This window comes from Cryptomeria japonica, chromosome 4 (assembly GCF_030272615.1).
Source record: "Cryptomeria japonica chromosome 4, Sugi_1.0, whole genome shotgun sequence".
Taxonomy (NCBI): Eukaryota; Viridiplantae; Streptophyta; class Pinopsida; order Cupressales; family Cupressaceae; genus Cryptomeria; species Cryptomeria japonica.
The window spans coordinates 364,161,084-364,233,172 of record NC_081408.1 but is presented as its reverse complement, the minus strand read 5'-3'; the positions used below and the strand labels follow the sequence as shown (position 1 = coordinate 364,233,172).

The 72,089-nt window shown below is 35.7% G+C and overlaps 1 protein-coding gene across 3 annotated transcripts; it reads left to right on the top strand.

The window, feature by feature from the left end:
* The first annotated feature begins 17,232 nt into the window (after positions 1-17,232).
* On the top strand, positions 17,233-70,136 carry LOC131040983 (uncharacterized). 3 transcript variants are annotated; one of them, XR_009104951.2, is made up of 8 exons: positions 17,233-17,475; positions 17,561-17,726; positions 29,795-29,853; positions 61,062-61,180; positions 61,725-61,959; positions 62,158-62,281; positions 69,243-69,506; positions 69,711-70,136. XR_009104951.2 is itself a non-coding variant. In XM_057973954.2 (8 exons), the coding sequence occupies exons 1-7, from the start codon at positions 17,416-17,418 to the stop codon at positions 69,320-69,322; spliced, it is 843 nt and encodes a 280-aa protein (XP_057829937.2). In that variant the 5' UTR covers positions 17,233-17,415; the 3' UTR covers positions 69,323-69,355; positions 69,711-70,136. The 3 variants fall into 3 exon arrangements, 2 of the variants coding, with proteins under 2 accessions (XP_057829937.2, XP_057829936.2); XM_057973954.2 differs by having other exon boundaries at positions 69,243-69,355; XM_057973953.2 differs by having other exon boundaries at positions 69,243-70,007.
* The last annotated feature ends 1,953 nt before the right edge of the window (positions 70,137-72,089 follow it).

The window sequence follows — 72,089 nt, the reverse complement described above, 5'->3', positions numbered from 1 at the left end:
GGGGTAATAATGCAACTCCTAATCTAGGTAACATGTTATTTACATATATCAAATTTATTTGTCTTGTAGTAAACAAGATATGTCAACTTGATCATACACCTCAATGAATGTCCAATGTAACCAACATTCTATCTATATTAGCCTTCAAGATTGAATGAATTTATTCATGTGCAATGATGATCCCTTCCACAATTGATTTATTTGGAGAAAATCCCCTATGCTCCTTTTCTATGATGCAACATAAGATTGTTTTTCATTTTATTAATCATGACTTTGGCGATGACCTTATAAACTATATTATACAACAATATCGACCTAAAGTCATCAAAGGATTGTGTGGATGACTTTTTGGGGACCAAGGCACAATCAAATTGTTATTTAGGCCTTTGAGTATATAAGCCTCAAAGCGAGATTCTTCAAAAACATTCAACAAATCCTATATGATTAACTCCCAAAACTTTTGGTATAAGGCCACTAGGAAACCATCTAGCCCCATGGCCCAATCTCTCTCCATGTAAAATACTACCCTTTTTACTTTGTCCATTGGAATTGGTTTGAGGAGTAGAAGGTTTTATTGCTTTGTACTAATTTTTGGTATAACCTCTAGCATGTGCTATCTCTGAATCTCACAAACCTCATGCTCCATTGATAAGAGGTTTTTGAAATAAATCACCGCCTCTTTGTTGATGTCCTCTAAAATATTCATGTGAGCATTCCTTCTTGGTTTTTTATAGATAAAATTCTATTCTTGGATCTCTTGGTCTTGACTAAATTATGGAAAAACTTGGTATTCCCATCACCTTCTTTGATCCAACACTCTCTTGATTTTTGCCTCCAAAAAAATCCTCTCGAGCAATAATTTCAACATATACACTATTGAGATTCTTGTCAGCTTTAAAGTTTGATTTTAACATGCCTTGATTGGTGACTCTATTGTGCAAGAGCTCTAGGTCCACTTCAATATTCATTTTCTCTACAAAGATGTTTTTAAAATGAACTCTATTCCATTCCTTAAGCTTACTTTCGATATGTTGAAGTTTCCTAAAAAAATTGTAGGCCATCTTCCTCGTCAAGATTGGACAATTCTTCCATCAGTCATTAATATGTTTGCAAACCTCCAAATCTCTCAGCCACATGTTTTCAAACTTGAATGGGCACCTGATAGGAAAAAATCTTTTTGAATGAATAGGGAGATTAGATAGTCGTTGACTCCAGATAAAGGAGAAATATTTTCTTCATAAATGAATGGTTGATCAAATCATTTGCCTGCAACAAAGAAATTGTGAAGTTTCTAAGCAATATTTGAAAAACCCAATCTCTTGTTAGTTCATGTAAACAATCCATTCTTGGGAGAGATCTCTACCAATCCATTGTTGGAAACAAATTATTGAACATAATTTTGAATCACACCCAACTGTCCTTTGCCTCCTTTTTTATTTGAGAGATTAAGAGTTGCATTGAAATCACCTCCCAACACAACCAAAGTCACTTCCAAATTAACAACGACTTCAAAAATTTGTTGCCAAACTTCTCTCTTATTTTCAGTATTGGTTGAACCATAATATTTAATAAATACATTTCAACCTAGGGATTTACAACTAAAACTTTCACAAGCAGCCACTGAAATGTGTGAAATATATTCTCCAGGTTAATTTTTTGTGGGTTCCATAGAATACCTAACCCTCTTGAGCCACAAATAGCAAAAAAGTGACCTTGCCAAGTTTTCCATTTGCACAAAAGAATATTTTCTTCCTCCTCATTCAATTTTGTTTCTTGTAACAAAATAATGTGAGGATGTGATTGATCAAGCCTTCATTTGATTATTTAATGCTTGTTAGAGGCATTGCAACCTTTGACACTCCACGAAAGGATCTTCATGGCTCCTTGATAAGGGTAAATTCCTTTTTGAAAATGAGTTTTCTTTGTCCTTTGGCATAGCTTAGTATTTTCAACTTGACTCTATTAGATTTATATCTTTTTCCTTCGTTTCTTCATTCTTTATTTTCTCCATGATTGCAATAGATTGACTAATAGTTCTTATCTCTAAAATATCTTCTTCTACTTCCATGTCCAAACAATCCTCTTCTAAGAGTTCTACATCTTTAAATAATTGTTTTTTCACCATGGAGGCAAACTCTTCATTGTCACCGTGATTAACATCTTTTGTGGGAGATACATGATTATCATTAAATAGAATTATATTAGCTATGTCCCCTTGATCGAATTCCTCCTCAACTCTGTTCAAATTTCCGAAAGTAGAGTTCTTATATGGGTTACCCATTATTGCTAAAATTGCTTCCACTTTGTCCAATGCTTCTCCCACAAGATTGATGACATCTATATCACCCTCCGAGTTGGAAATATCAACCTGCTTCTCTACTTCTCCCAGATCCTAAGGATAATTTTCAACATATGTGACCATGTTCCTCTCATATTCCATAATAAAAGGCCTTCTCCCTATTTGTTTCCATGCCACCTTGGGATCTCTCACCTGCCATGGTATTATTAACAACCCCATAAGATTTTACCATCTTTTCTTCTATAAATGATTTTATTTTGTGGGTCATTATGTTGGATGTCACCTCATTCCCCTTTTTGTTGATAATACAATATTTATTTGAGTTTGCTACCTCTTTAGAGACCTTACAATGCTTTACTATATCATCGATCTATTTTCCACCACCAAAATCCTCCATTAGACCATATCTCAATAGCTTTGGGTAGAGGGGGATGAGGTTTCTAGTTGATACATATTCTCACATAAATACTAAAATCTTTTTGCTCAATTGCCTCACCCACTTTGATGAAACCTCCTAGTTTGTTTCCAATAAATTTTAGGGATTCTAGATCCCAATATTCCCGAGGGAGATTGCGCAGTTGAAGCCATACATAAAATTCCTTAATGGAAGCTTTGAGAGGGTTAAAGCTGGGTTCCTAATCTTTAATATAAAAACCCATATCTCTCGTGAAAGGCCCATTGTTGAGAATCCTTAGTTTGGATCTAGCATTGTCCAATATAACCAAATAAAACCTATTTGAAAGATATTTCAGTTCAAAATTAGTTCCCAAGTTATCATCACACTTTTTCCTAACCTTAAAGAAAGTCGACCAATCCCTGCCCATTTCATAAAGAAATATTTTTCTATTGGGAGAGATATCAACTCAATAAGCTCCCATTTATCCATATTCGAGGAAATAACTATTACTTATAGTTTGAATACTGACATTTTCATCTGCATCTTTTGGGGGCAAACTCTTGGGTTTCTATACTTTTTTTTCAAAGACACGAGGTGGCTCTCTAGAGCACCCAAGGATTGAATTAGATATTTTGAACCACTATCATGAGTATCTTCCTCGACCATCAAAACCTCCTCTTTTAAAGGAAACTTGTGACACTCTCGTGCTATTCTAATCCTCCTAAACTCAGCCCAAAAAGTGCCAAGCTATAATTCTTCCATTCTATAATGCCCCTTCATGACCCCTCGAGTGATACATTTTGCCATTGCCTCTGGAGCAAAACCCTATCCCGACTCTCGACTCCATTTTCAAATTATTTCTTTTTAGTATTGTTATCCCCATTTTTTATTATGATACAAAAACTAGATAACCCCTACAAATTTATGTTCAAATTTATAATTTAACTCTCCAAGTTCATTTTCGAGGTGAATTTTTGCTTCGATAAGTATTATTAGGTTTTTCATGGTTGTCCCCTAATCCTATTTAAAATGATAGTTTGAAAAATTAACTTAAAGTTGTCTTTCTAAAACTTTCCCCAAAATAGTGAGATGTTGGAGTTAAATTCTGATCCTACACTAACTTTGGTCTTTTAGGTGCAATTTGGACTTACAAGTCCAAATTACACCTCTTTTTGCTTTTAGGTGCAAATCAGACTTATAAGTCTGAATTGCACCTATGTATGGAAATGCCCCCAAAATGTGTATTTCAAGGTTGCAAACCTGAAATACGCATCTTAGTGTATTTTGGGTTTACAACCCTAAAATACACATTTATTTTGAATGATTGAGCACTTTTATTGGCTAAGTCTTTGAAATCGATTTGGTTTCTTCTTGATTTTAAATACTCTTTTTTATATCTTTTATGGATCAAGCTTTGATCGAGTTTGTGGAGGTGTTGAAGAAAAAGTCGATTTGCAACTTTATCTCTTTTCACGTATGTCATCATTTCTTCCTTTCTTGTTTTGAGTTTTCTTGCTTTGGGGTTTTACGTGTTTTGTTCTTCCCTACTCAACTATTGTTTGGGCATCTCTTTATTGTTTTGTTTTGTTTATTTAAACATTGTTCAGATTCATGAGTCTGAGCAACACTTATTTGCAAGTTCATGTTCGAGCTCATGAGCCTAAACAACATTTTTATTTTTGAATCATATTTTTTTTCAGTGGATGTCAAGGTTACAATCTCGTCATACATTGAATTCCATTTTTGTGGTGTATGGCGAGGTTGTAGCCCTGACATACACCAAAGATTTGATCATTATTTGGTGGATTTAAGTGGCATAGCCCCAACATACACCAAATTCCAGCATTTAGTATATGTCAGGGCTATGTCTTCGACATATACTAAAGATCTAAGTCATCCTGATTTCGGTGTAAGGAGGGGTTATGACCCTGACTTACACCAATTTCTTCCCTTTGGATGTGAGTCAGGGCTGTAACCCTGTCTTACATCGATAGTGATAATAAATGGAAATGGTTCCAGGTTTGGTGCATGTTGGGGCCATAACCCCGACCTACACCAAATCTCTCCTATGCGGTGTAGATCAAGGTTACGACCTCAACATGCACCAAACATGAATCATTTAAATTTGTTGTTTCCAATGAGGTGCGAATCAGGTTTGCAAGCCCGATCTACACCACATTTTTGTTTAAAACCTCCCAAGTGTATACTAGGTTTACAAACCCGATTTTGACCATTGTGATATGCCATCTTTCCCAAATGCAAATTGGACTTATAAGTCCAAAATGCACTTCATGAACCACACCCATGTTAGGTGTAAATCAGGTTCGTAAACTCGATTTTCCCCAAGTGCACACACATGTAAATTGGGGTTACAAACCCGATTTACACCCAAAGGAAATCTTGTATTATCAAGGAATTAGGGTTTTTGGAACCCTAATGAAGTAAATTTGGCGAGATGAACATGGTGATGATTTCTTTTTAAAATGATGCAGTTGCAGCTACAATCAGATGATAGAGCCATCACTAAGTAGAAGACCCATGAAGTTTAAGAAGCAGGATCCTCATCTGGTCTTCCCACCTTCTTCAGTGTCATCTGATATTAACAACATTAGAGACACAAAATTTGGTCATGTGGATCTTGAAGAGTTTCTTAAGATAGTTAAAGGACCATCTAAATATTACAAGATGGAGGCGACTATTAATAGTGGTATTCACTTAGTTGCAAATTTTCCAATGTCAGCACAAAACCCTGGATTTTTGTTAGCATTAGCTAACAGGTTTGATCCAATAAACAGGCCTATCAAGGATGCAGAAGGAAAGACAACTTTCATTAAATTGGATGAGGATTTCTTGGATATAATTTTTAAATGTTCGAACATTGATCAATATGCCAATATTCACATGCAGTTAGCTCAAACATAATATGATAATAATTTAGATAAGTGTATGAGGAATATCAATGATAATTGGTTGAAGTCCCCAAGGCCCATTATTGCAAGATGGCCCAAGACTATTAATCGAAGGGACTTCATTGAGGAGGTAAATGATTTGATTGCTCTTCTTAATAGGGTGGAAGGGCTTCCTATTTCAGATACATATCATGAATGGATGTATCAATACATCCATATCATCTAACAAAACAAGAAAAATATCTTTTAGGGTAAATGAATAAGTGATGCTTTGTGTGAATAACTTACCAAGGTCCCAACTAGTTTGAAGTTTTATATGACTTCATATCTAGTGTATGCAGCAGCCTAAATGAGACACTTTCTAGGATTGTCTACAATAGGGGATAAAAGCCAAATTATAGTATATCATTATTACTCTTAGTTGACTCTAAATAATAGTTTACATCATTTCAGGAGAGTAAATGATGCTTTCTTTTATCATTGTATGTACATGTTTGCTAAGGATCTTCAAAAGAAGAGGGTGTTAGATGAAGCTTGGAATGTAGTGAATCAGTATGGGTGAAAGTTCCTATGTAACTCTCTACTTTCACCTACCTCAAAGTAGGATTCTATGGTGATGAGCCTTTCATTCTCCCTAGATACCCATTAGATAAAATCGTGCTCATGGATTTGGCTCGTCAGATGGTAGCAGTACATGAGCACTGATTAAGTTCACATAAGCCTGGATTCAACTTTTCTCTCACCATTGGAAGATACTCAATAAATTTAATTTACAAGGCTAGGGCAATGGATGAGGAAATGAGAAGGATTGCAATGAAGATCTTCAAGGATAGGAAATATTTGACTACACGAGCATGGAAGAACAAGTTAAAGAAAAGCTATACTCATGTTCACTGTGTAGAAGATATCTGGATAGACAACATAATAGAAGAGGATATCATAAATATTGATTATAATTTTCTTTTTGTAGAACAAATTGAAAACCTAAATCTTGCTGATATTCTTGAGGATCTTGAAGATGATGAAAACATTCTAGATCTAGTGTATAAAAAAAATAAGATTGCAGATTCACCACTTCCTCTCATCCAGTGGTCACATAAGGAAATGACTTCAATAAAGGCTAGGTTCGAGAATATTCTTGCCAATACTAATGTTTGGTTAATACAAAATAAATTCAATTGAAGCCATTCTAGATAGGATCAAAAGATGACACTATATCACAAGTGGGAAAGACTATTGAGCTAAAGACTAAGAATAGGCAAGATTCAGTGACCCAAAAGGCTCCTAAATTCGAGTTTACTATTAGAAAAGGGAAAGATAGGAGTCAAGGGGAAATGTTGACTCAAGATACTCAGACAAAAGAAGAAGTTGAGGAAGATTTTCTTGAGGGGGAGCTACAAGAAGAAGAAGAAGGATTAAAAAAAGAGCAAAAAGATGAATATGTTGAGGAAGGATTACCTAAAATTCCTAGTACTTCCTAGTCTCAGAGGGCACAAGAATCCATTCCTCACACATCTCATGATGATCTAGGTACAACTCCTCCATTAGTTTTTGTTTCTAATCCAATTCCTTTTGGTTCCACCATTTCCTATGCTTTGAATGCCCCTGCTATTGTAATCCATACCATTCCCTCCACAACAACTAGTGAGTCAACTTTGGACACTCCACAAGATAATATTGAAAATGTGTTTCTCCCAAATTTGTTTAAAGTGTCTTCTTCCATGCTGGAAGATTTTGATAAGTTCTTGTTAGAGACTAATTTTGCACCTAAAGTTTTAGTCACAGAGAACCCACCTATAATTGTGACTATAATCCTCTCATTGTGACTACAAATGTACAAGAGCAAGAAATTTCATCTCATGTATTGGTCACGGGAGTTGAAGATGACACACTTTTACCACCTTGGTTGATCTCCAATACTCCCAAGAGGAAGAAACATGCCACCTCCCCAAATGACTTTGACTTTAGCTAGCTGGTTTTGATCAAGCCCAAGGATACAAAGAAGGCTAAGAATTTGTCTAGGGTTAAAGTGGATAAATTAAAGAATAAGTTTGTTGAAATTGTAGTACCCTCTCTAGACACAGATATTGGGAAGATTCAACCTATAGATTATGTCATTAATAAAATTGGATTGGGAAAGCAAACTCATGAAGGGACTATGGAGGATGGTCAAACATATTTAGATAATCTTGTGGCAAGATATACTGAAGAAAAGATTAAGAAGGATAAAATTAAGAAACAAGTGGAATAACTCATCACTGTGTTGATTAAGATAAAAAAGTCTTCAGAGGTAATTGAGCCAGTTACTTTGTTAGTTGATGAGCAAGTCATTAAACAGGCTGAGCAAGTCACTTCACTAGGGAGATCAATGAGTGAATGGATGGACATAATGTTGAGTGAAGAAACACATCTTTTATGCTTTGTAGTTACATTTGTTAACAATTTAGAAGGTTTTAAGCCTAAGGTAGATAAAACATTGGATCTACTCTCACATGAATTAGAGACACAAGAGAAAGACTTTGACTCTTGGTTGAAGTTAGAAGATTTTTAATTGGATGTTCTGGTTGATAATGGAGTGCTCCCTTCAAGAGACATGTATATAGAACAAAGTGAAGCATTAGAACATCAAATAAATACTTTAGAAGTGCTTATCAAGGATATGTGAAAAGTGCAAAAGAAATGCAATGATAAAGGAAAGGAAATCATTGAAAAGGTATCAGAACTTTCATGCACATTCCTTGATGAGAATCAAAAGCCTCTTCATGAAGATGTTATCATCAAATAATTCAACTTGCTCATTGGAGAAGAGGTTGAAAATAAATTTTCTCAATATCTTCAATTGATAAATTGATAGATATTTAGGTTAATATAGACAACTTGGCTTCCCTTCTGAAGAAACACAAAAGATGTTATGTTGGCCTTAGAGATTATATCACTCGAGTCAAAGTTGTCATGAGTCATACTCAAGGACATGATGAAGAACAAATGAAGATTGCCCTGCAAAAGTTTGAGGAACTCATGAAACAAGATCATAATGGAGTGTTTGGTGACACTTACTAGTTTTAGATTTTCTGAAGATGTAGGTGCATTTTTGTAGTTAGTATTCGACGCTTCAAGTGTCATTTTGTATTTATGTTTTTGTATCTGGAATATGCACAATTTCTAAGTCAAATGGGACTCTTTTTTGACTTAGTCATAGTTTGTTGTAGCTTTCCTAGATTAGCTCTTTGTCCCTCTCCTATGTATATGAGGGTGCTCATTGTAATTGTCATCTTTAATTCTATGCAATGAAACTTTGTCGAAGTGAAACTTCGAGATCATATTGTTATTTTGTAAACTTGATCAAATAAGAAAATATCTTTGGCATTCAGACTTTGCGTTGGATTCATTGTGGTTTATGGTGAGAGTGTTCTTACATCATTCTTATTGTAAAATCTTGTTTTGATTTGGTAAAAGCATTGTGGAGAACCACTGTTAAATAGTAGAACAAATCTTGTTTTGTAAACTTTGTGTTACATCCCAACATTTGTAAGGTAGAATTAATATAGAGGCAACCATTTTAAAACTTTGAGCTTTACTTTGTTGTCTTAGGTAAATGTTTATAAAATTTTAAGTGGGTATCAATACAAAGATTTTGTGATTTGTCTTGTTATCTTGAAATGTTCACTTTGGATTACAGACGTTATTGGTTAAAGGTCGATAGGATTATAGTGTTTTGAAGACTTTGAGCTCAAGTACTATTTTCTCGTCCCAAAGAAGAAACATAAGACTTTGTGCTTTCATGGAAACGTTGCTTCTTGTTATTTGTGTAACTAGGAATTCGAGAAAAACATCAAAGCAATATAAATTAGGCAACCACAAACCTAATTAGCTATGATAAAAACTCCTAATTCAATCCTAATACATTCAATAGAAGAACGAAAAACAAACATCAAAAGTGCAAACCATAACACACATAGATGTTGCCTCCATTGACCTTCATTGTTCTTCTTTCACTTTCAAATTTGATGTGGATCTCACTTACAATTGAAAATGCAAGTGAAAAGCAAATTGACAATGAGAGATGAAAATCACAGCATAAAGTTAATCGAAGTGTGGTTAAAATTGAATGAGAAAAGAGTCTAATTTATAGAAAAATTAAGATTGATTGTATGACTAAGATTGAATAAAATCAACAAACAAGATTAAATGAGATGACTTGATTGAGTGCACAACAAAGCTGCCATTCGAGGAAGGATGAAGATAGAAGAAAGCAAATGAGAAGATATTATGAGAATACATAATAAAATCCTTAATTATCTTCTCATAAATACCAAATTAGCAAGTTGAAAAGATAAGGGAGATAAAAATTAGAAAGTGGAAGAGATAAGTGAGGTCATAAATAAATAAAATTTATTTATTTCATCCACACATGGTAATTTAATTTGAATAATTTAGAGAAAGGGATTAAATAATTAAAATAATTATTTAATCATTATTAAATAATTATTAAGTAATTAAAATAATTATTTAATCATGGAAGAATAATTAGCTCAGAATAAAGGGATTAAATAATTAAGTGATTTATTTAATCAAAGAGGAATAGCTAGGATTAGTCGATTAAGATCAAGATTAATTGATTAGAAAGAGATAATGATGAACATCAATTAAATAATGAAGATTATTTAATTAATGGTTTAGCAGAACAATAATTAAATAATTAAGAATCATTTAATTATAGGAAATTAGAAGAAGAATATTAGTACTAATTAAATAATTAAAATTATTTAATAAGTTTAGATAAAAAAGGTTATATAATTATAGGAAATTAGAAGAACAATAATTAAATAATTAAGAATCATCTAATTTGTATATTTCATTAGTGTACTTTGAGTTATTCCATAGTAAGTTAGAAGTCATTTAAATCATTATTGCTCTTAATTATAACTTCTTTTCTAAAAAAAGAGAAAAGAATAACATCTATTCTAAAAACGAGAATAAGAAAATGTATCGCTCGAGTTTAGATTAGGATTCATAGTTAGAGTTTTGTTCTAAGTAGAGAAGAGTAGTAAGCAAAGGGGGAGCCTTCCCTTACAACTAGGAGAGATTTAATCTCATGTGTTGTGGCTGAAATCGCAATTTTTATGAACTTTCCTGGTTTACAAAATTTTCAATCAATAGGTATTAAGAGTTTGATTGCCATCAAGACAACATAGAGATTTTCCACTCTTGAGAATAAGGTTCCACTAAGCTTTTAAGTGTCACAACCCTCCTTTATCACTTTTGGATTTAAAATACAAACTCTATTATATTTTTGGATAAGCTATTTAAATGACTGAATGAATATTATCAAAGGATAAAATAATAATACACACACACACACACATGGAAAATATACATTATTTTTATTTATCTATTTTCCACTTCCAATTATGGCACATGTTGTACGAAGACTAAGAAGCTTCTAGAGGATTCTCCACCACCTTGCATGTAACTCCCCCACTAAGTCTAATCAATTTGCATGAAGTCCAAAATTGGGAAAGAATCTCCTTTTTAATTAAATTTTCTAGATAGTGGAATGGATGGAATTTTCTTATAAAATTATATGCAAGTTTCAAAGAAGGGAGTTGATTATGTTTTGAAGGAAATTTCCCAAGTTTTAGAAGTAGATCTTTTTGGTAGTCTCATTTTCATTGCAGGAATTTTAAGTTGTTGTTTGGAGGATTTCTCTCAAGTTGCAAGGAAGGATCATAAGGGTAGCTAGTGGATTCAACATCAAGATCGATAAACCAGGTTCTCTCCTTGTTGTTTATCTTTACATTTACTTATGAGGAATTCATAATATCAACAAAATAGTTATAGATCTTCCTTTATATAAAGAAATCCTTTTATTAGTGATGCTTTGCAAAAAGGATTAGAAAATCTGTTTGATGGCAACACACACAAGAGCACAAGAAACAAACGTTAGTGTTAGCAACAAAATATTATCCTAAACAGGCATATCAAGAGAGATATTAAGCATGAAATAGAAAGCATATAAACATAGAATAAAATAGCTAATCAAGATGCTCATAGTTGCTCCTCCCTTGTTCCTCTCCTCTCCAAGTCCCAAATGAGTGTAGCTCTCAGCTTTTAGCACTATCCATGGATGCCATATGGAGATTCAAGATAGTTGAATATGATAAGCAAATGCTATGCAAGTGTAGATAGTGATGCTATGAGAAAGCTCTATGCTAATGCCAGTATAACAACAATACTCTAAAATGCTTCTTTTTTTTGCTTGAGGAGAAGGGTTCTATTTATAGAAGAAATGGGGAAATGAAGGGTTAAGATTGAATGGTTTAATCAAGGGCCAAGTTTGAAAGTTGGGGATCCATGTGCACAATTGGCACCAATAAAATGGTGACAAGTGTCAACATAGGATTGGGTTGAGAGAAGAGGTTGGAGGCATTAAAGGCCTGAGAAGACCTCATGGTTATCTAGAGGCTAAGGGTCAAGTCCAAATTAAGATTACCCACTGGATTAAGAGTTAATCCAAGGATAAACCTTTGTGCAAATGTTTAAGAGATAATCATGGTCAAAGCAGTAATGGCCTGATGAGACCTTTGGGTTGGGTAGAGGTTGAGTCAAAACAAATGTTTTAACCATGTGGGAGGGTTTGAATTAACCATTAATGGTTATTGGAGACTTTGGGAATTAAGTGGTTGAAGGTTGAAAGCCTTTAAAGGTTATCAAAGACTTTGAGCCATTTAGTGGTTGAAGGTTGAAAGCCTTTAATGGTTATCAAAGACTTTGAGGGTTTGAGAAGTGACTTCCCTTTTGTTTAGGAATGTGACAAAGTTTAGAGAAGGGGTTAGGTTATTTAGAAGTGATTAGAAAATTCTAGAAGGGGTTTAGGCATGCAAGTGGATTTTGTAGGAAAATGCAAGTGGGAGAAATTTTGGTATTTTCAATTAAAATAAAATCATTTATTTCAATTAAATGGTGTAATTTGCATTTGGATAAATATTCAAATAAATATTAATTTATTTAAATGAGAAAAATGAAGATAAAGCATTAAAATGCTTGAAGACTTTGAGGGAAACCATTAAAGGCTTGAAGACTTTAAGGAAAACCATTAAAGTCTTAAGAAGACTATAGAAGGAAGCCATCAAGTTTGAATACTTTAAAGGGAAACCATTAAAGGTTTCAAGTGGGTGAGGATAAATAGGATTTTAAATAAATAATTTATTTAAAATAGTTGTGCAACTTGCTTTTGTAGGAAAATACAAGTGGGTGGAGGATAAAGGTGATTTAAATAAATTATTTATTTAAAATAATTGTGCAACTTGCATTTGTAGGAAAATACAAGTGGGTAGAGGATAAAGGTGATTTAAATAAATGTTAATTTATTTAAATGTGAGAGGTGGGATTTTGGGGGATTTAAATAAATATTAATTTATTTAAATGTGAGAGAAGATTTAATTAAATAAATATGATTTATTTATTTAATTAATGGTCTGAATTTGGTTAAGTGAATTAAATCAAATAAATTGAATAATTTATTTAATTAATAGGAGAAGAGGGTTAAGATGAATTAATTAAATATTAATTTAATTAATTCATTAATTGATGGTTAAATAATCAAATAAATACTAAGTATTCATTTAATTAAGTGGACAGATTTATGTGACTACAATTAGATTTTAAATCTTTTATTGGGGAATAAATAATAATGATAATGCTTTCATATAGTGCATGTAAAAGATAGTTATTTATTTATTTTATTCCTTAAGAAAATATGCACATGATCTTGCTTTTTGTTTTTTTTTCCAAAGGTTTTAGCAAAAAGCAAAAAAAAATCATATTCTTTTATTTGTTTAAAATCTCTCCTTCTGAGATTAAAATTCTTCCCTGTGTGATTTGAATCTTTATTTCTTCCTTCTAATTCATCTCTCTGGTTTTTCGAATGGAATTCTAAATCTCTCTGTAATTATTCTTAAATTTCTCTGTGATTATTTTAAATCTCTCTGTGATTATTAGTTAGATAAATCTCCCCGTGAGTTGAACAAAGATCTCTCTTTGTGAATAATAGTTGAATAAAATCCTCCTGTAAGTACTGGAAATAAACTCTCTATCTCCCTGAGAATACTAGAAATAAACCCTCCCTCTCTATAAATATTAACCTCCTGTTTACTGTAAAATCAATCTAAAACAATTGCTTGAGTATCCATTATATTCATGTTCTTATTTTCATAGATACTCTTTTTTTATATGCATACCATCAAAAAAAAAAATCTGGGAATATATATATATATATATACAAATGTATATATTAAATTTATCCCAACGAAAATAAATTTTAAATGTTGCAAGTAATTTTTAATTATCAATCATGTCATGTTTTGGTGGCCAATGCATGGGGAAGCGGAGTACCGCCGGGACGACAATACTGGTAACCGTAGGGGGGGGCGCGACGTCCCCTCAACCCTGCGGGCCTGCGTATGCAGGACCGCAGGGGTGATGGGACCCGTGGTCCCCACCCCACCTTAATTGCTATGAACAAACAAAAAAATAATCGTGCGGGTTAGACTATTTTTTATATATTTTAAATTTTTAAAATGGAATTTATTTGTAATTAAAATTTTAGTTTAATTGTTAATAATTGTTAATAAATGTTAAAGTTAGTAAAATAAACTTAGGAAAAATTTAATAATTAATTAGGATTATTGTGTAGTAGATTATTGTGAAAGAATGGGATCTCTCAATCCATTGAGGATTTAATTGATTTCTTGGGCGGTAATCTTAGGCTTACTTAAACCTTTAAGTCTTATTATTATGATTGATCCAAAATCGCCAAAAGTATAAACTAATTGCCAGTAACTCTATAATTAATTATTCTCACGATAGGAGTAAACACTTCTTCATTTTGTATGTAAATGACACTATTTTTGCATCACTTTTTAATTCATTATCTTCATGCAATTGCACGTAAGTTCATAATTACCATTATTATGCCAATACATGTATTAATTTGTTTAGTTGTAGAAGAATGGTATTTAAGTGTCATCAAAGTTCGCAATGTCTAAGTTATGTACATTCATTTCATGACTATATTTCAAGCATGATGTTTTCATAAGCTCTTAGTTAAGAAAACTAAACAAAGGAAGTTGGAAAACCAAAACCTAGCAGCGTTCGGTATATACAGTGCATCTGGGTCACGCTTACGGGTAATGCCATCGTGTTGAACTACTGCACTTAACACCTAATAAAGCCGCATCAACGACATCTATGGCATTGTCCCTATAAATCATCGGGGAGTAATAAGGGACACTTGGAAGTTAAAATCCAAGGGGCGGGTAATCCCCCTTGGATCGATAATTTAATAAGATAACCCTTAAATGATTTTTCATCCATTGAGTTAAACCATAATAAACCCCTGATAGGGTTGGTTGAATGAAATGCTTTTTATGAAATTGATTTATCTTGAAGAAATATTAGTGATTGACAATTTGGTCAAGGGTGACGCTCATGATAGGTGTTAGGATGTAGTTGTTAGGCCACAAACAATAGGCCATCTTGAGCCTTTGTTTAAGTGCTACCACCGTGGGTAGCAATCGTAGAGAAACTGTCTGGGACATTGACCCTAGAAAGGGTTGCGTACCCACTAATCAGTTTACATCAAACCATAGAGTAGAAAATAGAACTACATACTTTACGCCTTGATCCCGTGCCGAAGCGGGTATGTAGGTAGTCTTGGGACGGAGTTGTCCCTCGTACTCAGGCGTTCGTGGGTGGGGTCTAGGCTTGGTATAGAAGGATTGAATAGAATCCTAATTTGAAAGATAATTAAAATGGGAAAAAGTAATTCAATGCATACTCGGAAGGAATCCCGTATGGATTCGCTTGACTTCCCGAGGCTTTAAGCCAAATTCTGAGGCAGAATTCAAGCTTGTATTATGTTATTTAATTACTCCTAAGGACAACGACCTCGGTGCACTTCTATTAGAAGAGTGTAGTACTTAGTGAGTGGCTCAGGACTTGAATGGTCCCGATGAGTCTAAGTCTTTGGCCAAAGCACCTCCTATCCCGTTTGGATGGATGCCTACCCCGCATGGGTAGATGCCTATCCCGATTGGATAGATGCCTACCCTGTATGGGTAGATGCCTATCCCGTATTGGATAGATGAAATCTTATGTCCTGTATGGACAAATGCCTAACCCGTATGATTAGATGCTCATCTCGGATGGATGAATGCCTAATCCAAATGGATGGATGCCCATAGTATGCGATTGAATCAAACACAATGATTAAATTAAACAAAAAAAAAAGAATGGTCAATTTTGTTGAGTTAATTATGGTGGGTTTTTACATTAAGCACCACCAAATCTAGGTATATAGAGTTAAATAAATGTTTGAAGATTATAAGCTCTTAATTTAAGGCTACATATTTAGGGTCAATGCCAAATAATAATTTTAAGGCAACGATTATTTAAATTAGGGTCACACATGTGATTTTAAAGGGAGATGCCATTTTCTAGTTTGTTGGAGCCCCATAATTGTAGATCTTATAGTAAAATTCCAAGTTAGATCACAAAAGCACAAATTTTAGTAGAACGTCTATTATCACATATAGAACTAAAGACCTCCATTCTTCTTTTTATCTATTTTAGCATATTTTTTAGTTTATCTTTTTAGTGCTTCTCTCAACTCAATTCATTCATTTGGGTTAATTATACTATTGATTGTTTAATTAATTGTTTGCCCATAGATTCTTGTATAATATATTTTTTCAATTGTTAAGTTATTACTATAATGAAATTTTAAGTTAGCAATTTTGATCAAACGTATTAAGTAAGTTAAATGGTCCATAAGGCACAATCTTGCTAGAGGCTTTATAAATTAGTTGGGAAGATATGTAGATTTGATTATGGAGGAAGCTTCATGATTAAACATGTTTAAGTTGGAATAATACTCGGATGTGCACGCCCCTCATCCCTTAAAAAAAATGGCACTTGATTTTTATGTTCATTATTTTGATGTGTCATTCATGATCATGAGAGATGAGATCTTGTGAACTATTACTCCTGAAATATGAGTTGATGACTATTTGTGAAATAAGAATAGATGGAGATTGACTTGAAACTACTAAGATGATTCTTCACATTAGTAAGCATCACTTAGATAGACCATTTGTTGTCATGAGAGATGGATTCTTGTGAACTACTATAACTCATGAAATATAAGTCGAGGACTTCTTATAAAATACGAGTACATGAAAATTGACTCGAAACTAATAAAATGAGTGACTTCTCAAAATATTTGAAAACTTTAATCCTATGAACATTGTCTAGATATAATATAGTCACAACAAATAGATTCTTCTAAATTACTACTCATTAAATTTGAATCAATAATTACCTATAATAAACAAATAGATGAAAATTAACATACAACCATTAAAATAATACATTTCTTAAAAAATCCAATACAAAATTAACAATAAACATCATTTAAATAAATAAAAACTATTCATTATAAAAGAAGTGATTTTTACAAATCACTACTTATAAAATATAAATGAATACATACTTAAATTGACTTAAAACTAAGTGTCCTGCCCCAGAACAACTAATTACAAATGCTCAATCATTCATACATATAAATATTAGAACATCAGCTCTTATCGATGGAATAAAACAATCCTGCACCTATATGCTCGAATGCTTTTCCTTGTTATTTATGCTTGTTATTGCAGTGTCATATTATAAATGTAGTCATTGTTGTTCTTTTTCCTGACTGAACTTTGTGGTCAAGGGGGGTTTAGTTTCCAATAGTTTCAAGGTGCAGTATGGAGTTCATAGCTGAAGAAGGAAAGCTACCGAAGAGCAGTGCCGCGGGTCTCATTCTGGTATGCAAAAGTCTATTAGAATTCACGACGAATTCAGGGTTTAAGGTTTTACTCTAGTTACATTCATTTCTCTGACATTTTGCAGCCAGCTCTTTCGATTGGAAATGCGGGACAATTGGCAGTGGACCTTCTGGTGTCTTCACGGAGGGCTCTTAAAATTGGATATTTGGATGATCCGTATGTTTTGCCCTGCGTAGGCAACGATGCCTACGGACCTCATCCACAAGGAGACCTAGCAGTGGCCCTAGAAGGTTTCCTTTTTATTTTTATTTTCATTTTTTTTTTCTCTTCTGTGAAGCTTGAGGGGAAAGGAAATATTGCTTGCCCGAGGATTAAAAAGTGTACATTAGATTCACATGATCATGGAAAAGGTGTATGGCAACCTGTGTTGTTGCAGAAAATTAAGAAAATCAGCTTTTAAGCGAAATTTCTCCATTGCATCTACGAGAACTTGATGACTTTATTTCTAGTAGAGACTTACCATATCATGTGATATTTTGCCAGTACGTGCAAAAGAGAAGAATTACTTTTATTTGATATAGAGGGAGTCTTAGAAAGTTGTGAAGCTGTGTGTAAATTCCATTTTCTGCTGGAATGATATAGGAATCATGTTTGAAAACAAAGGTTTATGGTGCTACGTAGATTCAAATTCACTTACGAGTGCGAATGTTTTTGGCCCAACCATGCATGGCTTGCGTGTGATATATTCACAATCTACATGCTGTGGCCTCATTCACCTTGACTGCTGTCCTAGACTGCTCATGAACATTTTAAGTGTAATGCATTACACTTAAAATGCTATAGCAAACACATGGAATTTCGCTGCATAGGTAGGAAGGCCAAAAATAAACCCATAGGCGTCTTTTAAACATTTATATCTTGACCGACTTAAGGTAATTTTGTTATTGAACCTCCATTATACTCCATGCTTATTAAGAAAATAAATATTTTTTCGATACAAAGGAAAAACTTGTATTCATTTCTTCTTGTTTCTTAATGAATCCTTTGTATTTTAACCTTGCAATTCTATTGGCTTTCCTATAATAACAGCCTAGTATATACTAGTTTATATGATAAATGAATCGGACTGATTTCCAATTGCAGATCTGTATGAAGACAAACATTAAAAAATATCTCATTGACGAAACTATAGCTTTAGGCCTCAAATTTGTAACTCTGGTTAAAAAATTGCAATCGTACAGCACCAAACGCACACAGGTGCCATAACCTACTTTCTTGCAGTAGGCTCATCATCGTCTTTTTAAAATCCACTTGTTAAGTCCCCCATCAGATTCTCATTGAATTTCCTCAGCGAGTATAGATAGGGTTGAAACACTAATTTGGATATTATTATATCATTCAGTGAAGGGGTTGACAATGCGATCCACTTTGATAATCTACATGGGAAAGTTTAATCTGGTAAAAACTAAATGATCCATTGCCTTCAACTCAAGGTTTGCTCAGCACACAGCCTGACCTGAGGGTACTACAAAATCGAAGTACAATCCTCTCTGACTTTTAAGGTTTACAGTCCCAACTTCTGTTCCTTGTTGTATGGCTTTAGAGCACCACCCAAAAGGAGATTTGCTATCTCCCAAGGTTACTTCCACTATGGACTAATCATCACTAGAATCCGATTTTTGTCATCCATCTATTTGATTATTAAAAATGATATGGATTGCAATTTCCATGGTTTTACACATGATTATTAAACAGAATGCCATATAATCATCAATCACACATCCATCTCCATTATTTCATGTCCGTATGAATAAGAATTCCAAAATGACACTTGAGCCTTCCTAACTGGTTAGAGACCATTATTGCATTTAAGGAAAGTGACATTCTTCATAATCATTCTAAATCATATCTTTCTCATTGAAGTTGTGTACATTAAAGACCAGTAAATTGTATTGAGTAACTAGGGTTAAAGTGAGTCTTAAATCACCCTTCACTATTGCTATAGTCCTTACATAGAAAAACACTTGACCGCCACACATATGTCTTGACAAGTTAAACCAATGTACCCAAGGATTAGGGGTGACAAAAATATTACTATTATATCACATTCTAAATTGAGCTTGCAATGGCACTCAGTGGTTAATTATTCACAACCAAGTGAAGATAAGTTGATAACACTTTATATTCAACACATCCATTCCAATATGTGCAAGGGAATTGTCAAACCCGCCTCATTAACATATGCAGCTCAAAAGGCAATAGGTAAGTCCATTAAACCATAAGATTGGGAACATTTTGTGCAATATGGTTCCACTGATATTCATTATGTCAGCTTCAGCATTCGCTGGGCCATAGAAATTTGTTTAAGCTTAGCATATAAATGACAAGGTGTCAAGGACAAAGGATCAAGAGCTGCAAGGGTTATGCCACCCTACATTTTTACCTTTACTCCTCTTTCAGTCATTCATTACAACATTATTTATAACATCATGTCAAATAGAATTTAGAAAACTCATTGGGATTTATCACTCAACACACTTGCATGGAACAAATAAGACACACAACAGTCGATCAAAACAGAATACAAACATTTATTTCCAGATTGGATTCTTGTTTGTATTACATCCAATTATTTACTATTCGTTTAGTCCTTCAATTCATGTAATAAAAGGATCCAATCATAAGCACCAAAGGAAATATTCCACAATGACACATAAATTTGGGTTAAGGAGAGCAAAAAAACCCCGAAGGGAAAACTCACTGAAAGTACCATTTTATTATTTCAAAGCTTTGCATTCGTTACACTGACATGGTAGCCTTTCATTCATGTTCCATTCTCACTTCATACTGCCTTCATTGGGCAGCAGGCCATAATTTTATGATCAGATTTTTATTGTTCAGTTTATTGTTTTCTTTCAGTTTCCGCAGAATAGGTTAGTCATTTAACATAGCTTTTATTGCCCCTTTCAGGATCACAACTTAAAGTTGAGAGCAGTTCAAACACACCAAAGCCAAACATGGGCATGTTCAGTGATGAGAGGGAGAGATGGGTTTAAACTCCCTCACAACCCTGTCAAAGAGAGGAAACAGACATCTCAATAGCCACATGTGTTTATAAGATCTCAAGTCAATGGGGTTCTTGGAATCATAATACAACACATGCTTAGATATTCACTGTACCACAAACCATGCCTAAATCAGCAATGGGTGTTCCAGTCTAGTCACGATATAAACAATATGTAATGCCCCCCTCTTATGGCCTTTCCAGTATCTTCGGGAATTCCGACTTTGTTGGAGAGTGCTAGTCTTTCGGGGTTAGAGTTCCAATAGTGTTAGTGAGTTTTGGAGTTCAAGATGAGTTCTATGGTCCTTTCTAGGTACAATTTCAACATCTCGGGTGCATTCCAAACTTCTTGGAGGAATATTCTATTTTTGAAAATTATCAATATTTTTTAAGTTGGATCTCTATTTAGCTTCTGTATATGTTGGCACATTTAGAATTCACCTTCGGGCTATTTTTTATTTTCTGCAACTTTGAATAGATGTGCGAAAATTAATTTAAATATTAAATAATTAATATTTTTGTTGTCACAAGGTGAATTAAAAGACATCTTATATTAATTATTTATAAAGGTGAATTTTAAGTGATTAAACTGCCAGAAAAGTAAATAATAAAATAAAGTCACTTATTTGAAGCTTAGTTTTTATTACTAAAAAATAATTTAAAATTATAGTTTCCAGAAATTTCCAAAAATGCTTATCAAAGGGAAGTTGAAGGAGAAGAAATTCATTCTGAATATTTTATGAAACTTTGATTTTCTCTGAGGTTGAACGTTGTTCATCTCTTCTACCTTAGATGAAACCCTAAGTTAAGATTGGTTTTGGTGGTGAAAGGTTTCTCCCTATCCAATACTGTGATTCATTCAGGGTCACAATTTGTGTAAGAAGATTTAGAGGTGGATGTAGACGAAGTTCACATTTGGGATGAATGTTTGTAGAGTAAAGGTTAGGAGCAAATCGATTTATCTATATAGAGTTCTGCCAGATTCACAAATACAAATTCATAAGTTAGTGTTGTGTGTGCGAAAGGTGAAAAAGTCAAAATATGTTTGTGTTGTGTGTGCGAGTGCGAGAAAGCACAAAATTATTGTGCAATATGTGCAGATTAGAAATAAATTAAAAAAATTAAAATTTCTTGTTGGGTTAACCCAGCTGTACCATTTGTTGTACTTGGAAGGGCTGTACCATACTATTAATTCGCATATGCGGTGTGTGATGCACAAAGAAAGGCATTGAAGCCTTAGTAGAGTCCAATGCAGCCTCCTAAGTCAAAGACTAAGGTCAGTGCAACACATTAAAGGGATTTGCAATACCAAACAAGGCTATACATCTTCATGGGTGGTCAAAATCAATGGTGACTGCTGACTAGGACTGACAATCACCTTCTATTTGAGGTCAGCAATAAAAAAAAAAAGAATATCTGTAGCTTCATGAGTATAAACATATGTTGTGTATTTCTGAATATTAGAGTTGACAACAGCAATACATGTATATATCTTTTGTAGCTAGTATATTCATCAATTAGTAATTTTTGTAAAGAAAAGGTTGATATAAGCATTTGGAGTTGAGATATTTAATTCTGTGGTAATTATTTGCGAAATTATGCTGAAGCAATATTGTCTGCAACTGTTTGATGAAATGCGTGCGTGGCAAAATTCCAAAAATTTGCAAGTATTGGATAAAATAATTTGGACAGTTTATTATAGTGGTATCAGAGTATGCATCGTTTTTGCAAACTGTTTGACAAAATGGCCTTGTGAAATCTATATGATCCATGGCATGATTTTATGATCTAGAATTTTAGTTGCAGCAGTCTAAGTGTTTGCATTCAAGAATACTTCACATCTGATTTTATGCAAAGTGTTTGACAAAGTGTCAGCCAATGAAAAACAATCAGAGTTATTGCAAACTTGTGACAAAATTCTTGGTATGGTTATTACACAATAAGAAAATACAAGATATCAGCTCAACCCATGATAACCAATGAGTAAGCCAATCATGACATCAGCAATGAATCAATGAAGATGTCAACAACACACAAATAATGATATTAGTCATTAGACATAAGTTAAACCATGATGTCAGCAACAGGTCAAGGCATGATACCAAGAATAAGTCAATTATGATATCAATTTTTCAACCAATAAGTATTCCATGATATCAATGAATAAGTCGCTTATAATATCAACTATAAATAAACTATGATGTTGATTCATAAGTAACCCTTAATATCAGCCATAAGTCAATCACGATCAACAATAATTAAGTACATAGACTAAAGAATCCATGCAGGAACTGCTTTCTAAGTTAAGCATCAAAACCAGCTTCCTCATATGCAGGATCTCAGCCAAGGGAAACCACACTTATTCTCTAATGCCCAAGATTTAAAGGTCAAATTTGAACATTAAATAATAGAATTGTCCATCAATATAAAGAGAACAGCCTAAATAAATGCCATTGCTCTATTAATAAAAGACAGTCTATCCATCAGTTGTACAACAAAACATTTTACATGTAGATATTGAATCAAGGATCCTAACCTATTGCTAAAGATAGTTGCCCCAACGAGGATAATCATAAATCACAATCCATATACGGACAAAAACAATGAGTGACATAAATTCACAGCCCATAACCATCATCTCAATTCCCATAACAAAGATCGCAATAAGGCAGAGTCTTTAGGAAGATTTGTTTCTAAATGAAAAATGCTCTCATGACCAATACATTACTTAAGGTGTTACAATTCAAGACATAGAGAATGGAAGAGATGCAGACTGGTCCTTGAGGGTTTTCATGAGACAATCAAAAGGTTTCCATGTAGCATATCTCTTTACCAAAATTTATAAGAGCCAACTAGTGGTTATGCTGAGTTAAAGTGCCATTACTCGCTACAATGGAAGTAAATTGAAACAAAGAGAAGATTCCACCAGCAGGGTAATGACTTTCACCCACTAATCTCCATTCAGGTACTGCAATTGGCAACTTATGATAGATACAGGTTCACACAGTAATTAACCTTAATCATATGCAAACCTTATAATAATTCCTGTATAGTCATCTGCAGTTTATGATTTCTGTCGCCAAGAGGTCTATTACAAAACCCGGACAAGCAAAGTTGTCTGATAAACCAGATTCAAAACTCATTTTAGAGCAGTGTCCCTGCAGGTTGTAGGCGTCTTTTTGTGAAAATCACAGTTCATTCAGGTAGCAGCTACAACCACCAAATCTGTCATGACAAGCTCTAGAGAAACAACACCACCACAAAAGGATACAGCTGCAAACAGGACCCTGCTCTAAGGATAAGAGTCAAGGCAGCAGAAAGTTATGGCTCTTTCTATGGTACTCATGTGAAAAAGTAGACACATTCCAGATGCTCACAGCCCATAAAATCATTAGGTCTCTTAGTAATGTTACCGAGTTTTCACCTCAAAGATACGATGGCACTTGTTCCAAAAGGGGATTCTGAAACAAAGAATGCTTATACATTCGTTAGTGGTTCTCACATTTGTATTGATGTTCTGGATTAGACCCCCACTACTTTTAGCCAATCGAGCATCTACCTATAGTCCAGGGTAAGCAAAGGCTTCAGCTTGCATGTGAGGCTGTGCTCCAACCAGAGCCCAAAACCGAAGGAAACGAGAATGCACCAGAACAATGCTAGGCTGGCCTTGAGAAGAAGCAACACATATTCGATTCTGCCCCAAGAGTGCCTCCTGTCTCTCCTCTCAGCAGCTCAGTGATTGGGGAACTAGAATATAAAATGGTGCAGAAATTGTAGGATTTTGCAGCATAAAAAACATGAGGTTCAAGCAACTAAGGGAGGGAAGTATTACACGCTAGAGGGTTACTGAATTCCTGCCCAATACTATCAGACCCAAAAAGTCTACTGAACAGTCTGCTTTTTTGATTTGAGGAGGGTGAATTTAAATGATCTCAGGTCGGTAACCATGATTAATCCACATACCTGTGTCCACTCCAAAATGGATAAAAAAAACTTGCTTCTAATTCATATAACAACCACTTGTTTAAGGATCGAGATTACTGGTAGGGTCCAAATTATCATTCAAGGGTTTCATGATCCAAATGCTTAGAGAGGAATGAGAACATTTATATATAATATCAATTTTAAACTAATAGAATGTATGGCAATCCAGATTAGCCAAGGTTAATAGCATGAACATATAATATCAGCATTTCTTGGTGAAACTCCTTGATCAAGCACACCAAAATTCCATAGAGTTTCCAAACAAATGGCATCCACCTCAATAACCAAGATAACAACTGACACAAATGCTTAAGAGAAACCATTATTTTTCCTTGGACAAACCCCTGAGGTGATGCTCCATAACATAACATAGTTGTTACGTATATATAAACAATGTACCTATTATAATAACCAGGCCACTATCGTCCTCTTAGGTTTGTTAAGTCTCCAATGACACAAGGTATAATTTCTAGCATCATAACATGGAAGTTCCTTCCTAGTCATACACATACATTGAACAAAATAAGGATGCAAATAAATTAACGATAAGATGTCTATCCCAATCACATCACACCTTCTCCCTACTTGGATATAATTCTGCTTTTAGGCACATCAACAAATTTTACAAGTTCTCCATTAAATTATGAGGATCTCTACTAATACATAGGTTTGCAGGGTGCAACTTATCTTGGAAGGGAGAAAGGTGAGCTTAGGGTTCCTATACCTGCACTCTATATGTGATAATGGATCCTCCCTTTGGTTCTCATTGAGCCTTCTCTTCAAGTTGCACTCTTTGAAATGCCCTTTCCATTTCTCCCCTTTCGTTTTAGCAAGTTAGGAAGGGTAGATGCTTTTGCCATACACTATGATTGCATGGGTCGCTAAGATTAAACGACCTTAATTTACCACAATAAGTTGCAAGTTGCCATTTTGCCATAGGTGGCAAACTCGGTGAGTACTCGCTGAGTTGCCAAAAACTCCCCAAGTTCTTTACAAAATGAGTTTTTCCCATTTTTACCCGCCAAAGAAACTCACCCAGTTTTTGGCAAGTACTCACCCTTTTTTTGGCAAGTACTTGCTAAAAACTAGGAGAATTTGACAAGAAAACTCGCTAGACATGTTAAAAACGTGAAACATGAATAAAACACAAAAAGAAATCGAAAAAACTAGTTTAAAAAGGTCATGATTTTGCCCTATGAATGCATGAATGCCCCTCGCACTTCCTCACAACAGAGGCAATAATGGCCAAGGAGAGAACTTGGTTCATGGTGGTAATCCAAATCAGCAAATTATAACCATCAACTTGAGGCTTCTTATGCCTACTATTGTCACAAAAGTTTACACCCTTGCTGAGCTATCAACCTAACAACCTTGTGAAACATAGAAACAACCCCAAAGTGTGGGACCTTGCGTAAGGAGTTGAGTCTCCAAAGAAGACTTGTTAAATTTAGAACCAGAAAGATAAACTTAGAAAACTGAGACAAGAATTTCTCACAAGAACACTAAGACACAGGATCTTATCCTGGGAAAACCCTCCACCTGAGGGTGAAAAACCCAGCCACACAGAAATAGGCTTTATTAATCAACATAAATATGATACAGTTCTGATACTCTTCACAAGCAATGATTGCTACAGCTTTAACAATCAACAGAATAATAAAATAATCTTCTGAAAGTGACTACCATCATTCCTCCGATATGATCTCCTTATACAATATGTAGAAAGAGCACTACAAACATACACACGAAGATAGAAGAAAAACTCAACCAAATCACAGAGGCTGCAGAGATAGCTTTCTTCCATGCTGACACAGAAAGATGCTGAAGAATATAAATTCAATTGACTGTAGAGGAAGAACCAAATATAGACAAACAAAACATCTGAACTCCAATCTTGAATAATAGCTGAGATAAATAGAGAGGAAGACTTGAACTTTACGCACCCACCACTCTTAAGTAACGCATGAAAGAAAAGAGCACGACTAGACATAACTCTCGTCAGAAGAATATCTTAGTCTATGTGCTAAGAATTATTGTTAGTTACACCATCGACAAGAGAAACCGGAGAACACTGCCAGCTCACACGCAGAATGGTGATGAGGAATAAGGAAGTTGATACAATACCAGCCTGAACTCTAAGAAGTCAAAATCGCAAAATGAATACGATGAGCTAAATTTGAAAGGCACAATATCAGCAAGAAGAATATTCAACCATCATAGGAAATAAATGAAATCTCTTGCAGCTATATCATTATCACTCCCTCTTAGCAAAGGAGATAACATTAACAATTTTTTTTTTCTTTTTTCTTTTCAAGTCATGGAGTCTCTTAACATGATATACACAATGGCTGCACCCATGTGTGTAAATAACAAAAAAAAACTTTATCACGGATTCTCTCAACGTGATAGCATCATGGATTCACTCAACATGATGTTCACCATGGCTACTCACGAGTGAAATAACACAAGCTCTCATCACAGAGTCACTCAATGTGATGTTGTCATGGAGTCTCTCAACATGACTTTCACTAGGGCTACCCCCATGAGTGGAAAGAGCATCAAGGGCTTTCACTTCAAATTTCTCCGTCACAGAGAAAAATGCATTACAAGGGATTGCACCTCGAACTTCTCCCTCAGAGAAGAACTCATTAACAACATGTAAAAGATTCATTGAAGCTGAGACTCTCTCTCAGCAAGAGCATCATTCTCCACAATACCAAGCTTGTCTCGAAAATAACAAAACGTCACTCTAGGAAGTGGCTTGGTGAGAATGTCCGTTGTTTGGTCTTTTGTGCAAATGTACTTGAGCTCCACTGCTTTCCTTTGAACCATATCTCTCAAGTAATGATATTTTATTTCTACATGCTTGGTTCTATCATGGAAAACAGGATTAACCGAAAGCTTCACACAGCTATGGTTATCACAAAGAATCACTGTAGGTTCCAAAGGCTGCCCAAACAATCTTGCAAGCAATTTGCGAAGCCACACTGCTTCTCTTGCAGCCACACAAGCTCCAATATATTCCGCTTCAGCTGTACTCTGAGCAACACATGATTGCTTCCTGCTGCACCAGGAAATCATAGCTGAACCTAGGCTGAAACAACATCCTGAAGTGCTCTTTCTATCAGGCACACAATCTGCCCAATCTAAATCAGTAAAACCCTGCAAGTTCAGCTCTTCACAAGAAGAATATTTTAGACCAAATCCCACTGTACCACGTACATATCTTAAAATGTGTTTGGCTGCAACAAGATGAATCTGTCTTGGTTCACACATGAACTGACTTAGAGTGTTAACAACATAACATATATCAGGCCTTGTATTAACCAAATACATTAATGAACCAATTAATTGCCTGAACATAGTGGGATCAACTAAATCTGAAGTGGCTGCAACCTCATGTAATTTTTTCAGATTTGCTTCCATAGGAGTTATAATGGACTTACAGTCTAACATACCGAATCTTTTCAGAATGTCAATAGCATATTTCCCTTGACTTAAGATAATCTCATTCGGTCTTTGCCATACCTCAAGTCCAAGGAAGTAGTGCATAAGACCGAGATCTTTCATTTCAAACTCAGAAGTTAACTCCTCCTTACATTTAATAATGAGACCATCTTCACCAGTGAGAAACAAATCATCAACATAAAGTACTAAGATTAAGACTTTATCATCAATTACCTTGAAATATAAATTTGGATCAGCATCATTCTTAAGAAAGCCCAACCTCAACAAATAATGATCAATCCTTTCATACCATGCACGTGGAGCTTGCTTAAGACCATACATAAAGAGAGACACAAATTGCTGCCTTCAAACAAAGATCTGCCTGATGTCCCTTTTAAACCTTCTTGTCTTTTCTGAAATCCCTTTAAAATCTTTTTACTCTCCTTTTATCAGCGACCAACAAGGAGATAACAAACACCACACTATTTTGAATGCTTCACTTTCCAGTAATCACTTAGTACAATAAATCAAACTTGGCATCCATTTTTACTCCACCAATATCTTGCCATTTATCTTGATAACCTGCAAATCTATCTCTGAAAGAAACCACACAAATGATAATTCAAATCTAAAAGCATTGTGAAATATCTGTATGGTATCTCCAACCGAGTAGCCTGGGTAGATCTTTCACTACTAATGCCAATCTTCTCCAAGAGGGATTTCGTCTTTAGGAAGGCTGAGATGAACCAAGTCCAATCTCTAGAACCATGCAGCATTTTCTTCTCAATTGGAGAGAAATATTAGAAATAATGATCTTCAACATGTGCAAATGAGCTTCAAAATCCCTTTTTAAAAGCACCAAGCCCACTGCCGTAATTAGGGTTTGGAAACTTTTTTAATTTAACTTTAATAATGCCTTATGCCTATCTCCCTATGCACCAATATTAAGTCACTTTACAAAGTCAATTTATCAAATTCAATAATGTTAGTTAAATAGTTAATTTCACTTTAGTATTTTAACGTTATTTAAAATAATATCTCTAAACACCTTTAGTCACCAATTTATCTTCAATTTAAGGAATCACCTACTATCCAAAAATAGTAACTCTGCCAACTGACCAAATCGGTGTCTAGATTGACTATAAAACTATAAATAGTAATTACAGAAAAATTGTTTGAAATTCCTCCAAAAGGTGTCATACAATTCCATTAAACCATCTGAGTTCACTAGCAACATCAAATTACAACTCTGAATTGGCTGACACAAACCTTGAAAGTCAGCACCAGCTGCATTACAAGAGAACTCGAAAAAAGGGATAATACATCTAAGAAAACATCCTAGCTTGTGATTGTTTGAGGACAAGCAATCTTGGGCATGGTGGATGGCATTTAATAATAAATAATAATAAGTTAAAATAAAAAAATAAAAAATAAAAATAATATAATTAAAATTTAATTAAGTTTAATAAATGGTCAAAACTTCCAGGGATGGGTCTTGATGAAGGGGATGGTGGGGGGATGTTCTGTGCTTTCCCTAGTGCCCTTGGGATATCCTCATTCCTTAAAATGGGGTGTTATGTGCCCATAGGTAACACTGGTTATTCATTTTTTGGCTTCTAATTTATCACAACTAAAATATTCTGTATTAATCCATTAATATTGCTCTAAGTTGTACTCAGTGTTCATAGCGTACCTTCTCAAGATTGTCTTCCTCAACATGCGTTTGCAAGATTACATGTTTTAGAAAGAAAGGAATGTGCTTCTGTGTGTTATTTTTCTTTTTCTTTTAAAACTGGCTTATTTAGTAATTTGGGGTTTCATTAAGTGGCATGCTGAGCTCTATATTGTTTTCTTGAATGGCAGTTTATGAAGATTTGGAACATGATCTTTGCATTATTCAGCAAAGATCTCCAGTGATGAAGGTCTCTCACTCTCTCTTCTTCTGCCATTTTTCCCATTGGTTTGTGTGTGTAAATATGTGTCCTTTTAATTAGAATAGAAAACAAGAGAAAAACTGGCCCTTGAATTACAAGTGATTTCTTGTAGTTAAAGAAGTTTTATAAGCTAAATGTTTTCCTAAAAACTGATTTCTGTTCTGAAAGTGAAGTGTGATAAACTTTCTATTGCATTGAAATTTAATTTGGTATCATGAATTTGCAAGTTCATTTACATTTTAAGCAATTTTTGTAAGCTAGATTTTTGTAATGAAACTCTTATTCTGTTTACAAATTTCAAAAATGTTTTCTGTTTGTTTAGTGGTGTGATATGTATGTGTACATAGGGGTGTACTCTTATTTTATGTCATGTTTCTCAACATATTTAACTACAAACTTTTGAAATGTTAGTTGTTTTGTTATTGTTATTTCAATATTTTGAATGAAAAGTGAACAATTTTTAATTTTTACATATGGTAGAAATAAAAAAAAAAAAAAATATATTTTTGAGTCCACTATAAGAACACTGTTTAACAGATTTCCAGCTCCTAGCAGAAATAGATGAGCGGGTTATTTGGAAAATACAATTATGCTTAATGGGCCGGTACTTGTCTTAAATATCCCACACCAGAGAGCATTAACGAACCTCTGTCATAAACCATAGTTTTCGGTACCCACAAAGTTATTGTTATATACAGGAAAATCATGAAGAAACAACTATTCTAATTAATAAGAAAGTTTCTTGAAACATACAAATTTCATCAAGGGCATCTCGTTTCCCCAAGAACACTAACATAAATATAACAAGAAGCAAATAAAGCAGTATACAGATTATCAAGGGTAATGTCCCCTTATGTTATTATTTATGAAATAGGGAACAATTAACTTAAAGAATCAATTGCAAGAGACTTCTTTCCTTTGAGTCTCAATTAATACTTTGAATTATGATCTGTGATACCACTTATAAATGTTTAGATTATGCAATTGATAAGATATATATGACAATATCACTGCTATCTCTTGTTTGACAATTGGATATATGCAAGGTGATTAAGTTTATATATATTGATTATGCTAAGATTATCTTGGTAATATGTATAATCTGCAAATAATAGTATATAAATTGGATGTTAGATCACTGCTGTATCTGATATCGACTTTAGGAATTATGGAAAGTTAAGATATTCCAATCGGCAGATATATAGAGATCTCGACTTTTCCTAATGTATCGATCTGAGTTATGCAATTAACCTACTGATGATGATAGCAATGATGCTATAAAGTGCTATGTCTGATATTGATCCTTCAAGTCATGCGATCACTTTCCATTTATTGCTTATAGCAATGTTTGCTGTCTGATATGTCAATATGATTGTGCAATTATGTTTTTGCTGCTATTGCTGATGTGTTGATATGAATGTGCAACTAAGAGGGGGTATCGCTGATAGTGATGAGTTGCTGTTTCTGATCTGGATATATATTCTTGCAACAAAAATGGTGCTTTCCCTGATGCTGGTCCTTAATTGTATGCAAACACTTGATGCCAAAGGCAAATATGCTCCAGAGAGCTGATCCAAATAGGATACAAATACTAGATTAAAGGTTTCTGAGTGATCCTCAAAGGAATGGATTTGATTGCCATCTTATATTTTGCTGATTAAAGGGATTGCACCTCTTAAAGTTTGATGAGACACATCTCTTACTAGTCGACCTTCTTCATAACAAATCGATTTATTACCCAAATTGTGCCGTTTGGTTTGTTAAGGAATATCGATTAGTCTGCTTATGTAATTGCTGCCACTTAATCATTAACGAATTCTTGTTTGATCATTTATCCATTTGTGGAAATTATCAGTGGTTCTGACTAATCATCGAATCGATATTCTTGATTATTGCTATTAATAGTAAACCTCTTCAAGTCGCTGTCTTACTAATATTGATGTTTAGCATTAACCGATGTTTGTCCTACAATTGTCAAGATGCTTAACAATCTTAATAGACGTCATCAATTTCTCCCAATGTATATGCCTTAGTCGATCTGTGTACTAAACACCGATCTGCATATCATATCGTACTTGATATCTTCAAAGACTAATCGTTATACATTTGTCTCTAACCATCATTGATAATATATCTGACTTCTTCATGAATGACTGATCTGATCAAAGCAATCAGATACTCGCTGTCCTTATGTTGATTCTCATGATTCCATAATTGTTTGATGTTTGATGGAGATATCTGTCACCTATCTCATCCTTATATCTCTTAATGCTACTTTGGAAAAAAATTGTCTTATTTATAAGACTTCATGATTTTCCTGATACTTTATTACTCCAACTATCTGCTTGCCATGTACAACCTACTTCTAACTTCCTTCTAACTATCTGTAGGTGCTCAAGGTCTGCCACTCCTTGACCACATAATAATTTTGATGCTATTATATCATTAGTGCAAAGATGGGGACATTACATGAAGACTGCAGTAAACCACCATTCCCGGTCTCCTGTTAAATACCCAAGTTTCTCAATTGGAACTGTATGCAGGGATGAGATGCGGGTATGCCGTTTCTTGGGGTTTGGGGGGGGGGTGGAGGGCTGTGTATGTCTGGACAAAAGTCATATAAAATCATAAACATATATATTTTGGCAACCCAAAATGGGAATTCTATTTGGAAAAACACATCATACATATACTAAACCAGATTACCATAAATATTACAAATTTGAGATACATTACATTTATTTGATTTCAATTTGAAGAACTTGAATGTCATGATAGATATTTGTTGTTGAAAATAAAATAATACAATTAGATATCAGCATCATATAGGTCTTCATCAAGATTGACATCATCATCATCATATTGACATTATATGATCTAGGTAGATTAGAAGAACCAGAAGAATCAGAAGCAACCCCACTGCCATTTGCAGCAAAAGTATGCTGGCTATCTAATTCCAAAAAAAATGAAGATTGTGTGATAGAAAAAGCATTTAAATCAGCTTGTTTTGGGTCTGTGTCCCACAACTTTGTTGCCCCTTCTTTGTACTCATTATGCTTGTGTAAGAAGGCACAGTTGGAATGCATGTAAACTAGCTCCTACGCCTTGATGCCAATTGGTTGCACTTTACTGAGTAGATGGAGTATATACTCCAATTTTAATCATATGAAAAAGAACTAGCAACATATTGAGGCAAAGTGAGAAAGTTAGATGTATTAAGTTGTAATTCAAACTTCAAATTGAAACTAATAATTTCAAAAAATGAAAAAACATGGTAACTGTGAACAGACCTTAGTATGATTGCAAACACATTGAAAATGGAAATTGTGACATTATTAATTGATTATTATAGAAAACACATAAAATACATAGAAGAAATACATTAACACACCCCTCTTCTACACTTTATTCTCACATTCAATTTACAGATGTACTTTATTGTTGAAGTAGACAACAAAGTTCAACAATCTGCAACACCAAATAACCTTACACACACAAGAGAGAAGCACCAACAAAAAATGCTATTCTACCAATCAAGAATACAAATATGAAATATGAATAGAATATTCATAACATGCATATTGTACAAGAGGATCCATGCTTGTAAAGGCAAGGTGAGACCTAGAAATGCATAGGATTAAGACGTGCTATAATCATATGCAATGGGATACAAAGAGATAAGTATCCTAAGTGTACTCCAGAAGTTACATAAGTAAACTTAAGGACTAGGGGTGAATAGGTCCTAGAAGGAAACTAGTTAGACAATAACCTTTTTCACACCAACACTCCCCCAAGTGCAACTTAAGGAGGAATAAACCAATGCAAGAATGCAAACTTGGGTCTTGGCAATAAGGCCTGATAAGGTATCCATGTACAAACAATCTCTCATAAATGGAGAAAAGGAGAAAAATCTTGTGGGGAAAAACTCCTTGTAATGTCCCCTTCCTAAGCACTATCAACATGTTGACTGTTAGTCTATTCAACAAGTGTGCGCAGGCTAATGAGTTAGGGTTAGGGAATTGTTGTGAGGTATTCACACATCGCCCCATTGCAAATGGGGACCCCCCCCCCCACTTTTTGCTTTCTCTATTGTGTTAGAGTCTTTGCTATTAATCTTTGCATTGAAGGGATAGAGTTTCTCAAGTATCTAGACGGTCATCATGTCAGGTTGGTCTCCTGAGTGGAGGGAAGTAAATCATCAAGTATGTTGTAAGAATGATTGAGGATTGAACAAATTGAGCAAAGTCAGGTGAAAAGACTAAGTCAAGAGTCTTTCTTAAGGACATGAGACCCCTGTACCTTACCAAGGTCATTGAGCGAATTCCCCATCTAATTCATGTCCTTGCCAAGGTCTTAGGGCGAGAATTTTACTAAGCTGGTGTACCTCATCAAGGTCCCAGAGCGAACTTTGTCTTTGGGTCCTGTCCTTGTAGAGGACATAGAGCGAAAATCTTTACTTGATTCATGTCCCTCCTAAGGCCCAAAAGCGAACTTGTTTCACGTCCTCATCAAGGTCCTAGAGCGAAACCTCTAAGTCTTGTCCTTGCTCAGATCCTAGAGCGAAATTTTGTTTTGGGTCCTGTCCTTCCGAGGGTCACAAAGTGAATCTCCTCTATAAATGTTTTAAAGGCTGAATTGATGATGCTTTCAAATCGGTGAAGTAGTGAGTTTCAAGTCATGTAAAAATCATAAGGTGAACTGCCAAATCTTGTCATTATAGGTCTTGTCCTTACTATGGTCATAGAGCGAACTGTGATGTAAGTTGGTCCTTAGGCCGGTCGTAGAGCGAAATCCTCATTAGAAGCTCAGAGCGAGCTGCTTTATTAATCTTACATCCTTAGGAGGACTTTGGATTGATTTGTTTAGGGCCTATCCTCATCAAGGACATAGAGCGAAAGTTGAAGCTTGTCCTTAGGTTGGTCACAGAGCGAAATTCGCACTTTAGGCCCTGTCCTCACCATGGTCATAGAGCGAACTGCCATGTAAACCCTGCCCTTGGGCCGGTCATAGAGTGAACTGCACTTTGGGTCTTGTCCTTACCTTGGACATAGAGAAAATTCACCTTTTGATGCCTTGTCCTTGCCTTGGTCACAGAGTGAAATGTATTATCTATCTTGTCCTTAGGCCGGTCATGGAGTGAGTTTTTCACTATAAGGCTTGTCCTTAGGAGGGACATAGAGCGAATTATCTTTTGAAGCCTGTCCTTCCAAAGGACATTGGGCGAAATTATTTATGGTCTTGTCCTTGCTGAAGGTCTAGGGCGATTTGCATGCCTTTTCCTTGTTGATGGTTGAGCGAATTAAAATATGCCTTGATCCGAACTTTGTTTAAGAATCATACCTTCTCCTTGCTGATGGTCAAAGAGCGAATTTGGAGCTGTCCTTAGGCTGGTCAGAGAGCGAAATTTATTTGGAGCCTGTCCTTACCTTGGTCCAAGAGTGAATTTCATTTTTTAGGACTTGTCCTTAGAGAGGACACAAAATGAACTGACTTAGGAGGCTTGTTCTTAGAAAGGTCAGCCAACGAACTTTGGTATAGGTCCTGTCCTTAGGAAGGATAGGGAGTGAATTTCCCATATAGGTCCTATCCCTAGCAGGGACATAGAGCGAATTATCCAAGGACATGGACCTCACAAGCAAGTCAAAGCGAATTTCACCAAATGGTGTACCTTGCAGGGGTCTTAGGGCGAATTCTTTCTATGTACCTTAGAGAAAGCTTGGAGCGAATTTTCATCAAACCATGTACCTTGCTGGCCTTCCAGAGCGAATTTCATCATGACCCTTCCAAACCCCTTGGAGCGAACTTTTCATTGAGAGTGAATTGCTTCAATTGATGTACCTTTCAAGGAGTTCAAAGCGAATTTTGCTAAGATCAAATATGTACCTTCCAAAGGTTTGAGAGCGAGTTTTATCAAGGTATGTCCTATGCTCAACGGCTAGAGCGAATTTCTCCAAGACATACACCTTGCCTCCCTTTCCCAAGTGAACTTCTCTAATACAAATGCTTGGCGCCAAAACCTATTCAAAATTTCAAATTCGAAGGAAGAGAAGTTCAAGGTAAGAAGTTGGCTATCATAAAGAAGCTATTTGTTATTTATTTTATTTTACCAAGTCGGCCTATTACTCCCAAAGACATGTCTCCTACCCTAAATCGCATATAAAGGCAAGGTCAAATCAATCATTCCAAGCATCAATTCAAACATTTTTTCTCTCCATCAGTGGCAGGTCAGTGAATTACTCCAGCAGGACAAAGAATTTCATCAACATAGTTGTGAATTTCATCTAGTATATATGTGAAATTCATTATTGAGGATGCAGGTCTGATGTCTTGAGAAGGCGATTTTATCATTTGATTATTGAGGAAAAGCGAATTTGCTCAGCTAGGAGGCCTATCAACCAGCGAATTCATCTTTAGACAGACCAGATTCGCCCGAGGACATTCAAATTACCCAGTGAACTTATTGATTGCATTTAGATAGACATTGTACAAAATCAGAGATTATGTCAAAATTAAGAGATTATATAAGCTATACATCATATGAGTTTGATACTATATTTGCTTTGTTTTGCAGATATAAAAGGGAAGATCATGCAACCACCATAAGGCAAGAGACACAAGCAAGAATGGAGGGATGACTCGATCATGACAAACACTTCCTATCATCATTGTGCAAGACCAAGGTCAAAATACAAGGGGACCACTTCAAGAAGCTTCATCAACATCAAGAACACCTCAAGTGCATGAAGAAGACTCAAAGTGTTACTAAGTTGAAAAACTTCAAGTGTTCAACAACTGCAAGCAATAGAGCGGGTTATCTTCAAGGTTTTCATTCTATCACATTGACATGGAGAGATCATAAGATGGCAAAGGAGAAATCACGCAATCACTTCAAGAGACACAAGCAAGGATGGAAGAAATACTTAGCTATATCAATAATTCCCATCATCACTACTTTGAGCTAGCTAGATAATGTTGAGTATCAAGAGACATCTCTTGATATTTATTCATGATGATGAATCTTCCAAATCTACAAGCGAATAGTCACCACTCACCAATTAGAGGGGTTCCACATCAGCATGTCTAGATGCAACGTACCTGATTTACGAGTGATGCCACAAACTCCGAGGCACCTACCCTTGATATCTATTGGTCCATGCTTACTGAATGCAATTTTCTCACTGGCTAAGGAGAATTTGTTGTAACAAACCCTAATTAGGGTTTCCATTGTAAAATCTTGGCCATTGATGGAAAATCAATCCTGGCCATTCGTTGTAAATGAGCTCTCTATAAAAGCTCAAACTCTTCATTTGTAAAGGGTTAATAGTGAATAGTTAGCTAATAGTGAATAGAGTAATAGATGGTTAGTGAATAGAATAGAGGATAGAATAGAAGTAGATAAGGAGAAGGAAGAATTGTTGGTGGGACTTGTAAATGAGATACTCTTTCATTGAAGTTATGGTGAAATTTGTTATTTCAACAAGCTTCATGGTTCTACTTCTCAATTTATTTTCATGTTGATTAGATTGAATGGAAGAAGTTGTTGAATGTATTCATGTGGAATCTGCCCAGTCCATACCAGTAGCCTCTTATTGATGGTAAGTGCACCTTGTGTGGTCAACTGGAATGATATGAGCTTAACTTCGAATCGTTCTACACTCATTGCTTATGCATTAACTTGAATGGTGATCAATGTTTGATGGTCTTGATTCGAACATCTTTGAAACGTCCTTAGAAGATTGCACTGAGCTTGTGTTGAATTGTTCAAGTTGATGGTGAGACCTAGCTTGGTAGGACTCCACCTATTCATTTATCTATCTTCTTACATTCTAGGTCTTAGAATAGACTCTCTCAAACCCTACCTCTTTTGCCCTTTTTTATCTTCCAATTGAGTAGATAGGACCTAAGTTCCAACAAATCAAGCATTTAGGCATTCGAATGTAAGTCCCCTTGTGATTCCAGCATAATCATATCAAACCAATGAGCTTATCCACACGTAGTGACCCTACATTCATGAACCTTGGAGTCTTCTCAAGTGATCCTTAAGTTAATCTTCAGCATTTGAGAGATTTTGTTCAAGTGAGGATAAGATACTTATGGTATTTTATTCTGTGTTCGCATGTGTGTAAAAAACACATCTGCGGGAACTCATTGGGGTTGAGATGACCATTTGATCCTATTTATTTGGCAATAACAGATGTTGCTTAGAGCTCAATCAGTTGGGGTTGGCATTATGACCTTTTCTGGATTGAATTCAGACAATTTGTTTGTTTTTACTATTTTTAGTAAGTCATAGTTTGGACACCAACTTGGTTAGTTGGCAGTATTTCTATTTGGAAATGTCGGTAAATGCACTTGATAATAGTATTTTGGCAGTTAATGTGGTGGAGAGTGATTATTTTAAATAATGTTAAAAAAGTAATAAATTTAAATTAAATATTTAACTTAAGCATTATTTAATTTAATTTATTGCTTAAGTGGGTGCCCAGGGGGATTAAAGTTGTTTTTATTTAATAAAATGTTTCCTAGGTGTGGGTGGCTAAAGGGGGGTGATAAGATGATGTTTTATTTAATTAAAATATTGCAACCCTAAAGAGGGCATGGGGTTTTGGAGGTCTGCCTTCATAAAGACATTTTGGAGCTCATTTTGGAGTCATGTATGGATTTGATATTGAGAACAGAACTTGATGGATTCAACTTGTTCATCCTATGGCTTTGTGATGACTAATTTGCAAAGAACATCTTCGTTAGTGAGAGATCTAACTTGGGAGATTAATTGGTGGTTTCATTCGGGAATCACATTGGGCTTCATCTGAGATTGATTTGTTGTGTTTCTTCAGAGGATTTCAAACTGCAGATTTTAAGGCAAGAAGAGCTGAGTTGATTTTTAATTGTTCATTGCCTCTTTTTTTCAGACGTACCATTTCCTTGGCTGGCTGTACAAGTTTGAAGGTGGTGAGGAGTTTGTGGAGAGGGTAGCTATTTGGAGGGGTTTTGGTGCTGCTTGGAGGAGTTTAGGGCCTTCACATTCAAAGACATCCAAGTCGTGGCTTTAGGAGAAGATATTGGAAAGTGGCGTCCAAGTTTATTATTGCCAGTTTGCAGATTTCAATGAAAAATCAGACCTGTTTATATCTAGATTTAATTGTACACTTCGATTCTGTGTTTGAAGTATTTTGGCTATTTGGGTAGTGTTCATTTTGATGATATGTTGTAATCAAAATTCTGAAATCAAATTTGAAAACTATTTCTAGTTGTCGGTTGATTTCATTTTGAATATTATTGGGAATATTTCAGCTATATTATTGCCGCAATATGTTATCTATGCAATATCTATTTGCATTGTATTCCAATCCAAGCAAATACAAGCAAAACAGAAAAAAAATCAAAGAAAAAAGGTGTATATTACACTTCTCTCCAAAATAGAAAATATGAAAAGTGAAGAAAGGACTCGAGAAGATCCCCTAAGGACAATTTCCTTCGCTTCAAGTATTGGTTGCAACTAAAGATAATGAGGCAATGCCAAAGGTTTAGTGAAGATATCCGCAACTTTCTGCTCAGTAGACAAGTACTCCAAGATGGGAACACCATCTTCGATGAGCTACTTGATGAAGTGCATGTAGATCTTAATATTCTTAGTACGCTGATGCTTCATTGGGTTATGTGAGATATGAATGGCACTTTAATTATTGCGCTAAAGAATAGTGGGATGATCAAGAGGAAATCCAAATTCAATATCGACTGACAAAGCCAAAGAATCTCCTAATTAGCTAAAACCGCAACTCGATACTCAATCTTTGTCGATGATAATGCAATAGTTGTTTGCTTCTTGCATGACCATGCAATTGGACGAGAATCGGGGCAAAATACAAAGCTGAAAGTAGACTTTTGATCATCAATATCACAAGCCCAATTTGAGTTAGTGAAGCCCACAACCTGAAGCTTTTGATGTGGAATGAATACCAAAGTGTGAAGTGCCCTAAATGTACCTTAAGATATGTTTGGTGTCCTTCCAATGATTCTCACAGAGAGAAATGGGAGACAAGTCCAACTGCGATGGAAATATTAGTACAATTGTGTGTCAAATACAAAATATTGCCAACCAACAAATGTAGCATTAATTTTAGGAGTAGTCTAATTGGTAGATGGTACAACACTTGACTAAAATGGTGTGGGGCAGGCTTGCAATAAATCATTCTATCTTTGGAGCAAATCTAGAGCATACTTCTACTAAAAAATAACGATCCCTTTAGAAGTCCAATGAACTCGAAGTCCAAGGAAGTTATACAAAAGTCCAAGATTGGTCATATCAAAACACATCAATGCTTGCTAAGTACTTTAGATCATGGATGTGGAATTCTTTGTAAGACTCAAATCATCCACATATAACACAAGAATTAGAAGATCGTCATGTCTTTGACTATAAATTGTAGGATCACAATGGCAATGTGTGAAACTAGAGGCAAGAAAGAAGCTATCCATCTCACACCAAGCCCAAGGGGCTTATTTGAGACCATACAGTGAATGGTGAAGGTTGCAAACAAGTGAAGAGTTTTGCACAAAACTAGGAAGATGCTCCATATTGATCTCCTCATGAAGATTCCCATGCAAGAAAGTACTCTTCATGTCCATCTGATACATTGACCATCCTTGGTATGCAGCTAATGAGAGTATATGACGAATGGAATCCATCTTTGCAACAAGAATGAAGGTCTCAAACCCCTTAGCAACAAGACATGCCTTCTACTTGGCAACAAGAATGAAGGTCTCAAACCCCTTAGCAACAAGACATGCCTTCTACCTGTCAACAAGATCCCAAGTATGATTCCTCATCAAAGAGGATCACTCCTCAGACAAAGCACTAATCCAATTAGGAATACTTGAAGCATCTAAACACTTCTAAGGATCAACTAAAATGGCATGACTCAAAATATTGATTCGTGATGTCTGTGAATGGGTGTGGTGAGTATTTTTTGGGATCACCTACAAGAGGTCCAACTTACTCGAGTAATTTGAGCCCAATGTGGCTAAGTCTGTGGATTTGGAGGAGGTGAATTAGGACCATCATCTATATGATCCTCAAGAAGCAACATATCCTCAAGTGATGAAGAAGCAAGGGATGGAGTATCCATCTATGTGAAGAACTCCTCAAACTAGACATCCTGTCAAAAATAAAATCCTGTGTGTTAGGATTAAACATGTACGCTTTCACATCCTCACAATAGACAACAAAAATCAAAGGTTGACTCTTCTTCTCGATAGTTTGATGCCAACCATCTAGAATGAATGTTCAAGTATCACTACCAAATACCTTGAAGAAGGAAAATTAAAGGTTGACTTTGGACCTAGCCGCCTCAAAAGTTATATTCTGTACTGCCTTGTGAGGCATATAGTTCTAAATATAGTTTGCACACTTGATAGCCTAAAAGGTTGGAGCCATGCACCTAGACTGAATCATATAATTGGCCATCTCTTGTAAAGTCTTGTTCTTCCTCTTGGCTATACCATCTATTGAGGAGTGTAAGGAACTATGTGTTGATGATGAATACCATGCTCATTGCAAAAATATTAAAGTGCCTAGTTCACATACCATCCCCCCTTATTTTTACATATTTGTTGAAGTGAAAGATCTAACTACTTCTCCACAAATGCTTTGAAGGTCTTGAAAGTGGTGAGAACGTCACCTTTGTATTTCAAAAAGTACACAATCATTAATAAAGATGAGCATATACTTGGCCAATGAAAATGGGATTGGAAATGCCATAAGATCACTATGGACCAACTCTAGGAGTGTTGTAGCACGTGGTCTTACCCTTAGGAAAGGGATCTTGATGATGTTTGCAAAGAACACATCCTAAGCAAACTCCCTTTGTGCAAGAAATCCCAGGAAGACCAATCACCGGGTCTTGTGTGCTTATTTGTTGAAGATACTTGTAGTCCAAGTGCCCAAATTATTCATGCCAAAGCTTGCTCACTGACTTTGCATGAGCAATAAGTGATGAACTTGATAAAGAATCAAATCCATCAAACTTGTACAAACGAGCCTCATGATGTGTTGTCACTATAGCAACAACTTTCTTAGGATTGAGTAATTGTTGAATAGTCACATCATATGGAGTGAATTCAACTCTCTCCCTTCCTATAATGACAAATCTGATATATGGAAAAATATTAGTAACAAGAACATCCTCAATGCAACTGGCCCCAAAATTGGAATTTGTGAAGAGTTACCCACTACAATTTGAGAAGTACTATTGTTGGAAAGAGAATCAAGGAGATCACGTGAAATGATCATGTGATGTAAAGCACTCAAATCAAGTATCTAGCTACCTATAGATGAATGCAAAGCTCGTGCAAAAAGAGCCTGCCATTTACTTGTGGAAGAGGACTTAGGGATTGAAATTAAATGTTGCTTCATAGCTTTCTCCAATGCCTTTAAAAAATTGAAACAATGAGACTCATCATGCCCAGAATTGCCACAAAAGGAACAAGGATCTTATTTTTTCGTCTTAGACTTGGAGAAAGATTCTTCCAAGTTAGTGTAATGATGGCTCAAACTATGATCAACAACAATAACAACAACAACACAATAATAACAACCATGGTGAAAACAATGGCGAAGGTGACAATTTAGTAAATACAACAAATCAGCATACAGGAGCAGCCAATTCTAGACTTTTGATGCCAGTCTTCCACCAAGAGTTCAAACACCAGCTGGAAATGAGCCCACATTAATTGATTTGCAAGAATAGTTTAGGCAAGATTGGGTAGATTCAGGCCCATAATTTCAGCATGATATATCCGTTGGAGATTATATGGATCTCAGGATGAGGCATATGCCTAACATGGGCAATAGAGATCACAATAATGATTTGCAGAGGAAGATTGGAAAAGTTAGCCTCCCATTCTTTGATGGTTCAGGCAAAGCTACAGCAAGAGCGTGTGTTCAAAAGGTTGACGCTTACTTACAACTCAGTCTCATGCTTGAAGTAGAAGCATAAAATATGCTGCTATACATCTAGACAGAGTTGCACATGAGTTGTGGCATCATGGGATGGTCACAATGGGGCATGCCAAGATTACATCTTATGCAAAGTTCTTTGAGAGACAGATAGCTAGGTTTGATAAGCAAGATCCAGAACTTCATTTTAAAGAGGTAACTCAGTTAAAACAGTGGGGTTCAGTAGAGTATTACATTGCTAATTTCCAGAGATTATCTGTTTTAGTTACTGACATATTAGAGAGGAGGTTTCTAATGCTGCTCATGGATGGGTTAATAGATCCTCTAAGGGGACAAATTAAGGCTCTAAATCGTAATATTCTTCATGAAGCCATCAAGAAGGCTGGAGATATGGATTCTGCAAGTACCAAGAATAAATTTCAGTCCAAAAGATCCTCTTCTCAGAAAGACAAAGGTAAAAAGCCTTTTCACAAGGAGTGGTCTAAGAAAGATTAGATGATGAGGTTCATAATGAATTGAGGAGAAAAAAATTGTGTTTTAGCTGCAAGGAACCATGGGAACTAGGACACGTGTCTTGGGAAGGGTAAGATACATTATATCAAGGTGGTTTCTTATAACGAGGAGGAATAAAGGGCAGAACATAATCAAGATGACGAGCTCAATGATTTAGATGAGTAGCCTCAAGAGGAAAAACAATCATCTATGGAGGTGAAAGGTTGTACTTATGCCATTATGTCTGGTACACCTAGATACAACTCTTTCAGGGTGCATGGAGTTTTACAAGGGCAATGAGTGACCATGTTGATTGATAGTGGGGCTACTCAATTTTATAGACACTACCTTGAGGTCTAAGAGAGGCCTTTCGATTGAGGAGCATGAGGGTTTTGATGTTATGGTAGCTGATGGCTGATGGCTGATGGCTATTAAGTGACATCTATGAAAGTTTCATAGTTAAGTATTGCTCTAGGCCATAGTAGCCAGAAACTCCTTTGTCCCTCTCTGGGCACGCATATCCCCGTATCCGTTCCCGTTTCTGAAACGGATACGTATCCGATACAACGCGGATACATGTCGAATATTGTACCCACGCATGCCCAAAAATCCTTGATTTCCAACCATGCTAGATACTATGTGATTTGATTTTTTTAAAAAATTGACGTAAATCTTCCTAAATTTAATTTAAAAAAACTTCATTCATGCATTTAAAAAAAAAAATGGTATTAACAAAACCTACACCAAATGAGAGAGACAAATGAAATGTTTTTCTATTTCAGTGACCCATTTTTTGCGTTATCTTCCAATGCAACTCTACTATTTTTGCATGTTGTAAAATGTTATGTCAAGTTATCATTATTTATCTAGCAATTATGTGTCTATATTGCTTTTGAAGTAATGAAAATCTCCTCAAATAACTTAGAAATTTGTGTTAAAATATATGTGTATGTGTTTTTTATGAATGACGTATCTAGCCGTATCCATATCAGGGTTCTTAAAAAATGGCCGTATCTGTATCCAATACCGTATCCGTATCTGTATTCGATACTGTATCTGTGTCCATGCAACTTTGTGTAACTAGGCAACTACACTTTCTAATGATTTTTGTGTGGTTGACTTACAAGATACTAATGCTATCTTGGGCATTTAGTGGTTGCTTTCGCTCGAGAAATACTCATAGTTTTAAAACTATGGAGTTCTCATTCAAGGTTGATGACAAGAAGGTAGTTTTAAGGAGAATGTCCAATGGTGCACCCATAGGTTTTTCAGCTAGGAGATGGAGAGCAGTTTTAGACATGGGGATGTTGCATGGGCAACCCAATGCTTGATATCTTTTGAGGCTTCTAAGGATAAATCTAAGTATTATCATGATGATATTTAGACAACTCTGGATAGACATAGTGTGGTTTTTAGGGAGATTCCTCTAGGGAGACCTCCAAACAGAGGATTTGAGCATATGATTGAGTTGGAGGAAGGATCAAAGCCAATAATCACAACTCCTTATGTACATCCCAAGAAGTCCAAAGATGAAAATGAGAAAGCTATCAAGGAGTTGTTAGATATGGGTCATATCAGGCTCAGTTCAAGTCCCTTTTCTTCTTTTGTTGTCTTGGTGAAGGACATAGCCCTAAGAATGTTCAGAGACGACCATGCCATGAATGAGAAAACAATAAAAAACAACTACCCCATTCCTAGGATCAAAGAGCTATTAGATGAACTAGATGGTGCAGTTTACCTTTCTAAGATAGGTCTCAGATCGGGTACCATCAAATCTGGGTAAGAGAATAGGATATCCATAAGACTGCTTTCAGTTGTCATTATGGGCACTATGAGTTTCTAGTTACGCCCTTTGGGTTCACCAATGCTCCCGCAATGTTCCAGTCTTGCAATCACATCTTCAACAAGCAGTTGCGGAAATTCTTGCTAGTATTCTTTGATGACATACTCAAATATAGAAAAACATTGGAAGATCACCTGAAGCATTTGGATGAGGTTTTGGGGATCATGGAGGCACAATCTTTGTATGCTAAAGCTTCCAAATGTGAGTTTAAAATGTTAGAGATTATTTATCTTGGACACATCATCAATGCTTAGGGAGTTCAGGTGCATTAGGATAAGAAACAGGCAATCCTGGATTGGCCACCTCCAAGGACTCTTACAGAGCTATAAGGCTTCCTTGGGTTGTGTAGCTATTGGAAGAGGTTTGTTAAGGTGTTTTCGCAGCTTGGAGTGCCTCTAACGGTTCTCACTACGAAAGGAGCTTTTAGGTGGATAGGCGAGACTCAGTAGGCATTTGATAAACTCAAGGGGTAATGAGCACTTGTCTAGTATTGGCACTACCAAACTTCACGCAACCCTTTGTGCTAGAATATGATGCATCATGTGAGGGTATTGGGGTAGTCTTGATGCAAAATAGACATCCCATTGCTTTTTAGGACCAAAAATTCAGGGAGGCAAAAAGGCTATATTCCATCTATGACAAGTAGATTCTCGCCCTCATGCATGCATTGGTGAAGTTTAGGCAGTACATAGTAGGTGGGAAATTTGTAGTTAGGACTGATTATAACAGTTTAAGGTACTTTTTGGAGCATAAGGACCTTAACAAGAGACAATAGAAGTTGGTTAGCAAAATCCAGGAATATGTTTTTGATATAGAGTATGTTAAGGGGAAGAAGAATATTGTTGCTGGTGCATTTTCCCAAAAGCCCATTGCTTGCTTTTTGGTGGAGATTTCAATTGATTGGAAGGCTCACCTTTTGGTCGAGTGTTCCAAGAATACTTTTGCTTGCGAAGTGATGGATGGCTTGTGAAGTGATGGATGGTAAAGTTCAGGATGATAGGTCTAAGGTGGTAGATGATATCATCTATTACAAGGACAAAATATATTTAGTTCCCGAGTCTAAGCTGAAGGATAAAATTCTAAGAACTATCCATGACACCCCCTTGGTAGGACATTCTAGATACTTTAAGACTTACAGGAAGGTTAGAGAGAGGTTATCTTGGGAGGGCCTTAAGGAGGATGTTTTGCATCATGTTAGAGAATGTATGACTTGTCAGCAAATTAAGTCAGAGCACACCTTTCTTGCTGGTCTGCTATGACCACCCCACCACCGCTTATTCCAAAGCGGAAGTGGGAAAGTGTATCGATGGACTTCATCTTTGGTCGATTGTAATGTCCTCGTTTGGCCAAGTTTAAAAAATAAATAAATTTCTTAAGTCTAGGAAAAAGAATTAAATTTAATAATTTAATATTTTTAATTTTACCATATGATAAATATTAAATAATTATTTAAATAGACTTTAGAAAATTAAATCTTAATGGTGGTAGGGAAATAAATTGAAAGTAATCATTATTAAAGAGATTTGGGAATTGGTGAAAGGCATGATTGGGTTTTATAATTTTTCTTTAGTGATTTGTGAGTTTCTCAAATTTTGGGGTTCTTGGGTTATGTGCATAGGATTTACCATTTTCGTTAGTGAAAGATTTGACCTAAATGGAGCTTGGAAGGATCAGGTAGATTCTTCAGCGAGATCCTTATTGGACTTTCACTGTGATTAGGAAATCAAAGAATGATAGCCTTTGCAGAGATATTTGTTATTTATTCGGTGTTTTGAATATTCAGTTGCATATCAGAGATAAGTATTCTTGGTTCAAGTTTTTTTGAGTTTTCAAGTAATGTATAGAATCAAAACACTTGTTTGAGGAATAACGGAGTTCGAAGATTCATAGACAGATATTTATGTCAAATATTATTTAATTCTCGACTGATATAAGGTTGTTACAAAGAATCATTGATTAGAACAATAACAAACATCATTGTTATTTTTTGGGAGGGATGCATTGAATCGTGATTATTATATTGAACTATCTTAATACAGATGGAAAAGCATATGGATTTCAAAGAATCGATGTTGTTCAATTAATCAAGGAGACAAAGCTCCTTTAAATAGAGTTACAAAGATGATGTTTCTAAAAGAAACAATCGTTAACTAGAGACAAAGTTAGAAACAACTTAAATGACCATTAATAACACAAAGAGAAAGATATTATTCTAATACCCTCCCTTGATGGTCATCGTTCTAACTACCAAGAGAAATAACAGAGAAGGTTGCCCCCTTCTTCTCAGGACACGCTGCAACAGAAGACAAGAGCCTGCCATTGACTTTGTCACTTGAGATGAGTTTGCCACCAACCCTCCCAGAAACTGCAAAACTTTTGGAGATACCCAAAACAACACTAACCGTCCAACCTGATGTTGGAGAACTACCCCTCCCTGTAACCAGAGACACGCCAAGAACAACTGTCACGATTTTGAGGAAAAAGTCGACAAACCCTCCAAACTATTGCAGATGAGCAAGATGCTTGAAAATAGACTGCAAACAAGAGATTGGTGCAGATGTTAGCACAACAACTCTAGGTGCGACTAAAAACAGACTGCAACAAAGTACAAATTGAGGAAAAAAAACAAAAACCCTCCCATGATTTTTTCAGGGACAATTTTTAAAAACCCATAGATAATTTTTGAGGACAAAATTATTAAAACCCATTAGAATTTTTTTTTCAGGTAAAAAAATATTAAAAACTGAAACAAACATCGATGCCCAGAAGCCATCTTCACGCTTTTCGAGGCACAAAAAACGAGGTGTGATGTCCCTGTAATTAAATAATAAATTTAAATACTTTTTTGTAAGGCCCGAATTTAATAACAAATCTTTTGGGCCCTTTATTTAATTAGATTAGGCAAGTCTTAGTTTGGTCGTGTCGGCCTGTTTGTAACCCTTCGGGAAGTTTCCCGGAGCCCATATATATGGCCGAGTTAGTCTTTGTCATAGGTATGTGAATTTTGGTATTTTTCTCTCTTGTGCGAATTCCTGTTGGAGTTCTGGTATCCGCCATTTCGGAGGTGAAAGACCCTCCCTATTTGGTATTTGCAGTTTCGGTGAGATTCACCCCTCACCCTATTCTGTTTTGTGTACTTGTTCAGGATCTGGCAAATCTTGAATCTCATCATTGTTACTCTCTCCAGTTGCATATTTGTTAATCTGATTTACATGCATAAAGGATTCCTAATACTCAGAATTCATTACTCGATATGCTTGTGGGAGACTAACCCCTTCATAGGTTGAAGTCCACCATACCCCCCTCACTGTACGGTTACACTCTCTCCTCACCACCGTACGACCTGCTTCCCACACAATCGTACGACCCAGTCTCACACTACCGTATGACCTATCTTGGCACCACCGTACAACCTTCTTGACACTATCGTACGACCCTCTCTTGACAACCTTACACCCAATCTCACATCCACCGTACGACCTTTGCTCAACACCCGTACGACCACACCACCGTACGACCCTGCTCCAACACCACCGTACGCCTTTGCCTCCCTCGCCAGTACGGTCAGGGAACATTACATGAGGTACTGAGAAGATGTTGAATGCACGAAACCCAAGGTACAAAGTTCAATGCATTGAGACAAGTACATGCACAAATTCCAAGGCAAATTTGTTCGCACAAAATTCAAGGCACGGAAAATGAGGCACCCGGAAAAATTTGAGACCAACCCAGATAATCTCTCGAAAAACCCACCAAGAATCTGCAATCAGAATAAAATTTTGACTTGAATTGAAGGGTCAAAACCCTATTCGAAAATTGCAAAAGCCGTAGGCGACCATGAAAATAACAAATGCCCAGAAAAGTTTTTGAACTAGGAAGCTAGAATCCGCAAAGAAAACTTGTGAAATCTGTAGAAAACCCTAACACAAAACAGGCCTAGAAAATCCAAAGTACAAAAGACATTAAAAATTAATTTGTCAATTTTTTTTTTTTTAAAGAAAATCTCTACGAATTTTTGTGAATGCTCTAATACCATAATACAGATGCAAAAGCATATGGATTTCAAAGAATCAATGTTGTTCAATTAATCAAGGAGACAAAGCTCCTTTAAATAGAGTTACAAAGATGATGTTTCTAAAAGAAACAATTGTTAACTATAGGCGAAGTTAGAAACAACTTAAATGACCATTAATAACACAAAGAGAAAGATATTATTCTAATATATCTTAAGGCAATATTATATATTAGAATAAGGCTGTGTGGTATCCTTGGTGATTAAAAATTGTTGTGAATTAATAAGCTAGAGTTGATAATGTGTGACTAATGTTTGTAATTAAATATCTCACTTGAGCTCGAGCTTTCATTGGGTCTTTATTATTCATAATTGTGTTGTTTGGAGGAGATTATTATCGATGGAGATTTGTACTCTAGACCATTGCGGCAACCATGTATTGGAGTATATTTCTGGCAGAGACGTGGATGTATTTGCAATCTTTCCAGGCTATTGATGAACACCTTTAATTTTGGGGTGTAGTTTGCATACATGATGAACTTATTGAGCCGTGCTGAACATAGAGCAAGCCTTCTCAACAGAACAACTAAAACGTGGGGTTTTGTGTGGAGAGAAACACTCGATTCAAATAATTGGATGAGAATAAAGTAATACCATTGTTGAGCATGATGATTGTCTTGGGACTGGTTGTGAATCTCCTTCCCTGCTAGGCGCAACACTTGTTTCATTTGTTCTGAGCCTTTTCATTACACCATGGTAATATCTGAGCAAATTTGGATAGATTATTGTACATGACAACATTGTTTATAGTCGGGTTCATTCTGGAGGATTGTTGAATGCATTTAACTGATTTGATGAATATTGAGACAATCCTTGATTGAAGATTGCAAACATGTTTGTTTTAGACGCTGTTGGAGGTGGTTAGTGTTGGAAGTTCTGACTCATCAGCGAAGTATTTTGGATGTGCAACCCTCGGCTTGGATGTGAATGACAGGTGCACAAATATGAGCATGTTTATAGATTCTATTGTCATTGTAATTTTGAGACTCAGGGAATAAATGCAGTCAGATTTGTGCTTATAATTGTTGTTGAATGATTGGTCTTATTGTCTGAAAAACAATATCAATTTTGATTGTTTTCATTCTTGGGAACCTGAGTATTGAATGTTTTGTCAACTGTTCGTAAAAAAATACTTTGAATTCTGAGTTAAGAAGTTTCAATAAATTTTATTCTTATTTGTCAAACAATTTTCATAAACAAATTCAAATCATAAAGCTCAATAACTCTTCTTGCATGCCAAGTGTTTGTCACTATGCTTAAGGGGAATAATTGAGTAGAAATCCATATGGGATTTTCCATCTACCGAAGGTTCAGGGAAGGGATTGCATTTTTGTGATGGTTGACCAGTTGACCAAGTTTGCTCTTTTCTTTGCTATCTCATTGGAGTACAAAGCAGCATAGATTGTGGATTTGTTTTTCAAGGAGGTGTTTAGACTCCATAGATTGCCAAAGAAGATATTCAATGGCAAGGATAGTAGGTTTCTCAACACTTTCTGGCAAGAGTTGTTCAAGTTAGCTGGCATAGAGTTAATCCCTAGCATGAGTTATCACCCTCAGGAGGAGATTTTGAATAAGTGGGTTGAGGGGTACTTGTGTAACTACGTTGTAGGGCAGCAGAAGGCCTGAATCAGGCGGTTGCATTTACGGGAACACTGTTATAACACTACCCATCATATGTTGATAGGGAAGTCTTCATTTAAGGCCTTGTATAGGTATGATGCTCCTTCATTTCTGGAAGTTGCATTTGTAGCAATAGGGCTCCCGAAGCCAAAGATTGGATTCAGGAGAGATAGGACATGCTTAAGTCTCTTAAGGATAATTTACAAAATACTCAAAATCAGAAAATGATTTATGCAGACAAGCACAAAGTTGAACATAGCTTCGAGGTTGGGGACTTGGTCTTCTTATGATTGCAGCCATGTAGATAGTCTTCATTGAAGAAAAGTTGTGCAGAAAAAAGTTGAAACCTTGATTCTATGGTCCTTATAGGATTATCAAGAGTAGGGGAGGTGGCTTATGAGCTCGAGCTACTAGAGAGTAGCAAGATTTCATGCATTGTGTCTCAAGGAGGTGCTAGGGTAACATATTATTACTTTAGCAGAGCTACCACCACTAGATGAGGAAGGCTGGTTAGTTTTGGTTCCCGATGAGATTTTGGATGTCAAGGTGAGGAAGTTGAGGAATAGGACAATTAAGGAATACCTTGTTAGATGGAGGAACTTGCCCATGGAGGATGCCACTTGAGAAGGAAAGCAGATTTTGCAACATCCTAATTTGCAATTGCTTGAGGGTAAACAATTTCCGGAAGGGAGGACTATAATGGCCCCATCCTTGTAGTCGCTCCTAGAGGACTTATTAACCTTTTTAATTCTCGCAGGCTATAGTTGAAATTAAGGGAATTATTTAATTTAATTATTTAATAGTACTCCTCAAAAGTAAATCATAAGGGTAATATCATTAAAATAATCTAATAAAGTGACTTTAATGGTGATTTAGGTGATATTTTAATTAAGTCACTTTATTAAGTTCCTCAACTCAAATTCAAATTAAAAAGAGAGGGAAAACCTAAAAGGTGTCTAGAACCTTCTTTGATAGTTATAAAAGAAAAAGGTTGGACCTCATTTGTATTAGGCTTAGTTTATTTCTCTTGTTGATTTGGAGAGCTTCTTGGAGCTTGAGCTCTAGGATGAAAACCCTAAGGGTTTCTTGGTTTCAGTAGTGCAACTATCTGCCCTAGCCAGTTGCTAGAACTATCACTCAGGTATTTCACAGTGCTCTACAGTTGATTGCTTCAAATTTTTGAAGTCTTCTTTGGAGACAAATTTGTAGAATTTGGAATTTGTTGCTATATTTTAAAAGATTAAAGATTGGATGTCTGGTTGAGTTAATTCGATTTATTTGAATAGAAGAAGCTTTTGTGTTCCTTGATGTAATTTTTGAGAGATTAATATTTGGGCGAATAAGACTCTTTTTGGCATGGAGTTTGTTCCTAGAGGCCACTGCATTTTTGTAAGCAATGAGAGTCTAAGTTGATATCCGATTTATAAATTCTTAGACATGGGGTGAAAGTTTGGAGCTTAGGTGCATATCATCTTCCATTTGCTGACACAAGTTCTTGGAAATCGGGGCTTCCTTATTGTGTTTTCCATGAAATTTCTGTTCTTCCTTTGTGAGGTATGTTTGCACTTTGTGAGACATTCTTTCCTAAAGGCATGTCTCTTTTTTGGCACGGCTACACTTGTTGCTATCTGAAACATCACTGGGAGAGTGTTGAAGGCAATTGGGGCTGAGTTTGCTGGCCACCACATTCTTTTCATGGTGCAACCCTCCCCTTTGAATGTGAGCCCTTTCTGTTTGGCGTGATTTCTGCTAGCTCTTGCTGGTAATGCCCTGTAACTCCAAACACAGGCATTATTGATATATGTTGGCTCTCTTATCAGTAGGGTTATTCATTACTGCTGTGCATATCGATCAAGGTGCAAGTTATTTACCTTTTTATTAGTAAATCTTTGATAATATCTTCTTTGTAAACCTCTGAACTAATTAATGATTGAATGTAATGGTATTTTCCAATTCTGAAGCATATTTCATATTGCTAGAATATTGTGCTTGGGCATTTCATTTCTATTGTATGTTAAACCTGCAATCTTGTGCCAAACGATTGCAAAACTGGAACTGAACATAAACAGCTATAGAATTGAAGATAAACTATAGCAATCCAATTCTAAACAGTAACACAGAGGCTCTGAAGTTGGAGTGTTAAAATGGAAAATTTGAAAATTGTTGCTAAGGGTCTTTATAGTTAGAAGTAGGAGTAAATTCTGATTGTTCTTGTGCTTCGGTTTGGAGGGAGACTACCTGGAGGAGATTTTGTCTTAGGCTTCTTATTCTTTCCTCTATCCTTGGAATATTAAGTCATCAATGCTTGGCTCTTAGAACTAGGAAACTATCCATCTGAAATAACTTGGCCTGCTCCCTAGCAAGACGCTCCCAAAACAACTCAAAGCTTGGCATCTTAAGCCTTTCCCCAAGGCATTTATAGTAGAATAGAAAGTAGATGAAAACACCGGAAATGGACCCTTCAACTTTGACAGAGTCAAGAAGATAGATTCTTTATCAAAATTCTCATGGTCACATCCTTTTAATTGTGACAAAATGTCACCCCCCCACATAAAGATAATAGTCACACAGAATAAATCACAATTTCTATCAATAGTTTCCTAGGCAATTTTATATAAGCCATTAAGGGCTTACTCGGATATAATTTCAAACTGGCTATTTAAAAAGGGGTCGACTCGGATATAATTTCAAACTGGTTACAGGCATGGGGATGGTCGACTGTCCCCACACGGACTCCTTGTCTCCGCATCTTGGAGATGCTTCCACAATTTTTTTATTTTAATTGGGGGTGGCTAGGAAACGTCCTGGAGCCACCTTTTGTATCACTGGAATGTCCCTGGCGTGGGTACACACTTGAAAAAATCCAGGGGACACATCCTTGGGGAACATAGATTGGATGCAATTATCCTAAAGCTTCTCAAAAACAGGAAGCTTTTCAGGAGCACAAATACCCCAAACAAATGGGTCTTGGAATGGAGCGAACCCATTTACTGTTTTAGCCACCAACTCATCATCCTTACTCCTTATTAGTGAGCTGATCACAAAGCTTTGTGATCTTCATAAGGTAATTGACCACTGTTTCTATATTGTTCATACGTGTGGCATTGATCTTGTTATTTATCAACAGTAGGTATGTTCAACTTAGATATAAAATGATCAAAGCATTAAACATCTCCCACTCAGTCTTTGTCTTTGTGATGGGAAGGATCAAATGGGCCGAACACAAAATAAAATACCCAAGAGTATCTTATCATCTCTTGAACAAAATCTCTCAAATGCTGAAGATTAGCTTAAGGATCACTTGAGAAGACTCCAAGGTTCATGAATGTAGGGTCACTACATGTGGATAAGCTCTGTTGGTTGATGTGATTATGCTGGAATCACAAGGGGACTTACATTTGAATGCCTGAATGCTTGATTTGCTGGAACTTGGGTCCTATCTACTCAGTTGGAAGATAAAAAAGAGCAAAAGAGATGGGGTTCGAGAAGTCTATGCTACTCCTAAAGCCTAGAATGTAAGAAGATGAGTGAATGGCTAGATGGAATCCTACTGGGCAAGGTCTCACCATCAACCTGAACAATTTGACACAAGCTCAGTGCAATCTTCTAAGGACATTTCGAAGATGTTCAAATTATTTCCATTGAACACTGCTCACCATTCAAGTTAATGCATAAACAATGGATGTATATCGATTTGGAGTTAAGCGCATAGTGTTCCAGTTGACCACACAAGGTACACTTCCAATCAACAAGAGGTTAGTGGTATGGACTAAACGGATTCCACATAAATGCATTCAACAAATTCCTCCATTTAATCTAATTATCATGAAAACAAAATGAGAAGTAGAAACCATGAGACTTGTTGAAATAATACATTTCACCATAACTTCAATGAAAAGAGTATCTCATTTACAAGTCTTCAACGACAATTTCTTCTCCTCCTATTCTATTCTAACTTCTATTCTATCTTCTATTCTATTCTCCTCCTGCTACTAACTATTCGCTTTTCACTACTCTATTCACTATTAGCTTCTTATTAATGTTTACAAATGAAGAGTCTGAGCTTTTATAGAGAGCTCATTTACAATGAATGGCCAAGACTGAATCTCCATCAATGGCCAAGATTTTACAATGAAACCCTAATTAGGGTTTGTTACAACAAACTTTTCTTAGCCAATGAGAGAGTTACATTCAAGAATGTGGACCAATGGATATTGAGGGTAGTTACATTGGAGTTTGTGCCTTCATATATGAGCTTGATTCATTGAACTTGGACGTGTTGATGTGGACCCCTCAGATTGGTGGAAGGGATGACTAGGGCTGCCACTTCAATCTTGCACTTGTAAACTTGATTTGATTCATCATCATGAAGGGATGTTGAGAGATATCTCTTGATACTTAACATTATTTAGTTGCTCAATGTGATGATGATGATGAGAAGCAAACTTTGATTAACTCTTCTGAAACTATCTGCTTCTTCAATCATGTTCGATGTAGGTCTTGTGATGACTTTGGTTGACCCTCCTTCATTTTTTGACATACTTGATGAATGATGCAACTGGTTGAATGTAGCTCCTCATTGTATTGACTTCAATTCTTGGATTCCCGAAGGGAATTCAAGATTTTAAAACATACTTCCATCATGTAGGTTATCCTTCCTTGATGGTCTAGTGCCTTGAGGTAGTTGGATGATTTCTCCTTTGCACTCCTGTGATCTCTCCATGTCAATGTGATAGAATGAGAACCTTGACGATATCCCGCTCTATTGCTTGCAGCTGTTGAACATTTGAAGTCTTTCAACCTAGTAACATTTTGAGTCTTCATGTAATTGAGGTGGTGAGAGGCTTTAAACACTTTGAGATCTTCTCCTCCTTGATGTTCTTGTGTTTGCTGATGAAGCTTCTTGAAGAGATTCTCCTTGTATCTTGCTTCATCTCCTGCAAAACAAACAAGCGAGTATCAAATACACTTGATATATAGATTTAATAAGAACATATAAAGAGAATTTGCCCTCATGAAGTGACACTTGAAGTTGTTTTAGCGCTCTTTGGAGAGGAGTTCTTGAAGTTTATTCCACCCTTGATGTTCATTAAGTTGCCCTCATCTTGCCTTTGAATTTACTTTCATTCTTGAAATTCACTTTTGCTGCTCAGAACATGAAGTTCGCTCCCCTCTGTCCATTCATGAAGTTCACTCTTGCATGTTGAGTTTGTGAAGTTCAATATGAAATTCGCTCATGCATGCTAATTCATGAAGTTGAGATTTGCTCATGTAGGTTTGAACATGAAGCTGAGATTCGCTTATGTATGTTTGAAGACGAAGATTGCTCTAGATGGTGTGCACGTGAAGCTTGTTTCAATCAATTCGTTCCAATCTTCTAAGTCATGAAGTTCACCTTTGTAGAAATTCGCTCTAAATCTTCAAATCCTGAAGTTCGCTCCAAACCTCTAACTCATGAAGTGCATTTTGTAAAGTTCGCTCCAAAAGGTGAAGTCATGAAGTAGGAAATTCGCTCCAATTGTTGAATTCATGAAGTAGGAAATTCGCTCCAAATGTTGAACTCATGAAGTTCGCTCCAAACTTGCAACTCATGAAGTATGAAATTCGCTCCAAAATGCAAAGTCATGAAGTTTGCTCCAAACTTGCAACTCATGAAGTATGAAATTCGCTCCAAAATGCAAAGTCATGAAGTTTGCTCCAAACTTGCAACTCAATAAGTATGAAATTCGCTCCAAAACATGAAGTCATGAATTAGGAGATTCACTCCAATTTGTCAGTTCATGAAGTACATTTGAAATCCGCTCTAACATGAAGTCTTATTTCAATCACCTTGCTTGTCTCTTCCAAACATGAAGTTCGCTCCAATCTTCTAAGTCATGAAGTCGCTCCATTTCTCCAAGTCATGAAGTCGCTCCATTTCTCCAAGTCGTGAAGTCGCTTCAAATCTCCAAGTCATGAAGTGCTGAAGTGGGCTCATCTGTGGTGATTTGTGAAGTGCTGAAGTGTGCTCATATCCTCCAATTTATGAAATACTCTCTTCTGTTTCAGTTTGTGAAGTGTGCTCTCATTGGCCCGACTCATTCAAAATCATCCCCTCATAGGCATCAAATTAGCTTTAAGAAAAATGCATCTATTTAGCTGCCTTGTATCTTGTCTTGGGTGCATTCGCTCATCTCCTTTTAATCATGAATTTCTCTCCAAACGCACAACTCATGAAGTCACTTCAATTTTCAAACTCGTGAAGTTCACCTTTACATGAAATTCGCTCCAATTTGTTGATTCATGAAGTATGAACCTCACTCCATTTTCTTGACTTGTGCAATTCGCTTCAAACTTCCTAAACATGAAGCTCTCTCTCTAAATTGTTGACTCATGAAGTGCGCTCTAAATCCTCAACACATGAAGTTGCTCCTATCAGCCATCACATGAAGTTTGCTCCTCTCCTCGAAGTGATGAAGTACACTCCTCTAGCCTTGAGCATGAAGTGGATTTCAAACTTGAAGAAATTTGTTGTTAGTAAACATGATGCACTTGCTCGCTCTTCTTCATCATTCCATGAGCTTCCCTTTGCTTTTGTATCAAACTCCGACTCTGTTTAAGGTGGTGAATCTCCTCCATTCAGCTCTGTAAGTGCATAGTAATGGTCTGATCCACCCTCTTCATGTGATCAAATCTTGTTATTGTCCCTTTCCCAAATGTGGATATTGATGTGTGAGTCCTCCTTGAATTTGATTTGCCTTGGAGTGTAATCTTTGAACTTCCTAATGAAATCATCTCTTTATCAGCTTTTGGTCCCCTTATCAAAACCTGAAAGACACATAATGAATCAAGAATCCTGCAAATAAAACAATCTTACACACCCCTAATGCATCATTAATTGTGCTTTCAAATATCAATTCAAATCTGGGAAATAACAATCCACTGATGGAATTAGTCCTTGAAATCAGTTCTGATCTGAATTTTGATCCTCAAATTTGTAGTTCTCTCTCTGTCTGCTGCAATTCGCTGTCTTTAGATTGCAGAGCAGATCGTATCAATTGCTTTGATTAATGCCTTGGAATGCGGATGGATGTCCTCTTATATAGACGGTGGATGTTAAAGGGTCTGTTTTACTCTATCTTCATTAAAGTGACACATCTTCATTCAGAGGCCTGCTCCTTATTTTTTTGTTGCCACACCTTGCAAGGACTGATGAGGTGGATACTTTATCTTTTAAAATTCCCAAAAAAACTTTTCTTTCATTCAAAATTTCTGGTGGGGCCCATGCAATATCAAAGACAAAAAACATTTTTCCAGTGGTTAGTGGGTCCCAGCAAGAGTCCTTAAGACAAATCTATTTAATTCTCCATTTTGGAGTGTGTGGGGCCCAGCATATAATGTGATACGGTGGAGAGAAATAAGAGGGGGGAGTGGTAGGAAATGTTAAGGGTAGCTGCTACGTGGAGAAAGAGGGGGAATGGGATGTTGGAGGAAAGGGGGACATAAGGGATATAAATGATGGAAGTAGGAGATACGTGGGGTTAGGAGGTATAAGGGGTAGTAATGATGAGAAATGGAAATGGGAGTGATCGGGTTTAGGCACCCACTGACATGACTGGGAGAAGTGGAAGGGATTAAGCCTTCGCTGGGCAAAGGGAGTGTTGAACCTCACTTCATTCTTAAGAGGGGGACTTGATCAGCTCCTGAGCAACTATGAACAAAAGGCTAATAGCAAAGACTTGACAACAACTAACAACTAAACTAAGACGACTAACCTAGAAAGTGAAAAGGTGGGGGTCCCCATTTGCAATGGGGCGATGTGTGAACACCTCACAACAGGTCCTTTACTGAATCTAGGTTGATTAACTTTCCCTTGGCTGACCTTTTGTTATGTTTGACAAACTGAACTAGGTTGGTAGGAGGTGCAACTTTTGTCTTTACAGAAACACCAAAATTCAACCTTCTCTATTAGCATCTGCAATCTGCATTTCCAAGGTATGAAGTTGGAAGTACTTTGTAGAACTGAGACTAGTCATTCTTGCAGTTTTTGGAACATGCTAAGCCAAACAGATCATTTGGGAATAATTTAGAGCAGCCTATCACAGGTGGGAATCAACATTCTAATTACTGGAGTACTTAGGGCATCCCTGTGGATCATTTTAATCATTGAAGCAAGGGCATCACACCAGCTGAATTCCTTAGACAACTTCTTGGCATAGTCAGCAGCCAAATCCATACACACATCTGCAAGATTTCAGTTTACCTGCTTTGGTACAATGTTATATTTTCAGACCATGGTAAGCAGATTCTACACTTTGAAAATCAATCCTAACTGCAAAGTAGGCTTAAAAAGGAAAACTTCAATCAAAACAGCAGATCTGAGTATGCTAATCTATAAACACATACTGCTGGAAATATAAACAACAAATACACATTATTGAAATCTGAAACCTGCTAATGTTTTCTCATTGAATCTGAAAGAAATACACTGAACTAGGGAATGAACGAATGAATCACACTCACATCCCTGCCTTTCGTTTATAGGTGAAGAAGGAAAAAAAAGAAGCAAAAGCAAAGCCTAATCTTAGTCTTTTAAATCTGAAACAGCATGCATGAAAACTAAGACTTCTAAATAATGCAAGGTATCGCTTCTGTGCCATCATCATAAGAATACTAGCCCGGCAACTCAAGGTAAAACATTAAACAGCAAGAACACTGATATCAGGTTTGTTACTGGCATTCAAACTTCTAGCAAGCTTTCTGCTGGGTATACTTGAATTGGCCCTTGGAAAACTGTATAGAGATCCCAGTGAATCCCTGATATAAAGGCATAATCCCATTAGTGAATATTTTTGAAATTGGACTTCAAGGTGTACAATGGACAGCTATTTATTTATATATGACTACTGCATTGGGCTTGAATTTTAAAAAGGATATCAATATTTTATATCACACGAAAGTATAAATTAGAATGGGTGAAGAAAGTCATCATGGAATTGCACTTCTGCAGAAACTCTAATAGAAACTTGACACAAGTTGTCAAAAGGTGAGAATTTCTCGCAACTACATGAAACTTTTTAATAGTGTATATATGTTTGGTAGCTTAATTTTCTTAACTAGAATCTCACTAGGTCTCAGTTTTTTAGTTAATAGTGTTTCATAATTATGACAACCAAATTTTGAACATTTGAAGGCTTCAAAAGAACTTCTTCAGATGTGAATATTGTAGTTAGCATTATTTCATGGTTTATGGCAACCAAATTCTAGACATTTGAAGGTCTTCACAACAAATATTAAGATACATTAGAAGGAACTTCCTACTATGATTTATAGTTTGGCAAGGGCGATATCTTTGAGTTGACTGAATTTACTGATTAGATTGGTTGGAAGATACGGAATCTAGTTTTGACTTTTAATCTGCATATCTCTTCAATTGTAAGATGCAGTTGTACAATCTACAATTGTAATATATTCAAGAGAAATAGCAGTATTGCAACTGATGTATGTATTGAAGGGTTTAACTCGCAAGTTCATGAGAATCTAGGATTCAAACAAATCAAGCATTTCTCCCTAATGTGAGAATCAAATTCTCACACAGTAAAAATGCTAGTAAAGAAGCAATTTGAATCTCATCTACATTTGATATGGGTAAAATTCTGTTGGTCACTTGGAAGCAATCCAGAGTTGCCTCATTTTTGACTGAAGGGGATACAGAGCAGCAGTTGATATAGGGCCTTCCATGGGTTCTCGAGGGTCTGGTATTAAGGAAGAATCAAACAAATCACTTATTATGTTATTATCAAACTGGCATAGAGTTGCAACGAATTCAGAACAAAGAAAGAGGGATTTAAGTTGAATTATTTAAGGGAGTAATCTCCTAATGCAAATCTAAGTACCTTACAAATGAGTTTCAAGAATAGCTACTTGCTAGACATTGATTGCATGTCCAGTTTTATGTTAACCAAAAGACTAATGAAATATAACTTTGCCCATCCTTATGCTCAATTTTTCATGCATTTCTATCTTTATATAGCTTGAAAATCTGTTGCAAAGACATTCTCAGTTCCATACAAGGTTTTTAGTATTGTATTCATGTCTAAGTTAACATGCTAAATTGTAAGTTGATGATCCATAATTGATATTTCGTTGTCTTAAAACTATTTAGCTATTTAGAAGTTGCAGTGTATTCTGTGCACTTGTTCTGATGCAATTAAATATTTTTTATTTCTTAGGGAACAATGATCAAATTTGCCAAGAATTTATCTTCCTGGGCATCAGCTGTGGGCAAGAAAGAAGTCATCATCATTTCTAGTTTGGATTCTGGGAAGATGCAAGAATATGGCATGAACAGGTAAATTCTTGTTTCTAATATAGAAGGGTTTAATGATTAATCTTAAAGCTGCAATTCTATTTAAATGCAGGGAATTAGTTCCATTTTTTGAAAATCACTTCATCTCATTTAAAAGTTTGGTTCAAGATGGCCATTGAAAACTTGCAGAAGAATTTTCGACCCTTAACAAAATGTTCTTGTTCCATTTTTCCATATTCTGGATTTTAAATGTGCATTTTGGTAATGCCATATAATATTAAAAGTTCATTTTGATTTTTTAAAGGACTCAGATTTAAACATTCCTGTATTTTTATTATATCTCTAGTTATTCTGTAAGGAATTTATATGTTTGAATTTCTAATTCATGATTAATATTTTTACAGCAACATGAAGTAATTTCTTTCAATATATATTATAATACTTCTGAAGACTTTTGTCAAAATAAATATTTTTTTATCATTAATTGCAACTGTTCAGAGATGATTGCTTTGTTAATGCATGTCCACTTCTTTTTAGTAGTTGAGAACCCACAAATTTGCTTAAGTTTTTTTTTTGTAAAAAACAGTCAACAGATCCATTATATTTCCTCTGCCAAAGCAGATGGCACAGATGACAAATGTGAGGAATTAGGTTGGAAGAAACTAGAGCAGTTTGTGCCATCACAGAAAGGATGGCAGTATCTGTTTTCTCAGTTGTCTCAGGAGTTTGTACAAGATGAGTTGTTTTTAGCAGATGATGAATTGACAGATGAGGATTACTTTTCTAGTTTGCCTTTTGCCTCTTTGTTCTCAAGCTGCCAGGTGGATCCTTTTTTCTTTTTTAATAAGTTTCAGTAACTTAATTGTTTAGTTCTATCATGTACAAAGTATCTGTGTTTGTTATCCACTAATAGTAAATTAAAATAATCATTTGGTATTCTATGTGTTCAATTGATGGTTGTTTCCTCATCTAACATATGTATAAAATTTAACCCATGTCCTGGCATTGTCTGATCTTAGGCAAAAGGTTTGAAGGTTACATGCCTTTTCTGTTTCTGCTCTGAAGGAGATAATATGAGAGATGCTTTTGTATTGGCTGAGGCAGTATATAAACTGCTTGGCCTATGTGCAAGCACTTCTGCGAGTAAGTTCCCCCTTGCTTCAGATAATAGTTATAGATCCTAAAATGGAGGTTTCCAGAAGTTATTTAACTTTTTACCATCTCAATAAGCTTTTTTTTTCAAGATTTAGGCTTTTAGCAATTCCTTTTACAGCTCTTTAACATAATAAATGTTTGAACAACAAAGTGTTTATTTTTGCTGCACACTTAATTTTTCAACACAATATTCTAAAATTATGAAATTAGAAATGTTCTGAATGTCAAAAAAAAGGCATCATGAATATGTGTCACTTAAAAGAATGAAATAAGACATTGCCTATCTTACAGTATATAATATTTACTATTCTTGATATTTATTTTCCTTTTATAGTAATTTCCTTATTTTGAGGATGCCACTTCTCAAGTACCTTGTACAGCATTACCAAATTGTGTACAGTATATTTCACACATGCTTCTTAGAAGTGCCGTTTCTTTTTCTGTTACTCCCTTTTTCTTATCTTTTGTACTAAGTTTGTCACTTAAATGTAGTTGTTGTGCATAACCTTAAGTTTGGAATCACAACACACTAAGTTTGGACTAATACTTTTTTAAAAATTAGTAGCTTTATTGAGTAAAATACAAAGGCCTGTTCAGCCAGTGATTATAGATCCGTGTAGAAGTTTGCAGTGTACGTTTCTTATACGTGAATCCTGGATAGCTGGAATGAGGAGCCAGTGCATCCTCTAAATCATTCAATGATGCATAGGAAAAAAAAGATCTTGGGCAGCCAGTTTAGTTTCAACAAGCTGCACCAGCACACAATAGAATACGATTTCACACTGTATACTCTTCTAGAACACACACCAAGAGTTGGAGAGTGGAAAAATATGTCAACACTAACCAGATAGGCTGTGCAATAACAACCATCAATCTTTAGCAAACACACTGCAAAAAAAGAGGAAGCAAATGAAATCAAGAAAACTCGAAGAGCATGGTTGACTGTGCCATATGCTGAGGGTTCCTGTTGGGAGACCTGCGCCTTGATTAACCAAATCATCTGCAATGCTGTTATTTGCTCGTTGGGTGTACGGAACTTGGGTGTACGGAACTCAATTAATATAATAATACTAAAAGTAAAATTTTTACTAATATAATTTATATGCTTAATCACGTGCTGCAGAAATACACTTTTGTGGTGAGATAATTTAACTGCATTGCTTATTGACTGAGTCTCTCTATTGACTTTGATCTAATGTTCTTTCTTCAACTGCAAATTGCCAGCCAATTTTTAATGCTTGGGTTCCTGCAACATTGTTAGAGGCCACTCCCATACCTGCAGCAAATTTGAAAATTAAATATCCAGCAGAAAGAAGGGCACCTCCACCTCCAGCACTTCCCGTGTTACATTTTTGTGCTCCATCAAAATAAAGGATTGTGTGTCTGTTTTGGGTAGTTGGGGGGTTAACATTTATGTTTTAGACTTTCTTCTGACCTTGGAACCATCCTGGGTTGAATCTCTAAGGAGAGTGAGAATGTTGTCTCAGTTCCATAGACTGTTTAGTCTCGTGGATGTCATTAAAATCTTTCATTCTTTCATCCTCCTTGAAACATATTGCACATCTGTTAGGACCAATAAATTTTTGTTTTTGAAGATTGTTTAATGTCAATTGTTGGTTTTGTAAGAGTAAAAAAAAGTTCACTTTGGTGATGGCACTGATATGCCAAATGTGCCTCCGTTTGGGAAGAGTGGGATGATTTCAAAACAAAATTGTTTATCCTTTCTGACTGAGCATGATCCCATCCCTCTATTACTCCCCCAAATAACTTTGTCTTCAGCTAGAAGGTCTAGTGGGGTCTGCCCTTTAAAACTGTTGATCAAGGCCTTCCAATCTTCCCATATGCATTGGAATATTCATTTCATAGCAGCTTTTGACTTTTGTCATTGCATTGAAGTTCACAACTTGAAATGAAGTAAGTTTATTTTTTGATTTAACCATTCCTTTATCTGTTCATATACTCTACACTTGCAATCTCCCATGATTTTTCCCTCTAGAATGAGAGATCTAGCATCATTTATTGGCAGCCAAGAGAGACGCTATGGAATAGGGAATTGTATAGCTTCAATGTTCCTCCATATAGTGGTCCACTTGAAAATAGGAGGTTGACAAAATTCGTCAAACATGCTGGTGTGAATGGGGTATATCACCTAACCACTTTCCCTTTTAGGCCCTTTTCACACCTATTTATTTAAATTCCCTTAGGGTATTTACTTTTGTTTCTCCAGTCATGAGATCACAACATTACTCATAATCTCATGTTGTCCTATATGTCATCCTTTCCTGCATATACAGGGGTCCTCTATGTACATTTCATTTCATTGCATTGTATACTATTGTATGAGTATTGACATTATAGTATTTCCATTGCTTCTCTCTTTTGTGGAAAGTTATTTTGGTGTTGAACCTTGCTCTTGTAGTTTTTTTGGTGACTTCATTTATTAGAGCTTCAAATCTGAAAGCTCCATTTTTTTGAGATATTTTTGCCAAAGGCTATGGAGAAGAAGAGTCAACCATTGATGTTTGTTGGCTATTGTGATGATGCGAAGGCATATAGGTTATTTGACCTTGTCACTCGAGATGTCCTTTTTTGTCAAAATGTCTAGTTTGATGAGCACTTCACTCAGATGGATACACCACCTACCCCCTCACTACTACTCTTCCATCTCTTGAGGGCAGTTTACTTCTTGAGGATGGTGAAGATAATGGTCTTGATTCACCACCTCTTCATGCACAGTCTTTACGTGTTTGGGTCCACAGTACTCTTGAGGAGGTTGGACCTTTGGTTGGTGATCCTACAAATTCTCACCACTTTCACAAGTCTTTTGAGTCATGCTTTTTCAGATGATTGTTGGATGTTTTTTAGATATTGCAAGTATTTCAGAATGAGACAATGCTGTGGCCAAGGAGTATTTTTCTTTGTTGAAGAATCACATATGGGATCTTGTACCTCTTCCCAAGAGAAAAAAGTTGGTTCAGTGCAATTGGGTGTATAGAACCAAATATACAACAAATGGCTCCATTAAAAGGTAGAAGTCATGGCTTGTGGCTAAGGGGTTTTCATAGGTTGAGGGCATTGATTATTTGAGACCTTTGCTTGTATTTTTAATATTGATTCTATTTATGTTGTACTTATTCCTACTACATCATAGGGATTGTGATGATATGCCAAAGACTTCTAGAAATATTCCTAGGACTTAAGTAAACTTAACATGTAAACATGTGTGAAAAGGGCTTAACTAATGTCTAGTTAGATAACATACCTTGTTCACTATGCAAAGGGAGAAACCGGTTAGGAAACACCCCTTGTTCACACCAACAATTGCAAGCATGTCTTCATTTATGTCAAGTTTCACACTGTTTACTAGTTGCCCTTCACTTAAAGTTGATGCTAAATTGTATCAGCAATTGGTTGGTAGTCTTTTGTACTTCACACAGTCATCGTGATATTTCCTTTGTAGTGGGTTTTGTTTGTAATTTCTCTTAAGATCCTCATGACAATCATTGAAAGACAACTAAAGTGTATCTTAGGTATATCCAACACACTTCACATTCTGGCATTCACTACACATTAGGATCTTCTTGGATTGTGGGCTTCATTTATTTAGATTGTGCTGGTGACGATGATTGGAGGTCTACTTCTGGCAGTAGTCTTGCAAAATATCAACAACTATTGCATTCATTTTAAAGATTAAGTATTGAGGTGTGGTTCTTGATAGCAAAGAGGTTCTTTAGCTTTGCCCATTGATGACAGACTAATCAGAGAGCCATTCACGTTTCATGTAACCTAGTGGAGCATCAACAGACTAAGCATGTTGAGATCCACATGCACTTCATTTGGTAGCTCATCTAGGGTGGTGATCTTAGCTTGGAGTAATTGCCTTAGAATTGGGGGGGGGGGTGGAATTGGTATAATTTAATTTTTACTTATTTAAACTTTAACAAAAATAACACCACACACAAAATTTACACAATAGAGAACACAAATTTACGTGGAAACCCTTTTGGGAGAAAACCATGGTGAAGGACTGCTTGGATCTACTATCCAAATTCAGCCTCACAAAAATAATATAGAGATCTTACAATTTTTGTAGGCACCAACCCACTGGAGACACTAATCCCCACTTACAAAATTTGCACGCACTAGCCTATTGGAGACACCGATCCCCACAACTGAGCACCAATTCAGCAAGAGACACCAATCTCTTTGATCAGGAGGTAACAGCCTCTTTTGCTTTCTGAAAATTACTTCTTCAATGGATGATGAGCATTTAGCCCTGCTCCAACAATCTTCTCATTGGGATGATATCGACTTTCACTTCATATTCTACACTTCAATCTTCTTCACAAATATTTAGTTGCATTAGAAATAAATTTGCTCTACATCAATTCTGTTCTGCGCTCAAAAGATGGAACATTTTAACACTTCGCCACACATACTCTCACCACTACCTTGCAAAAATACTCCTTTTTATACCCATTTTAGGTGCCAAAAATCAATGCAATAAATCCATAGGTCTACCACTCTTTTCAAAAATATGACTATTATTAGGTTGGTCAAATACGTTATTCAATTTTTGCCTTAGAATCTTTTTTTTACGTCATAGTGCTAGGTCGGCCCATTGGGGGTTGGGGTTGCCCATACTTCATGCCAAAAACAAGACCAATCTTCAACCACTGACCATGAAAGCAAGGAGAGTACTTGCATGCTTAGACAAATTTTGTCTTGTCGCCCTATTGGGGGTCAGGTTTCATCCTTACCTCATGCCAAACTTACTCACATGTGTTAACTAGCAAGTCTCAATGCCTAAGTCTGATTGCCTTAGACAATTCTGTGGAGTGAAAAAACTAAGTCAAGGTTAGGGGTTTGGAGGTTCCCCTTAACACATACAAAATATTGGAAATCACAAGCATAACTTATGCAAACTAACCATCGATGAAAGCCTGGTCATTTCAAGAGTTGGGGGTTGGCTCTCTCTCTTCCCTCATACAAGAAGCTGCATCCAACACACATCAAGTGCCAAGTCCAATCGTCGATGGGTTAGACGAATATGGGGATAGGGAATCGACCCTTCACCCTACCACATACCAAACATGCAATTTGCAAATGTCAGACACCAAGAGCAAACTAACCATCGATGAAAGCCTAGTCATTTCAAGAGTTGGTGGTTGGCTCTCTCTCTTCCCTCATACAAGAAGCTGCATCCAACACACATGAAGTGCCAAGTCTGATCGTCGATGGGTTAGATGAATGTGGGGATAGGGAATCGACCCTTCACCCTACCACATACCAAACATGCAATTTGCAAATGTTAAGACACCAAGACCAATCACCGATGAGAGGGGCTAGCACAAATCGGGGGTCAGGGGTTGGACCACCTTCATGCCTCTTTCCAAAAACAAAATTCAACAAATGTTAAATAGGAACCCTGATCAGCAATGAGTTTCAAGACAATTTCGGGGGTTGCGGTTTGGCCCTACCACATATCACATGCTAGAAATTGAAACTTTTAAATGTTCTATAATCAAATTAATTTGACACAAAGGACACTTTGACAAGTAATCTCATCCTTGCAATACATCAACAACCTCTGATATTGACAACTTTTGACATCAAAACATAACAGTCAACCATCTTTGACATCAATTACAACATTTCCAATAGGGACCTGTCTTTGAGTTGTTTTGCTCTTTTCTTTTTTCCCTAAGTTGCACTTAAGGGCCGATGTTGGTGTGCATGGGGTATATTACCTACTTAGTTTCTCTTTTAGGTCGTTTTTACACTTAGTTAAGCTAGTCAAGGTATTTACTCTGTGTTTCAAATCATGAGATCATGACACTTGTCACAATCTCATGTTGTCCTATGTTTCACCCTTGCATATATCCAAGGGTCCTCTTTGCATTTTAGTCTATTACATTGTATACTATTGTATGAGTATTGGCATTATCATATTTTTGTAATGCCTCAACTTTTACACTAGAACATTCATGGGCAAAGCACAAACCATCAAATTTTCGCGATACAAAAGTGGTAATACATAATTACACAAAACCCAAGATCCTGTAATATCCCCAATTAAACAATTTGAAAATTTTCTTCTAACTCAGCAATGAACAACAAATCTGAAGAAAACACTTATTTTTCAAACTCTCTTCAACATAATAAAGAAATATTAAAATATCTACAGGATTGATAAAGTTCTTCATAAAACAATGCACCTGAATTTAACCAAACTTACCATAAAAACTCCAGTATGTCTTAATTAATTTGTTTCCTTTAGCTCAAATCAATTTCTGTACCTATTTAATCAATCACACTTGTGTATGTGATCAAAGTAGCTTCGTTTTGATTAGTTGATTTATTGAAAGAGTGCATATTAGAAGTTTTAAATCCGTAAAAAATCTTATATTTAGTCTTTTTCTCAATTTGCCTAGTCTTTACTGAGTTTGCGTGCAGAGTCTGAGTTTGAGTCTAAATCATCTTGCTGAGTATGGGTCGTGTGTGTGTGTATGTGTATTTGGTCAATGGACTAAATTGGTGCCTTGCTTAGCAGTGATGTTGGAAACTAACTTTATCTTTATCTCTACCTTTTTGCCAATTTATAAAAGGAATCCATTATCTTTAATGAGGGAAATTTCCAGTGATCTAGCCTAGTAAATTTGAAGCAATTGCCTTGACTGCAACCATAGCATGTTAAAATGTCATGAAAGCATGACATTAAACTTTAAAGTTAAAAGAAGTGTATTTATAATTTAGCTTGATTGCAGGATATCGTGGTCATTACAATTTAAATGACAGGAAATTCGCTCTTAAATGATTTGTGGCAAATACATTAAATAAATGAGCATATCTTTCAAATATAATTTCTCTCATGGGGTATTGACTAGGAATGGATATTGTGAATATTAATATTTGGTTCTCTTAACTATTTATGGTCTCTATATTTCAGGCAATAAAAATACAGAGTGGGTTATTCCATTGTCATGGAAATCTGTTTATGGTCCAGGTCCAGATATTTCAATATTTTGAAGAACTTGGATCTATGTCTAGTGACCAGGCTGGGTTGGTATTTTTGTTTGTTTGAAGGCACACTTCTTGCATTTTCAAATATATTTGTTGTAATCTATCTGGCAAAGTGCATTGATAGAGAGATATATAGGCAGATATAAGCCTAGAATTATTCAACTCAGCTGTGACAAAGGATGCTTCACAGGTATTTAATTTGAGGTTGGCCTTTCATTTATAGCCCTTAAATTGTCCAGCTCGAAGAAAGATGGACTATCAAATTTATTATAATGGACAAGTTTAAATAGCACTTATATATTTTTCATTTCTTGCTGGGAAGATTGTTTTGTTACCAGAAACTTGAAAGGTGTGCCAGTGCTTTTCTTATTCAAACTTTATTCTTTTTGTCCAGATAATATCAATGTTAATTGTGTACAAGCCAATGCACCATGTACCATACTTATCAGAATCTTATTCAAGGAGAGAAAGGAATGAAAACAAGCCAATGAGCCATGCTCTATACTTCGTCTGAATCTTATTTCAGGAGAGAAAGCAATGAAAAATGTTCTATCAATAAACACTGAAATTTATTGTTTTTCCTTTTCTGTCATTGGGCATTCTGGGGAGGCCTATGTAACTGTAGCGGTACTGGTATAGTTACCTTTCAGGTTTTCAACTATATAAAAAACACACAACTAATTTGCAGTCAGTTCTCTACTTATGTGGTTGAACGAACCAATTGCTGATTTTGATGTTCATATTTAATTCTTGAGTTTGACTCTAACTATTGACTATTTCCCTATTTTGAATCAGTAATATAAATCTATGTGGTATATCATGACATGATTCATTTAATAGTTTGTTTTTTGTTTTATTTTGAACATGTGACAATGATATTACACTTGAATTTGTTAAATTTATCTATAATTTTTATATATTTGAAATTTATTCTCTGGATGGGGTTAAAAATTAACAGTGAACCCATGGACCGGTGCATGAGCTAAATTTATATAGACTAATTACTTTTTTGTAATAATGAAAACTTTTGATAAATTCTTGTGTCATCAAACATAGATTAGTATTTATGTTTTTCTCAGATTAAAATTAAAGATCTCTCTCATATAGTTTTGGAAAAATATAGACATTGAATAAACAGAACATTCCTCTGATAAATCAGTAATCAATAGTAATGATGAATATGCCCTTTGTTTTTTGACAATTTTTTTAGTGTAGGATACCTAGGGTTATTGGAGCCTAGACTCAAAACAGTCGTCAAGATGCCAACACCCATGTGGTATTTACTAACTGCACTGAGTAAAAAAAACAGAAGAATATAGAATGCAGAAAATAAGAAACTGGGAAATCGGCTTCTTTTCAACATCCAAACATCTTCAAGCTATATCTCATCTAGAAACTGATGAACCAATCTGACAAAAAGGCACATTCATTTTTCTCAGTTGATCCCAATCAGTCTATAAATTGAATCACTGATTCAGCATCATTTGAGGAAAAGGTATCAAATCATAACTAACAATCACAGTTACATTTATTCATCATAGGGGGTCCTGCTCTGAACCTATTGAAACATTATCGGCAGAACAATATTCATGATCTACACAACTCTCTTTCGCTCTCAGCACCCCCCTGCTTTAACTGATGCTCAAAGGAAGTCAGATGGAAGGATTAGACCTCAGAAGAACTTCTTGAACATTATAAAATCTCTTACTGTCTCATTTCCTTAAAGCAACCAAATTGAAGTGAAGGTTGTGTTGAGAACATGGTTATACTGAGAGAGGAGGGCAGGGGCAGAGGAGGGTGAATCAATATAACGACAAACTTTCACTTTTTCAACTTTATAATATAAATGATCTCATTAACATATTCATTTCATATTAACATTAACATGGATCTAAGTATAACGACAAACTTTTACTTTTTCAACTTTATAATAGAAGCATCTAACTTGATCTCATTAACATATTCATTTCATATTAACATTAACATGTATCTAACTATTATCCATCATAAGTTGAAATCAAGATATATATGTGGAAACCCTTACAAGAGAAAACCATGGTAAAATAGCTTCCTTATATATAGAAAACTTCTTTTACAAATTCGTAGGTATCAACCCACTGAGGCACCAACCCTTCATTCTGTTTGTAAGAAACTTTAACACTAGAGGCACGAACCCTTCGTTCTAATTTGTGAGCACTTGCCCAATGGAGGCACCAACCCCTCATTCAGTTAGAGGCACCAACCCCTCATTTAGATTTCCATCTTAGTAATGTTGCTTCATCAACATATGATGGATCCACAATTTACTATAAATCTTCTACACAAATCTGTTATATTGTCCTCACAAATTTCCTATAATCTGATTATGAATGACCACAATCACCTCCTTCCAAATCTGCAACATTTCCTTCTTCAATTCTGCTATGAGATGACTTAGTTTTCCCACAGAATTCTCTTCACTATTTTGCTATAATGAAGTTCCTTATGACGCCTTCAAATCTGATATAAATCAGACCAAAAATCTGCCACAATGTGGTCGCAAATTCTCTCAAAATCTGTTCTAAACTCTTCTTCAGATCTGCAATAATATTTTCTTTATGATCTTCTGAGGTCTGCAATGATCTTCTTGTATATGTATATCTGCCTTTGGTGTATGCAACTTATTTATCTCCCTTTATCAACACCACACACTCACACTTCTAATTCCAATCTCTTTCCATATATATGCCTTTGCGTCTAAGAGTCACGCCCTCTTGAGAAAATGTTTTATTTA

Coding starts and splice junctions, on each gene's coding strand:
- LOC131040983 (XM_057973954.2), top strand. CDS start 17,416: ATGGAGTTCATAGCTGAAGAAGGAAAGCTACCGAAGAGCAGTGCCGCG. Junction 17,727..29,794: donor CCTAGCAGTGGCCCTAGAAG/GTTTCCTTTTTA, acceptor CTTGAATGGCAG/TTTATGAAGATTTGGAACAT. Junction 62,282..69,242: donor ATGTGCAAGCACTTCTGCGA/GTAAGTTCCCCC, acceptor TCTATATTTCAG/GCAATAAAAATACAGAGTGG.